The 60,948-nt window shown below is 32.2% G+C and overlaps 1 protein-coding gene across 1 annotated transcript; it reads right to left on the bottom strand.

The window, feature by feature from the left end:
• Positions 1–7,251: 7,251 nt before the first annotated feature.
• LOC127714525 (uncharacterized) lies at positions 7,252–47,480 on the bottom strand. The gene is made up of 8 exons (XM_052220613.1): positions 47,265–47,480; positions 40,054–40,267; positions 28,647–28,756; positions 26,183–26,320; positions 22,745–22,810; positions 20,257–20,364; positions 14,373–14,484; positions 7,252–9,627 (listed from the first exon to the last, which is right to left on the bottom strand). The coding sequence occupies exons 1-8, from the start codon at positions 47,329–47,331 to the stop codon at positions 9,516–9,518; spliced, it is 927 nt and encodes a 308-aa protein (XP_052076573.1). The 5' UTR covers positions 47,332–47,480; the 3' UTR covers positions 7,252–9,515.
• Between the last annotated feature and the right edge of the window lie 13,468 nt (positions 47,481–60,948).

Raw genomic sequence — 60,948 nt, 5'->3', positions numbered from 1 at the left:
CTATTGCATTTTGTGCAACTTGCTCTTACAGGAATGAAGACGTTTTACTCTATATTGAATATCAGACTTTGGTGACATCGAACTAGATGAAAAAAATTAAGTGGAATATTGTTAATGAGATAACAGCAACACAATTCGCCGATTCAAAATCTAAAGGATTATGAGTAATTTCATGTCATAGGTTAAATGTCCATTGTTGAGGACGTATGTGAAAAATCAAAACGTGATGATGTGTTTTTGAAAATATTACCCAGATTGCAGTAGATTCTTCAACGGCGAATCGTCTTATTTGACAAGCAGTTAACAGTCCTGAATGTTCTTGCATTTATTTGTACTGTATTCCTGTCACGTAATGTTGTCATTTTAGTGGTATTTTTAACATTGCCTTATAGGGGGAAGTTTTGCTAGCCATAAAACCAGTTCAACCCACCATGTTTTTCTTAAAATGTCCTGTACCAAGTCAGAAATATGGCAGTTGTTATCACATAGTCTGTTTCTATGTATCATGTGTATGTTGGCGTTTGTTTTCGTAGCAGTTCAGTGTTTCTGTTATTTCGTTTTGTTTCCTCTTATAGTTGATGTGTTTCCCTCAGTTTAAGTTTGTGACCCGGATTTGTTTCAGTTAAATCGATTTATTATTATTTAATAGCGGTATACTACTATTGCCTTTATTTACACACCCAGTGGGATTTTCCTTTCGAATCAAAGATCACAAAAATTGGAATTGTTGCGAAAGAATAAGTAATTACTATTTTTATAAATGATTCACTTTTAATTTATATTTTTTTGTTTAGATTTTCCATAAATATATTCTTTACTTTTTTAGGTCATTTTTCTCTATTCTTTATTTTTTGCCCATTATTCTCCATTTTGTTATATTTTAGCACCCGAGTATTCTAAAAAAAATTTGGGGGCCTTTTTATCACTATGCTTTATTAATTTTCCCCTTCATTCTTTTTTTTTACCATTAGTCTGAGACTCTCTATTTTGAAAACCTCATCCAAACCATTAAATATTGGTATTAATTATACAAACTAATAATGACATGCCTCACGCAATAAGTTTATGCAGAATTGTTTGTAAGTGTTGACAGCTTCGTCTATGTTTGCACATATAATCATGATAATGGTTTCAGATATTCTGAATAATCTTTAGTTTCAAATTTTGTACCGGGTATTATGATACTACATTTTTATTTACTTGAAGTTTGTTTTAATAGTATATAAACTCATCATAGATACCAGGATTAAAATTATGTTTCAATAGTTAAGAAGTATGGCCACGAAGGTCTTAAACTCAAACTTTGTAATACCATATGTAAATACCTATGTTAAAGATTATCAATATGCAAATCTAGATAGAAATAGACACTTTTGTTGTCTGCTGTTCATCTTAAAAATGTCGACATCTTCAAAAGTATGATACATTACAGTTTTTGTAAGCCATATTGCTATATTTCATGCATTTGTAAGGTATGTTTCCTTTGATAAAACATTGGCTACACTTTCAACCAAAAAATAATTGTTTTAAACAGATGTATATTGGTCAGATACACAATAACGCAAACATCCTTGCATGTGGCCAATGTGGTTTGAAGCAAAAATTATTAAAATGTAGTCAAAATATTATTTCTTCATTCGAGTGCACAATTTTGACGTCATAATGCTATGATAATTGTTCTTATGTGCTTAAGCCTGTGTCATTTGCATTTGTAAGTCTTAGTTGCATAGTTTGTCGTCACACTTCAATTTTAATTACTAAAGTTACAAACTAGCTAATTTGGTGTGGTACGGAAGTTATTAATTTACCTGCAGCTGTTGTACGAATACTATACTTCCGCTTAAGGGATAAAAAAATCAGAAACAATACATCTAAATTATGAAGTCTAAAAGCATTTAATTAAGATAAGCAGTATTTGTGAGGGGTCTTCATCTCACAACTATTTTTATCATCAGTTCAGTATTCAATCCTTAAGAACTGACATAAGTATTAACATACTGGTATTAAATTCTTCATAAAAAGATTACAAAATTGTTTAAAAACTAAGTTTTCACATCCTTCAGGCAAAGTTTTTTTTTCTTTTGATCATATATCTCCTGAAGTGTTCAAGTGTAACCCTTCCCTGTTTTAGTTTTACTTTTGTTGGTTTGGGCGTTGAAGGTAAATATAAAAAAGCGCCCGAGACGACTAATTTTAATCATTATGCATATGCAAATCAGATAGGGAAGATACCAAGGGAACATTTAATTATCATAAGTTGAAGAAAAAATTGACAATGTCTTGGCAATAAACATTAAACGACGAAAATACGAACACATTTCAAAACACTACAAAGAAAAAACTTAAGGCTGAGCAACACGAACCCCACCAAAAAAACCGGGTGAACTCAGGTGCTTTCAAACTTCCAAAGGTAAACCAGATGTATGATTAATGATCTGTTCAATAACAGAAACAAATTTAAATGTTATTTCTTTATAAATGTACTGGGAAAATAATCTTAAGCAGTGTGAATTAAAATCGGATCGTCCCATAAATTTTATATATGACTTTTCCTTTAAATCATATAAATTTAAGATATCTTTATCACGAAAGTTCTTTAAGTTTATATAATATTGTATACATATATATAGTTCACATATATATTTAAAAGAGATGCTCACATTTCGATATTTATCATGTTAATTGACAGGAAACTATCAAGCTGGATATTAATTATAATTTCAAAGTCAATACTTTTTCATTACTTTTTCCCTTGTCTTACAGTTTTGCAATTGCTAGTTGGTAAATAGCTGACATGAAATTATCATTCAACATTTCGAAGGTTTTTTTTTAGGTGCACAATCTACAACGAATGAATACCTGTCGCAAGTAAGAAGTAAGTAATTCGGTGGCTGGCATATGTTGATGTTTGTAATATTTGTTTTTTCGTAAATGTTTTTGGCATTAATCAGGTCGCTGTTTTTTTTTTACATTTTTATCCACAATTTGTCATGTGGGAACTTCTAGCTGACTATACGGCATGCATTTTGTTCATTCTTCAAGGTCGTATGGTCTCCTGTAGTTGCTTTAATCCATATCATGTTACATCTGTGGGATAATTGTCTCATTTACAATCGTGCAGCATCGGCTTATTTTATATTAATGAAATTGTACGATTTAAGACCATCAATAAACATATTTTTAATGGATTTTATATGGATTAGTTTTAGACGTACAGGTGGCGGAACACATTTGGGTGTTTATTACCTGTAAATTATTTAGATTACTCAGTGTCAAATAAAGGCAACAGTAGTATACCGCTGTTCAATAGTCATAATTCGATTAAGCAAAAACAAATCCGGGTAACAAACTAAAACCGAGGGAAACACATCAACTATAAGAGGAAAACAACGGAACAACAGAAACACTGAACTACAACAAAAGCAAACGCCACCACACATAGCAACGGACCGTGTGATAACAACTGCCATATTTTTGACTTGGTACAGGACATTTTAAGAAAAAATGGTGGGCTGAACCTGGTTTTATGGCTAGCCAAACCTCCCGTTTATATGGCAATGTTAAAAATACAGCTAAAATGACAACACTACGTGACAGGCATACAGTACAAAACAAACACAAAACACTCAGCACAGAGAAATACATAAATAAATAATATAATAGTACATTACAACATGTAAATCGCAGAATAACAACGGACATCTCCCATGAATTTACGACAGCACACCAGGATATCCAAAAAAGAAATACAAACTGCGCGTCACATGAATGGATCAACGTCACCAAAAGTAACGTATTTTTTTGTGACGTTTATATTATCACAGGTAAATTTCTAAAAATGAAATAGATTAGTTTAATCTATAGACACTTAGAATACAAATTGGGATTGAGTTGTAATGGTGATATTTTATGTATTTTTTAACCATGACAAAAATATTAAAATGGAATTGTGTTTTTTTTGTGTGTAATTATTTGTATTTTCTAAGCATGTTGGTTTTTCTTCTAAATCAAAACTGTGTATAAACAAAAAAATCCTGTGCATATAGTTGTTTTAAAATTAAAATCATGCAAATAAAGTAGTTGATTTTATATCTTAACTTTTACATACATATAGAAAATAAAAATAAAAATAACTGGATAAAAGGCAAGATCATGTAAGACCAAACAGTAAACACACACGAAAACAAACAACATAAAATAAAAACCCTGTAGACGAACCATGTGTAACTCGATTATACTGACACATAAGACATATGTGAAATGTACCAAAAATACGGAATTCAAACCTCAAACGAAATAAACGTCGTATAGCAATGCGAATTAATTATTGGTGTCCATAAATTTTATGGAGTGTCATTTTAAATCTTTCCTTCTCATAACTCTGTTGGGACAGTTACTGCGTTAGGAGCACACTCCTGTAAATGAAGTCCGTAGTGTGAACATGCACGATCATGACGTTCAATTGAGATATGTAAACCCCATACGACGGGGCAGAGGGTATGTTACTGCTGAGAAATGGGAAATTGATAATTGGGAAGTTGAAATCATCCCGTTTGTCATAGATTTTAGTCTGAAGTCGTCCATCTGTGTCAATATTGAGGCAAAATCGGTTTCTAGGGATGTGTTTTTATACCCGAGTTGACATGACAATATACAATAGATTCGTTTTTTTAAGTAATGATAAATATGTACGTTAGTATTTTATGTAAATGTTGGCACGCGCTAGTATTAACGCTAAAAACTAAAACAAAAATAAAACCGATTTCAAAAAAAGAACAGTGAAAAAAAGAATCAGTTATAAAAGTAACAACGATTACCCGAGTATTTTGTTTGAAATGATATAGATAGAATAAACAAATATATATGTTATGAAATTAAATAATTTCAGACAAAAAAGAAAGATAATAAAGTAACAAAGTAACAGATAAAAAATAAATAACTAGATAACAAAAAAATAAAATAGAATAAAATAAATAAGATTAATCAAATAACTTTCACAAATAAAACAAAAATAAGCTGAATAAAGTAAGAAAAAAATATTAAATGTGTTGGATTAATTAATTAAATAAATAACTTTATATATAAATATAGAGAAAAGTGATTTGAAGAAAAAACTGTTAGGATCGTTTCTCGGGTAGAACTGTCAGCATCAGTTATATTGTAGAACTATAAGAATCTGATCTAGGGAAGAACTGTCTGAAGCTAATCTACGATTTATCTGTCAGAATCTGTTCTTGGCTAGAAATGTTTGTGTGTCCAAAACTGTTATAGGGTAGAACTGTTCAACACTGTTCACGAATAGAACCGCTCATTTAGAAACTGTTCTAAAGTTTTCACGGGAACTGTCCTACAGACTGTTCTTGACCAGTTCCTGACATATTTGAAGATTGGTTATAACTGATGCCAACTGTTAATGTCTGATATGAGTGAATTTTACTGCTTATGTTTTTTATCAATGTCTTTTAAATATGTTTTTATACTCTCTGTGTATGGATACTGATTTCATAATGTAATTTTTTTTTTGTTCAAAGAGATGTTGCTATTTCAGAAATTCTTCATATTTGTAGAATTAAATTAAAATTGGACCCTTCGTAAATGACATGATCATGATTTATTACATAAATTTTAACACACTCATGACTTGGTTTACCTTTACGAAATATCTGTGTCAAGGATGACCTAATATACATGTATGTTATTGTATGATATAAACTGTAGGTACATCTTTCCCTCTTTGTTTATGATAACGCCAGTCCAGTTATCATCAGTTTGTATTGACATGAATTATCATCATGATCATTGATAAGTTCATTTTTTATTGTTAAAAAAATGTTGCATAGTTTGGAACTCAAAGGCTTTTTTATAGCCCAGGCAAAGATTGCCTGAAACCAATTTGACATAAATGTTCATAATTTTCGGTTCATTGCTCAACTTCGTAATTAATATGGCATTGCGACTTTTTTAATTTGAGCGTCACACATGAGTCTTATGTAGACGAAACGCGCGTCTGACAAACACAAATAAAAGCTTGGTACCTTTGTATGACTCTCGTTGCGATAAAGCCTTTTTAGAACTGATGTCGCGTAAAGCAATACACAATCATTCTAGCTACATGTATCATGACGATCTTCATTTTGCTTTGTAAATAAACCCATTTTCTAATTCGAGTAAAATTGGGTTGCATGTGCGATACGATACAATTAAAATTACTATCACTTTTAAACGCCACTGGATATGAGAAAGAAATGGATTTCTGTTGGTGTTGCTAGCTAGGAAATTAAATAAAATCATTCTAAAAGTAAGCCTACTTATAAATCGGTACACGCTTGGTTTTCTAAAACGCCTTGGCTTCACCAAATAAAAACTACCGCCTTTCAATTGTGGCTTATAACGGAATACTAGGAGTCACCGGATATAACTTGATGCGTACAACACAACAGGTGCAATATATTCACTAGTAAACAGGATATGTGTATCTGTGGACAGCTCCTGAATTATTGTCCTTTTGTTGTGGCCTCGTGTTGATTTATCTTTAGATTTTGTAGTAGACTTTATAGTTTTAAAGGCAGACATTGGCTAAAAATGGCTTTAATTCATCAAATCTAGAAACCGTCACTCAAGAGATTTTTTTTAAATGGAGAAATACGATCATTGTAAATATGAAACTTTAACTACTTGAAATCTATAATAGAAGTTTATTTAGTTTAACATGACATAACATGACATAACAATAAATCAAATTTTTTTTTTCAAGCGTTAATAAAGTATCTCATTTTTAATTTGATTTTATCAGTTTTTAATCATTTAAATTGATACGTTTTAACTAGTTTTAATTTCAACATCTGAACTGTACACAGTTTATTATGCTTTTAACATCATTTCATCTTGATGGTCTAGTGATAAAAAATACACCATCAAAATTAATTGATGTTAAAAGAATATTAAGGAGATACTTTATTTACTTTTGATAACAAGATCTGATTATTTTTAAGTCAAGTTAACTCTATGAAGTTTCAAACTTCTAAGTATCATATTGTCACACGTTAAAAACGATAATTGTATCTTCGTGTTTTATAAAAAGGCCAAAACTATGTATTTCTGTGTATTGCATTCGCTTTCTTTTCTTTTTTTATGTTTATGTGTTAAAAAAACCCGAAATAAACACGAAACAAATTTCAGAAACATTTTTAAAATCGAGAAAAGAAAGTAGTTGTAGGAAATATTAAATATCAAATTGATGATTGTCATTAATTATTTTTTTATGTGTATTTTTTTCTCGATTTTCGAATGAAATGACTTTTGATGTATATAAAACAAATCCGTTCATGAGTATGGTTTTATTGATATGTTTATGTGTGTGAATATTTTCTCCTGACTGATTGGTTGGTTTATAAGGCAATTATTAGAAAAAACATACATGTACATATTCTTACCCTTTTATATACAAAATGCTATCAAATGAAGCATATTTTGTTTATTACACTATTTGATCATAAACTTTATATTTATTGCAATGACACTAAGATGGAAAAAAAAAACGAAAACATCGTGATTTACTTACGTCATACAAATTGAAGAATACAAAAGCCTATACGTTAAGCGTTGAAAACCTTTGCAATTGTAGTATCATTTTATAGATCAGAGATTTTCTTGTAACTTTTGTTACTTTTTGAAGTGATCCCTATATAAGACTTAAACAGTTTCATAGTCTGTGATTGTTCGATGTTGATCAACTCGAAAGTACAATGCATGAAATATAATATTTACAAAGCACAAAAATGTCAGTATTCACCTCAAAAGCTAACAAAACCTTTAAACAGACTTATTAAGAAGGGATATAGTTACGATACTGTTGTCAGGTCATTAAAGATGGCTTATTTTGGCTTTAATATTGATTCACTTATAGGGTCTTTGCATCGGAATTAAACATATTTATTCTAAAACCAGTTGTTGGCATGACACGGGTTATGTTCTTCTCATATATTTTATGATGGTATAATACTAAACCCCTAACAGGAGGGATTGTGCCTGATATTCATATCATGAAGACATAATCTTTCAATCAGTTTAATTGAGGTCTGGAGCTGGCATGTCAGTAACTGCAAGTAGTCTGTTGTTATTTATGTATTATTGTCATTTTGTTTCCTATTCTGACATCGGACTCGGATTTCTCTTAAACTGGGTTTTACTGTGCGTACTGTTGTACGTTTGTTTTTTCTACATTGACTAGAGGTATAGGGGGAGGGTTGAGATATAAAAATTTATGTTTAACCCCGCCGCATTGTTGCGCCTGTCCCAAGTCAGGAGCCTCTGGCCTTTGTTAGTCTTGTATCTTTTTTTATTTTAGTTTCTTGTGTATAATTTGGAGTTTAGTATGACGTCCATTATCACTGAACTAGTATACATATTTGTTTAGGGGCCAGCTTAAGGACGCCTCCGGGTGCGGGAGTTTCTCGCTGCATTGAAGACCCATTTGTGGCCTTCGGCTGTTGTCTGCTCATATGGTCGGGTTGTTGTCTCTTTGACACATTCCCCATTTCCATTCTCAATCTTATATCAACAGTTATTTGTTCTTTTTTACCAGTGCATGAGGACACGCTAATAGTGTATGATTTATCATAATTCTCGGGGTATTTCTGAAATATGATAATTATATTAAAATGCTATCCCAATAACTATTTCACTGATTTTTAATTGTCGTGATTAATACTGAACAGATCAAATCAAATTTGGACGCTGTCCTCACTTAACTTGACCACACAAGCATTAAGGGTGTTCTCGTTGTAAAATATTTCGACAGTTGATTTATGTTGTTTTGTACCAATTTGTTGTCATACTATGTTTTTCTTCATTGTTTGGCCATTGATATCTTTTTACCCTGAACCAGCTCGTTGGTGTCGTGGTAGTGTGACTTTGAATTTATCTCTGAAAATCGAATATTTCGTCCTCATTCTACCCGGAGGCGCAGGCGTTAGTTGACATTCCATACAGCAAAGCTGACGGCACAATATCAAGAGGTTTACAGTCGGCCTAGAGAAGTCCAAATACAACCACCTTTCAAAATAAGTTAGTTTTTGGGATACGTATCATCTTGAACATTTTAGGTCTGCCGATACAGTTAACAATTAATCAACTAAACTATACAAAGGGAAGACCGTTTTGTGCAGTTTGGTTGCTTTATCATTGACATATATCCGCATCTTCTTTTGTTATTTTATTTTGCTACATTCTAAGCGGGAATATGCTGATACACTAACAGACATGGAGATGTTCTATACAAATGACAGTAACTTTTTATAATTACAATTGACTTGTTAGGAATTAAATATGTTAGGTTTTATGCATTGTTGTTCACTGTTTCCTTTGCTGCAGACTGTCTATCAATAACAGGATGTTGCTCGTTTGCTTCTGTTTCAACAGTATCACAGTTAGATTCATGATGCTTATCTACTAGTTCTAGTTCAACAAACAGGGTATTAGTGTCTTGTCCATGTGATTTTTTCGATTTCACCGATTTACGTCTTTGCAACAAGCTTTTGTTCTACTTCCTTAAGTTCATTTTCCCCGTTTTTATGATCATCTGAACTAGTGTTGATATTCCTCTTGGTCACTCCAAATGTTGATTTTCTGCAATATATATGAAAGTTACGTTAATGTATCACTGGTGTCACTAATGAAGCAGGACTTGCTTAACCTTTCAGAGCTTTTGGACCTCCCATGGCATAGATTGAGTTCGTGTTGCTGAATCTGCTATTTTTCCGTGTAGTATGTTGTCGAATGTTGTCTGTTTTAATGAATTTTGACAATGGTGTTGTCTGGTTTCTAATTTTCTCATTGGTATCTTCTCCCCTTTGTTTCTGGCAACGTTTGAAATTTAGAAAGATAGAGCATCTGTGCGGTACTTTTAAATCAAAAATGTCTAAAAAGTGTTTCTTCTTAGAAATCAACCCAAATAAGTGTCACTATTCCTTTAAGGCTTTTATAGGTACATGTATGTTAAACCTTGACATTTTCATTTTTCACTAATCAAAACTGACTACTTAAAGATGTATATGAGATGTGCTCATATTTGAATAATTAAAAAAAATATTGAAAAAGTATTGGGCATGTTTAACATTTTTTAGTTACATATCATAATCATGTTTTGAACTGACGTTTTTATTCAATCAACATGTATTTGCCGTCTAGATTAACGACAACATAGCTAAATTTGTTGATAATTTGTTTACTATTTACTTATTTCATTCAATAACAGAGGGGCTTTGTATTAAATGGCGGTACATTTAGAAACAGAAAGAAATAAAAGACTGATATGTAAGGTTTTCCACGGATTCCGGGATACACGATCGCGTTCTCATGCTGGTAGTGGGATCATGACCTGATTCTTTTTTGAGCTTAGGAAAACATGCATTATATTTTACTTTAGTATCAGCTGAAATGTTAAGAAATACATAAATACTCACTTTTTAATTACACATGTATCGATGATTTTTTAAAAATATTATATTTGACAGTAGAATATAAAGATTCCGGCTCTGTAATACATGTTAATTATAGAACATGTGATCATTTAACTAAAATATCATAACTTCTGTGCATCAACCGTGAAGTATACTTTAATTGAGGGAACAGAAAGCTATATATTAGTAAAACTATATTTTATGTAGTCTTAGAGCAAAAATGTTTTAGAACAAAGTTTTAATTAATAACCGAAAGTCTAACCACAAAATATTGAATATTGAAGTTTATATAATTTTGATGGTCAACTTATAAAGTATTTGAATATACCAATTTTTAAAAACTATTAACTTAGAAAAATGTAAACGAGACAAGAAAACTTGTTGAGATGCTGTTTGGTTGAACTTCATAAAGTATGTGAAGTGATGAATATCTTATTGATCAAATACCACAAAATAAATATCAACACTACTTTTTAATTTTTTTTTAATCAAGCGTCACTGATGAGTCGTTTGTAGACGAAACGCACGTCTGGCGTACAAAATTTCAATCCTAGTATCTATAATGATTCTATTATCAACTTGACCAAAGACAACATGTTATGTACAACATGAAAAGAATGATACAAAATCACTCACTAGGAATAAATGGTTCGCAAACAAACACCGCGAATGTTCTAGCAATATTATACAGTAACATACACATTGTTTTTCAATCAGTTATATAATCTGGTGGTACATATATGCATTTAATAGTTGTCTTTTTAACAATCACGAGAGTCTGGGTATGGTGTATTCATTTCCTTACTCTTAAGATTTAAGCCATATTTCTGTATTTTTTATTTCTTGCATATCATTGTCTACTCTTTACATTTCAGGAATGTATTATTCTATATTTTACAACACCACATTATTTGTATAGTGTTAATGAATAATGATAAATCGAAAGATGTGCTACTATCCACCCGACTGATGAAGATGCATTTCTATATATAATAGAGAGCCATAAATGTATTATGTACGTAATAGAATAAAATATATCGGTATATTAACACAAGGAGATGTAGTATAATATTCGATGGCTCTTTCAGAGATAAATTTAAAGTCACACTACCACGAAACCAACGAGCTGGTTCAGACATTATCTGTAAACCAAGCTCTGTTCTTTACCTGTTAATAAATTACATCGAATTTTAGAGGATTGCAACACAATTCCATATTGCAGTCCTAAGTATGAAATCGTCCAAATTATAATTGCATATTGTTATTCTAAACTGTGTCCGAAAATTGATCGCCCTGAAGATAACAAAAAACATTTTATTAATATCAAATATGTCAATTAAGGTTTTGATTTTGTAAATATTACTGGTATTTTTAATGAACATTCTGTTAAAGAACAAATTCCTGGTTATTTTGATAATACTGAACTCCCTCTTATTTCTTATGTTAACAAAAAATATACCCGGAAATATGTGTTTAATTATAGCGAAGTGTGTAAAGATGTAAATATCAGTGACAATACACCTACGTCATGAAATTGCAGTAATTCCGAATACATTTATGGCCCCAGTTCCCATGTTACAACAGGAGACCTTAACATCGTTCGTGACTGAGAGTTGAAATCATTCCTCAGTAAAGGACCTAAATATCGTCCCCCGCCAATTATTTATTGGATTGAGTGTCGTAACATCATCTACGACTAACTCCGTACTTACTGCCCGAAATGGGATAAAATACGAAAAAGCTGACAAGAAATCCTTAGATTCTTTTTTTAATTTAGCAATGACCATAGTTGATATACGTATACAACGTTTTAAAGAACATTTTACTCCTAACAACAACCGTAATAGCCCTATTTCTCGTATCAAACATAAGTTAAAAGAACTCGCCAAGGAATTTGTTTTTGTCCCGGCTGATAAGGCTGCTAATAATATCATTATTGTTTGAGGTAAATTTTACATTGAGGTTCTGCAAAAGGAAATCACGAATTCACCTACATTCCAACTGACTCCATATTCGGAAAATGACATCTGTAACAAACCTAAACTTTTAGCTACCTCTTTACAAGCAGCACCAAATACAATGAAAGTTCCAACTATGTACTGGCTTCCGAAGCTGCACAAAACACCTTACAAATATATATTGATTTCGTCTTCAAGCCATTGTTCCACTACTAAACTGTCTATTTTACTTACTTAATAATTCAAAGTTTTGATTTTTCTACGATATATACCACTTTGCCTCATAATCTTATTAAGAAAAAATTCACACACCTAATTAAATGGGCATTTAAAAAGTCAGAATGTGAATATATATGTTCAAACTCTTTTAGGTAACTTTTTAGTAACAAAAAAAAAAAGAAAAGAACTATGTCAATTGGACCTGCATTGATACTATAACTGCCCTTGAATTTTTACTAGATAACATTTTTGTTCGCTATGGAGATTCTGTATATCGTCAAGTTATCGGAATTCCAATGGGGACTAACTGTGCACCACTTATTGCGGACCTGTTTCTGTATTGTTATGAGTTACAATTTATGACTAAAATCAGCAAAGATCCATCGAAACAACAAAAATTTAATAACACTTTTAGATATTTGGATGATATATTGGCTCTCAATAATGACGACTTCAGTATGTACACTAAAGAGATTTATCCTGCCGATTTGACTTTATATAAAGCTAATACTAACAATGAAAACTGCCCTTTCCTGGATCTTGATATTTATATCTTTAACGGGAAGCTTAAAAGCTTAATACCAAAATTTATGATAAAAGAGATGATTTTTCATTTCCTATTGTTAATTATCCATTTTTAGATGGTGACGTTCCCTTGTCACCATCTTATGGTGTTAATATATCTCAACTTGTTCAATTCGCTCGTGTATGTAACAACGCATTTGATTTTAGCGAAAGAAATCTCTGTATTACTTAAAAATTATTAAACCAGGGTTCTCGACATCACAAACTAGTCAAAACATTTACTAAATTTTATCATCGGTACAAGGACATTATTCGTAAATATAAATCAACATGCAGACATCTTATACGTTCAGGTATTTCACATACAATCATTTTTGGTAATATTCTTTACAAAGCACAAAATGTCGGCATTCATTTCAATAGCTAACCAAATCTTTAAACAGACTTATTCAGAAGGGATATAGCTACGATACTGTTGTCAGGTCATTGAAGATGACATATTTTGGTATTAATATTGATTCACTCATAGGGTTGTTGAATATGAAATAAACACATTTGTTCTAAAACCAATTGTTGGCATGATACGGGTTATGTTCTTCTCATATATTTTATGATGGTATGATACTAAACCCCTAACGGGAGGGATTGTGGTTGATGTTCATATGATGAAGACATAATCTTTCAATCAGTTTGATTGAAGTCTGGAGCTGGCATGTCAGTAACTGCTAGTAGTCCTTTGTTAATTTATGTATCATTGTCATTTTGTTACCTATTCTGACATCGGACTCAGACTTCTTTTAAACTGAATTTTACTGCGCGTATTGCTCTGTGTTTGTTTATTCTACATTGACTAGAGGTATAGGGGTAGGTCTTGTATGTTTTTTTAATTTAGTTCATTTATATGTTTTGGAGTTTAGTATGACGTCCATTTTCACTGAACTAGTACATTTGTTTATTTAGGGGCCGGCTAAATCCCACCTCCGGGTGCGGGATTTTCTCGCTGTGTTGAAGACCCATTGGCTGTTTTCTGCTCTTTGGTCGGGTTGTTGTTTCTTTAACTCGTTCCCAATTCCCATTCTCAATTTTACAATTGTAATGAAACAACTATCAACCGACTTTAAATCAGTGCAAGAGGAATCAGTTGAGGTGTGTAAATCGGTGTCAAGACATTAAACGTGAAGAGGTATTATTGTACGCGTTGTAAAATTACCTTCTTTTTCTCAATACCACCACAATTATTACCAACACAACTACAGCTACAACTACGACAGTCACTCCTGATACAACTACTACTATCCACCCGACTGAGGAAGATGTTTTCGCTGTAAAAGAAATGAAGTTTTATTCAATAGAGAGTCATAACTGTAACGTGTACGTAATATCATCAAATATATCGGTATAAGGACATCAGGAGATGTCAAATCGAGACTCGAAACTGGGAAATTGTCAAGGAGACAACAACCCAACCAAAGTGCAGAAAACAGCCCAAGGCTACCAATGCTTCTTCAATGCAGCGAGAAAAATCCTCACCCGGAGGCTTGCTTCATCTGCCCCCCAAACAATAATGTATACTTGTACTAGTTCAGCAAAATGAACGCCACACTCAACTCCGAAATATACAGTAGTATGATTGTGTATAAGACAACTATCCATCAGCGTTCAAATGATGTAGATTTAAGCAATTATAGGTCAGCGGCTTTCAAAAACTAGAAACCCATATCATATAGTCTGTTGTAAAAGGTCCAGACATAAAAAATGTGAAACAATTTAAAAGAGAAAACAAACGAACTAATTAAAAAAAAAATCAATTTACGAAAAACAAACATGACAGATGCATAGTGTAGTATAATATAGTGATCATAGAATCAAACGAAACATTTTACTGATCAACCATTTCGAGCCGAAAATGATTACCATTCCCAAACACCTAGTACAATCAATACAATATAAATAAAACCGCAAAAAACAGCATGATGGTCATTTTCAAACTTGACCCTTTGGTTAGAATGAAAAAAAGTTTATTTTATGCAATTGATTGGTTTTTAACTATCCTGATTTGGTTCGATAGAACCAATGTCGTTCATAAGAAATTTTTTTACTACCGAAATTGTTTTTATTTAAAGAGTTTGCCAAAGGGAAACAACTCTATCTTAGGCCAAGCTTGTCCCCGGCCTAAACAAGGCTAAGGGCGGAAACAATGTATTTTTTGCAGGTTCTTGTTATAATTTTGCAAATATGTTAAATAGGGATGGAAAATTGTTGTTAACAGATAAACCTTCGTAAAATATAAAAAAAAAAAAATACTCCGTTAGCGATATTTGTAGTCTGTCCATCAAAGGAATTGATCTTTTGTCAAAATTCAAAGTTCGGAAACAATATTTATATATGTTTGAAAAAAGGCTTACAATGACAACGGGGGCTTTGACAAAAAGTACCGATATAAGGACACCTGTTAATAATTGAGCAGATGCGAAACCTGCAGTGATATAGTATTGTTTGTCTAATTCTTGTTATGTATGCTTTTCATTTTAGGCTGACTAGTTTTTCACTGTTTTAATTGATAGCTTGTATATTTCAGGTATTTAGATGTTCTTTACTTTGACCATGAATTATATGTTCATTGTGTATATATACATGATTGCATGGTCCATTTTCAGTTTTGTTCTTATAGATTTTAGATATCTGACTGTGTATTTTGTATATTCTAACAAGTGATTCTTAAAAGACTAAGGACGAAAATTAAAAATATTCATTGTTGTTTTTGTTTCAGTTTCAATATATATAATTCGATTTGCAGCTACGTTATCTAATATAGATAAAGTTATCAAAATTGATTTAATTACATTGTAAGCGATAAAATACCATAATTTCGATGAATAATGCAGGATTAAAAATCTTCTATTTCAGAATTCGTAACATCAGCAACAATCGACATATCTAAGTAAAAATAGATAGTGTGTACCTCGTTCAAGCTCACTCGACATAAACCAATATAGGATGTACTGTTTTGGTCTTGGTTCAAATGGATGCAAATGGTTGATATACATTTCCTTCTAGATTTTCGAGCGAACTTGGTGAAAAAACATACACCAAGGTCTTGATGGGGTTTACATAAATCAAAATAATGGGCCAAAAAAAAAAAATAAAAAAAATAAAGACAAATGTGCTTAAATGTAGAGAAATCGGGAATATTGCAATATCTATTAAAAGAAGAACTTCCATCCAGACCCTCTACATTGTATTTATAATCAGGTGGCGTTAGCAATAAAACGTTTCATATGGATATTGTTTTGAAAATTGCCGAAATAAAACAATAGAAAAATTGCTGCATGTATCTCCGTCATGAGCAGAGTTTGTTCTTTTGTCCGGAATAAGCCATATTTTGGGCGTATTTCGGTAATATCAGCTCGTCAAATATTGTGAGAATGTTAAAAATTTTGATTAGGTTGTCTCCGAGAATCACAAAATAAACATACATTGTCGACATTTGTATCTAGTGGAATTAAATTGTAACGGATTCATATTTGATGCGTAAAAAGAGAGGCGAAGGATGCCAAAGGGACATTCATACTGATATGTCGAAAAGAAAACTGACAACGCCCTGGCTAAAAAAGAAAAAGACAACCAGACAAACAACAGTACACAAAACACAACATATAAAACCAAAGACTGAGCAAAACGAACCCCACCAAAACTGTGGTGATCTCAGGTGCTCCGGAATGGAAAGTAGATCCTGCTCCACATGTGACACCCGTCGTTTTGCTCATGCAATTACAAACCTGGTGATATGTCTAACTCGGTAAGCAACATAAGGGAAAGTGGACGAGGTATTAGTTACGACAATTGGAACATATCAATCGTCATCTTCGTAATTCGTGATGGCGTCCGTAAAACTCACGAAGGGATGACTTCAACTTCATCGCTTGGAACTCTTGGTTTAATAGCTTCCTTGTGAGCAGCAACCCTCTATCAAGGAAATAATGATAGGGAATACAAGCCCTGGAATATCGTATCAACTGGGAGATATATACTCCGTATACAGGCGCTGCTGGAATGTTGCTACATAGAAATTGAAAGTTCACAATTTGGAAGCTGAAATCATATATTTTGTCGAAAAGTTTTATTTTCAACCGACCCTCATGGTCAATTGCTATAGATGAGTCAAGATATGATGCTTACTTATCTGTATCTGTTGTATCCTTTATCTCAAGTTCGATGGGATAGATGCGTTCAACATAGTCACCAACTTTTAATTTATTTAATGAGAGAACATCTACATCGCGGAAAGTGAAGTTAAAGAATACTGCTTTTAATAGACGGATGGTAGCTTTATTACGTAAAAAAAATTTAACAAAAACTAAACAATATCACGTCGTAAAAAAATTATGACATGCTAAAACATATTCAATTTCAATAGAAAATACCCATTGTAAGTGCTTTTGTTCAAGAAATCAAGATTTTGCAAAAATGTTGTCAAATATTATAAAAAAAATGTACATATAGATCTTGGAGGTCGGGTAAGGCTTATGATGATTCAAAAAGGTATAAGCTGCGTGACTTCTAAGAGAGTAATCTAACGGGTTGAAAATATAAAAATAGGCATACATTGTTCGTTATGCCCGTGTGTGTAGTGACGTCATAGATTTTAAAGAATCACTGGTAAATTATTAAGTCAGGGATTTTGTTACCACTAATTACTTAAAACATTTACTACATTCTTTCATAGATATGAAGATGTGATTCTTAAATTTGACTGTACCTGTGGAAAACTTATTAAAAATGATATTTCACATCCTAAATTTTATGGTAATATTGTACTAAAAGCACGGAAATCACTATGTGATCCGTGTTAACTCATCGAACCTTTAAACAAACTTATTAGTAAAGGTTATCTTATTAATGTTGTAATAAGATTTTTGAATATTGTTTACATTGGCACTAACATCGATTTTGTCATCAACAAATTAAAACATAACTAAATTTGTATTCTTTTCGACTGGTTTTTGGGGATGTTTAAATAAACATCCACGTTTATTTTCTGTATAGAGATTGCTTTATCTATATATAACATGATACATATTTATTATTAGGTTAAATCCTAACTATCCTACTGTCTGTCGATACTTTTATTTTGGCATTGCACAAGTCATGGCTTCTTTGACTGTCCAATGCGTTAAAACACTAAATCCCTTGAATGTGTTTTAATTGATTTTAGTCTCTGATGCATGATTTTTTATTATTAATTGTTTTTGGCTTTTAACTAGCTTTCAGTAACTGCGAGTACTCTCAAATCGTACTTTCTTGTTAATTTGACCTGTTGAAACTTGTTTCGTCGATTGATAGCATTTGATTTTGTCAGTTTTTATGGACTTCCCCCTTTTCAATTTGCCTTGGAGTCCATTATTTGTGTACCTTTTTTACTATAAGCTAGTACGTTCTTTGTTATTTAAATATGAAAGCACCACATACATGGGATGCAGTATGTGGTCTTTATATTCTAATTTTATATGTTCCGCTGATAGATTTACAAGCTGCGTTTAGTAGAGAGGATTTTGTTTTACTGAGCACGATTGCTTTTTGGTCTTAAAGTTGTGTTCGGGTACTATCTTGTTGACATTTTCCTCTCATTCGATTCATATTATTATTTCTAGAAATGTATATCAATTTGAATCAATATTGTTCCTGAAATCGTGGTGTAAACTTATACGGGAAAAATATACGTGTGGCGTACAAACAATGACTACTAAACAACGAAGTAACAGATATGTTCGTTATATATTTCCAAAGATTATCGACAGCCCCGTAAAAGATAAAACCGGACGATCGTAAGGCAAGACAAATAACAAAACAATCAAACACACGAATGTAAAGCAAGCAACAATAAAATAAAACCCAACAACATATAACCTATAAGAGCTTCAAAACAAAAAATGGCCAAAGAAAGGTCAACATTGAGTTGAAAACTTAGTTTAATTTATGACCTGTCAACTTAATTCATTTAATCAAGTCTGATAATGTAAATGATAACGATACGGAAAACTGACTTTTTCTCGTTAATCCAGTTCATCAGCTTCGAAACCAATGTAGAAAACAAAGCGTGTCACATTGATTTCTGTTCAGATGACAATTTTTTCTGAATATGTTTATTTTCTACAGTTATGCTTGAAAAAACTCTGATGGGCGCAATAGTTTTTTTCCATCTGGTAGGTAAAAGATACAAATATACAATTTTAGACATTATTTCATTTGGTAAAGTTTAAAAGACAATTTTTATAGATTTTCAACCAAAAAAAAAAAAAAAAAACAAAACACACACGTAACTAAACAAGTTTACACTTTCCAACAAGGTACGGAGTGCTTTGCAGTATCAAAATCAAGTCAGTTTTTGTGTTTGGTTATTTTGTAGAGGAAACATGGGTACGGACGTCTGACGTCTGACTTGGGTTTCAAAATCAGCCCAATTTATAAATTGACTTATTAAAGAATCCCTACCCATAAATATATTTCATAGAAAAGGCAGGTCCCTTATATATATATATTCCTAAATATCAAACATACTATTGACATATTAATTATATGTGTAGTTGTTAAAACCATTCAAAATAATTAAAAAAAAATATTATAAGTACATATTTTTCAAATATAATTTTACTAATAGTCATATAATCTCTATGCAATTGAACCTCATTGGTATATATTCTCATGAAATTAGTTAATCAGACAGTCTTGCTGTGATGAACATTTAAAGTTTGCAATAAAAGTAAAACCTCTTCAAAGATTCAAGGCATATGATTTGATATGTCTGTCACGCGTCTCGTGTCTTTTACAAACACATTTGAAGTTGGATTACATGAACACCAGTTCGAGATCCAAACGTTATTGCTTGCTCGACCATGGTCTCTCTTTAGTTCAGAATTCGAATTAAATAGCACATTGTCATTTATTGGTTCTAAGCGTAATCCATACATCCTCAGCATGGATTACATATTAATTATAAAAAAAATAATGCCTAATGTTTAAAACCGAATTCTTGAATAGATGTGTACGTATGTTACACAGTACTAAGGCGTGAAAATATTTTTACAATATTTTACCCGTGGTACAATTTTCTCCTTTCCAACCAGAAGTACATTTGCAGTTGTATCCGTCTTTGAAATCCTTGCAACTTCCATTATTCTGACATGGGTTTGGATCGCATCTATCTATAAAGACACATTATTTTAAAATAAAAAAAATATATGATATATATGAATGTTTCATATAATGACTTTGGTAAAATATTGATTTATTGGCTGGTGATAAGCGCCATTTTGCACAATTGGATAAATCGTAGCGCCTAGTTTTCATGTTATTTTAGCGGAAGATGCTTGAGTACCTGGAGATAACCACTAACCTTCGACAGAACTACTAGCTATCCGTGTTAACTAAGATAGAGATCGAACGTTCTTGCCACGAGCTCACAATATCAATGTTAACATGAGAGTGATTACTGAAGACGAGCAACTTAGACTACTCGACCGCCGAAGCCTTACTTGTGTTAAAGAGATATAATTAAAACAGAAACTCATAAGGACGTCGGTACTAATGAAGTAACGAATACTTCACTTAGGTATCTCACCTATATATCTTTCTAACAAAAGTTAGGCTGACTATAATCATACTCATAAGTCGAAAAGCAACTGACAATGTCATACACACATATAATGAATTAATCACTAGTAAAACAAGTTTTATCTGAAGCGTCATTTTTATTTGAATAGCTCTAAAAGACTAAATAATAAATTATTATGTCATTTTCAGTTTTTCTGTTAATTTTCAAACTTATCCACTGCGGCAAATATCATACTTTTCAGGCAATTCGCTTGCAGTCCATCTGGTCAATAGCTGCTATTCACCTGTACACATCAACATCCTACTAAATACCACAGTGGATAATATAAAAATAAGAAGATGTGGTATGATTGCAAATGAGACAACTCTCATCCAGAGACCAAATGACACAGAAATTAACAAATATTGGTCACCGTACGGCCTTCAACAATGAGCAAAGCCCATACCGCAAAGTCTGATATTGAATAAAATGCTGGTCATTACTGAATAATTTATTGTTTATACTTTTCAAATCCTGTTAGATCAAAATGACCGTTTTAAACTAAAATTCATTTACATGATCTTAATGTTTTTTATTATATAAATATTTATTTTCGGGAAAAAGGGGGAGACACAAATTAAAATCACGTCTCATCGCTCATTTTAACCGAAACTTATGTTAGGAATAAAATATGTATGACAAATGTCGCATGTCCCGACGTCTAATAATGACATCGAATTAAAATATGTACACGCTTGATTGATTAGGAACAATGTGTGTGTGTCTATAAAAGACATTATAAGAAATATACTATCAAATAAATTTTATTAGTTCTTCTTCAATGAGTTAGAGTCACATATATAACTTACAATTGTGTTTTGTACAAGTTTAATTTCTCTGTCACGGCTATTGTCAAGTTCATGCAAAAGACGCATTAAAACAATATTTCATGAAAATTCCACCAGTTTGACTTGAATGTTCAAAAACTAATAACGAACTTATACATGTTGAACATAGCATTTCTTCCAACCAACCTTTCAAATCCGACAAAAGGATCTTTTTCCGGTCGGTTTACATGTATGTGCTTATGGTTTAAAAATATTCTCTCTAACTTTTTATATATTTTAATATTTTTGTCTACAAGATTAAGGTTTTTCTAGAGTTACTCCCAGGTGAAGAAAGTTTAATTCTAATATATGCTCGTTGGCGATGCTTTTGAATATCATATCCGATGATACCATCCGACAATAACTAGTTCGTCGGTGATGACTGAATGAAATTATTCTGTTATAAAAAAAATGCTAATGCGTTACGTAATTGCAGCCAAGTTAAGGTTACAACTCCTCCGGGCAGTTACGGCCCTCTTTCATTCAGAGCTCATTTATGTTTTATTCATTTTCTTGCAACACATTTGTTCATGAGTATCATACGTTTGTATATAAAAATGATAAATTTTAGAAATATATTAATTATTCAAATGAATGCCATTTTAATAGGGGAATATAAATAAGAAGATGTGATATGAGTGCCCATGAGACAACTATTAATCCAAGTCACAATGTGTAAAATGTACACAATTATAGGTCAAAGTACGGACTTCAACACGGAGCCTTGTCTCACACCAAACAGCAAGCTATAAAGGGCCCCACAAAGACTAGTGTAAAACAATTCAATCAGGAAAACCAACATTAGTGGATAAAAAGATAAACAAATGGAAATAAATAAAAAAAAAAAAAAAACACCACAAAGAAACCTAAAACAGCTATATAACTGACAAACGAATATATTTTATTTTACTAAGAAGCAATTTAAAACAATGAAAATGTCCACTTGAAAAAAATATAAATATAAGACTAAGAAAATATAAAAATACCTGAACAAAAACGAGAAAATAATGATGTTATGGCACAATAATTGCCTATATTTTGGAAGGTCAGGTGTTAGATTTACTGCCAATCAATTAAGGTTACGCATTTTATAAATATACACACCCACTTCACATGTGCTGTCACATGGTTCACATAATGCTGCATCACCAGGTATTTCGTCACTAGTTCCTTTAAAGAAAAAAGTTATTGTAATAATATAAGATGCACATATTAGTCGTCAGTTGATATGCTCATTTTATTTTCCACATATGATTTGTCTTTAATTACGTTTTTGATCTAAATACCATCTGCTTTATTAAATCATTTCGAAAGGTATGTAGTTTCAATGCAAACAATTTGCGTCCTGACGGCGGAAATAAACAGCTTAATGGCGAGTTTCATATAACTAATGTTAGGTTAACAGCAAAATTGGTAAATTTATCAACTAGTATGTAGTAGTGAAAATCTCATCGAAGAAACCAGTCCTATAATTTTGTACACCAGATTCGAGATTCGTTAATATAAGACTCATCGGATAGTGCTCTAACAGTTTGAAAGCCAAATCATATACGAATAAGAAGAGCATTAAATACGGAAAATATTGAAAAACTAGGTGTATTATGGTATCTATGTCATTAAAATTATATTTAAATTGACATTGTCAATTTTAGTGTAACATAATACAGGTAAACCCACATTTGTTTACATGAATGAAAATGAATATGTTGAATGAAAAATTAAGTCATATAGATTTATTGAGGACGGATGAGAAATGTAATATAGGATCTAGATTTGAAATTACAGAGATCTTTTCATGTACACTACAATCATTATGGATTTTATATTTTTATATCAAAGGCACAATTGCACAGCCCACTCATATAAATATTTGACAATACTAATGGGTCACGTATCAAGTTTTAAGCTACATATCTATTAAACATGTTAAACAATGCATTTATTCATTTAACGCATAACTCTGATTTCTTGTCCTGGCTTTGCTTTGCTCATGGTTCTTTTTGGTTTTATCAGCTCTTCAATGTTTGTATTAGCATTTGGCCTAGAGCATTACTGGAGAGATATTTTATTTCTAAATTTGCATCTTGTGCAGTTAATTTGGTACCGTTAATATAATACAAAAAAAATCATTTATAACAATAACAACATCCAAACTCTATGCATAGCCCATGGGAATATAGAAAATGCAGATTCAACACTGAATATAGTGTATGTAACAAGTATTTCACAGTGAAAGTATTATTTTTGATGCATTAGCATATTCACACTAATATTTCTAGTCAGGTAGGCTCAAAATTAATACAGAAGGAATTAAGACACTTTGCCATCAATAAATATTTTCCAAATTTAAGTTACACGGGGAAGAGGGAGGGTGGATGTTTCCAGGAAAAAAATATGTAAATCAAGTTCATTTATCCTACATTGAACTTTTCCTGTGATTCCATACAATATCTTGAGTTTAGAAACGCTGCAAACATGAACTTTAAACCTGACGGTTTATATTTCAAATCAAACGTAACAATTGGTGGTTTCAAATGGCCTTAACTCCAGAATGTACAGAAGATAGCTGCTGATGAAATTATTTATACTGAGATAAAGATATATCTACTTATATTTGCATGACAAGATGACAAAATAAATTGCCCAACAGCAGGTACATGTACAGATAGTAAATTTTGTGGCTGCCTTTTAATACATTTAGCTCACAGGTCATATGTTAAGGATGTTCGCTTGTCATGTTTTGGAATTTTGTCAGATTTTCGGAATCCTCTGGGTTTATCCATTTAAATGCCCACTAACCCCATTTTTCTTTTTATAAATCTTTAACATGTATAAATATATGGCATCTGTAAAAGTCTTATAAAATCTTTGTCATTTTTTAATAGTTTTTGAGAACTTAAACTTGTCAATGATAAAGCTATGAAAAATCAAGAGAGAACATTTTCCCGCCAAAATTTCAATGGCTAATATCTCAAAAACAAGCACACGGACCTTTTTTTTTTCTCGCTCTTTTGGTTCCTTTGTTAGACCCCTATCAATATATTCTAGTGTTATGAAAAGCTTGTCATTTTGAAACTGAGTAGCGAACTTCCTTAAGATCTGCTGCTTCCTTGCCTTTCAAATATTTGGGTTTGAGCGGTCCATATGAAGGTAAATCAAGAAAAGCTATTCGGACGCACACATTTAAAAGTGATACATAATAATTTAGTGCCATTGGGCGTTCTACATGTTATGAACATGATGAATAAATACAACATATTTTGCAATGAAACTAAAATCAAAACTTAGATAAATAAGTCCCATAGATAGTAGTCTAGCTGACAAACATTTACAAAAGCAACTTTAAATATATTAATTATAAGTTTCAATTAGACGTTATCAATATCTTTCAATTCATGATGAAATGGATCAAGTTTCTTAAGAACGTTTTAGAAAAATTTGATCACCAATCTCCTTTTATGTGACATTGTTCTTTCTGAAGTATATATTACAAATCCTTGTCCAATCAAATTGATTTAAGTTCCCTTAACAACATTTTATGTTATATGTTTTTTGTAAAGAAAGTAACTGCATGGATGATGAATGACAACAATAATAAGATCGCATCGTACTCTGAGATGAAGGTATGACGAAAAATATTTCGAATTCTTTATTTTTATGATTGTAACTTGTTTAAAAAAAAATAATTTTGAAACCAAAGCTTTTTATTAGTAAATAACCGGTGCTTGGGTCGTCTTCAACTTGCAGCGAGGTGATTTGTTTTTGTTCTGTGTTGAAGGCTTTATTGTGAATTTGAGATGGAGATGGAGAACAGCAATACAAGCGCTGTTGCTTTGCTTTTTGTGTGTATTATGCTGTGCATATACTGATTTTGTGTCATGGATGTATATTCCATATTCTTGATTTTTCTATTGTTACTAAGTTCACGAGAAAAGTATGTACTTTGAAACTCAGAAGATAAATTCAAGCAATAAGATTGGACGGGAAGTTGTAAATTGTGTTCAATGATGAATAGACGATAAGTCGTCAAATTAAAACAAGAGAACTTTAATAGATATTAATTGTGCACAACGCTCAGCTCGCACTATAACTATTCCTTATTTATAGCACGGCAACATATGAGTCTACATCCCAATTCTGGATATATTCGAAATAGTTCACACAATACTTGACATCTTTAGAGGGTTTGAGGTTAATATGATTGCAACTCCTCTGTAAAATTCCTTTAAAATTACAGAACACACAGACCGAAAAATAACGCCCTTACTATCATAGGTTGGATTAAAATCTACACAGTCAAGCTGGCATAAAAACATACTTACCCTTCCGGACAACCTGAAATTGACTTCGGTTTTTGGTGGTATTCCGGTTGCTCAGTGTTTAGTTTTGTATTTATTTTTTTATCGGATTTATTGTCTTTGGTTCTAATTGTCTCGTATTTTTGTCAAGGTGATTTCAGTTTTCCTTTGAAATTTGAATGGCCTCTTTGTACCGTTTCCCTCTTTTTTTTATATCATATATATATATATAAATATATTTTACCTTGTCTTATTAATGTGCGAATTTTCGGTGAGCCTGTGTATTGACAAAACGTACTACACATCGGTGCATCATCATCTGGGGCGTTTCCTTCTTTTGACGCATACACTCTCTCCTTCGGAGTGACGTTAGGGAAAATATCTTGAAAGAAAAAAAGCATTTTACTTTATAATCAAACGGTCCGAAAAACTGATGAATGTTCAAAATGTTCTTTTATTTGAAAATTATTTGAAATATACTTTTCATGTCAGTGCCTTTTATAGCTTTTGTGTGGGATAGGTTTTGCTCCTTGTTGGGGGCCATACGGTGACCTATAGTTGTACACATTTACGTTATTTGGTCTCTGTAAGATAGTTGTCTACTTTAACAATCATTCCACATTTCCTTATTTGATATCATTTTCAATAGAGAAATGTGTAGCTAAAAATTCTAATAAAAAAACTAGAAATATGTGTACTTGACAATTAAAAAAAAAAAAAGAATGAAACAGAGGCATACTCAATTTTATTATCGTTACCTTTTTATTTTATCTAGAAAGGTCATTCTGGCAATTTGATGTATAGCTGAAAAGGGACAATACCTAAACAAGAGTGCACACGCTGAAATGTCTCGCCTGCTTTACTGACCATTGATTTTATGTTGAAAGTCTTAAAGATAAAGGTTTTACTAAAAGCATTACAGAAACTTAGCACTATTAAAAATCTATGACAATGAGGTCAAGATCACATAAACTGTGCCAGACAGACATATAATACAATTTTTTTATACACCAAATATAGTTGACCTATTGCGTATGCTAATTGAAAAACAGACCAAAACACAAAAACTTAACATTGACCAATAAACCATGAAAATGAAGTCAAGGTCAGATTATACCTGCAAGACAGACATGTGCACCTTACAATTATTCCATACACAAATATAGCTGACCTATTGCTATTAGTTTTTGAAAAACATACCAAAACACTAAAACTTAACATTGACTATTGAACCATAAAAATGAGGTCAAGGGCAGATGATACCTTCCAGACAGACATGTACACATTAAAATCATTCAATACACCAAATACAGTTGATCTATTGCTTATAGTACTTGAAAAACAGATAAAAACACAAAAACTTAACATTGACCAATGAACTTTGAAAATGAGGTCAAGGTCAGATGATACTTGCCAGACAGACATGTACAACTTACAATCTATCCATACACAACATATAGTTGACGTTTTACTTATAGTACTTGAAAAACAGACAAAAACACAAAAACTTAACATTGACCAATGAACCATGAAAATGAGGTCAAGGTCAGAAGATACCTACCAGACAGACTTGTACACCTTACAATCATTCCATACACCAATTTGATCATTATTCAAGCATGTTAAATTTACGTTTCGGTGAAGGGTCGATAGTTTTTTTTTCTTGGTATCACGGATTACTCCACCAACAAAACAGAACACAACGATTAAATTCGATAAAATGGAATATTCATGTTTACCTCTTGCAAAGCCTGTTAAATTATATGTCGGCTATTTTTTTACGATGTTTTTCATTTTGTTTTGCCTAATATTCACTATACACTCCGCTTTCTAAATTGGACGGTACATAGTGATTGGTGCATGGGTCCATCCGTCCGTTCTTTCGTCCTTTTGTCCATTCATTGCATTCATACCCAGACAGAAGTAGACAATACGAATCACACATGGCTCGTAAAAAGTGGTTTTCTTGAACATTAAAACGATGCGCAGCAAGACAACCTTCTTCCAAGAATTGACACCAACTTTGAATTGGATTTTCCTCCAAACTGTGTTAATTTATGTGATAAAATTTATGCAAACCTTCCACCAATTGTTTCGCCATATAGGAGACACCAAATAAGACAAAACCGCAAACGAAAAAAGAAAATGCAAAAAACTAAATAGAAGAATTTCAGAATGTCAAGATTATGTCTTCAGACGCCATCAGACGTTAAAAACATTTAGAGTTGTCGAAACTTTGTATAGTCATCTAAGACATGAATCAAACCAAATTGTTGAATTGTGTGCTGGACTTGTGGAGAGGCAAACTGAGTTATTTGACTATTAAACATATTCTACATATATCATTTAATGTTTATATTTGGACTTGTGGACATAAAATCCGTCATTCCCATTCTTGAGCCTTACATATATTTTTTTTAATGTTTTGTTCTGCACTCCTCAATCAAACAAATATAAAAAAATATATGTAGATCTACGTAAGGCCAATGCACGCCTAAAAATTTGGAGTCGACGTTAACCGTTCACTTCATATTGTATCAAACACACCACAAAGCTAAACTATACTACGCCGGAATACTTTTCAATTCAATTGCATTTTGAGAATGTCCACACTTAAATCTTGTACCGGTATTGTTATTTAACATCAGCGTAGTATTTAAATCCCTTTCCTAATACGTCTAGTAGTACTTAGAAGTGAGGTCACATACCTGACAAAATGTAAAAGTAATATAAATCGTTGGTCACTTTTGTCAATTTCATACAAAGATATAGCCGTCTGTTACCACTAAAAGGACCACTGGTAAAGCTTGTGTCACTTCTGAAACATATCATAAAAACTATATATGTAGGAATTACATTCACAGAGATAATTATTAACATAAACGGTACCAATTTCATTGCACCAGATGCGCATTTTGGCAATAAATGTCTCTTCAGTGATGCTCGAAGCTGACATATTTGAAAATCGAACCTTATTCGAAAGTTGGAGCGCTGATAACACCAAAAAAGAAAAAAAATTGTATAGACAAATCCCTGCAAGAAATCAGAGCTTTGCATGAGGGAGGTATACTCCTTAATTAAAAAATAATTTAAAAACATTTATAACAGCAAATTTCTATGACACTATATCCGCATATTCATGCCAGTACCGAAGTAACAGTTATATAGTGTTAGTACATGGTATATCAAACGTTACTACAAATTCAAGCTCCTTAAGCTTCAAAATGGTAAAAAATAGATTTCTGAGTGATTTGAATATTTTTTAGGGGCTTAACATTTCTTTATCATTTTAGTTTTACATTGTGTGTAATTTCTGCACAATTTGTTGTCAGTGGGTCTGGATGGGGGTTTTCAAATTGGTATTCTTTGGGTGTGTAGTATTTGAGTATTTGTTTAATATTTTAGCACCCATTATTATCTTTTCTTCATCATATCTGCCCTGCTTTTATCTTTCCCTTATATTTTTACCTATTATTCTCTTTTTCGTAAACATCACCAATTTCCTAATAGTAAGGCGGATATCTACACGTCTAAACATGTGACAACTTTATGACAGACATTTTCCATCGGATAACACGTGGAAATACAGGGATAACACCATAATAGATATATTATTCGTCTCACATTTATCCGAACAATGTGAGATCTTTGTTCCTTCCTCAACGGAATTCGAACCCTTGCTTCTGTGGCATCGTGGCAACACCACCTGCACCGTATCCATCGCTCTAGACCACTCGACCACCTAGGCTGCATGAAATATAGCTATCTGTGGTCGATGTAATGCCTTTACTCGTTGGCTTTATCCAGGGTTGTAACACAGCACACGATGTATAGTGGCAAGTTAATGGTGTACCTGTCAGATCAGCTATTTTGTCTGTCGTAAAGGATGATAATGTTAATTACCATGCCGTCACATCAAATTTTAATACTAGGCCTGCAATAATAGTTTTGCGAAGAAGGCAATGTATTCACACATACTTCAAAACAACATAGATTGGCTATTGAAACTACACAGTAATAAGTACAGGTACATCAACGTTCACCTCTCAAGGTGTAATACCACCAAATCATAGTACGTCACATCCGGTCGAAAAAAAATATTCCCTTGAATTTGACAGTTGTAGGTAATTGATCCTACATTTCATTGCAGTAAAACATTTCTGAGTCATAAATATATATCTTGGGTATTTCAAAGCACCATTATTTCTTTATTTGGGGTTTCTATAGAATATTTTGGAAACTTGAGGTTACATGGTTACTAAAGCTTTTACACAGGTTAAAAAAGGGGAAAAATTTGATTGGTTAACTTCCAGTGATGGTTATTTTCTTATATGCAATGAAATGTTATGTGAAATTTTTTCTATAGTACTGGACAGGATAAATCTTTACTCATGCCAAGTATTTCTTTATTTGAAACAAAGATAAATTCTGCACAATTTTTTGAAAGTGCAAATTTAACAACGACTAATAGGGGAAAATCAATGGTGGTATTACACCTAATATGGGAAGCTGTACATGCACCTTTGACCTTGTGTGTACTCTCATGTGTTAAAATTTCTTGCTATTTAAGTAAAATATTACAAATAATGAAATATTCTGAGTGGATTGAGTCTCCAAAATACATTTTATGAGAAAATTTCCTTGAAATAAGACTTTACCATGAATATTAGTTGACAGAACAAGCCATACTTAAGAGTCTTGGGGAGCTTTTTCTCCTTATTTCTTATATTCTGCTATACTAGAAAATTTTTCCTAAGAAATACTTTAATAAATACATAGTTTTAAGTAAATGAAATTATTTTTAAAGCAGTAACAACAAATTATTCACCAAAAGAGAATTTTTTTGTGTCCCTCTCTGGAACGCGGCGTAAATTTAAGTTTTACGTAAAGACTTATTGAAACCTCCTTGGAGACAGTAAACTTTTATATGGATAGTTCATTCAGCTTGAATACTTCAATTAATCATTTATAATAACATTTCTATCATAAATGAGTGAAAGTTACCCCAAATTTTTTATTTATTGGCCTAAAAAGTAGAAATTTTGAGGAAATGAGAGGTATAAATGGACCAAAAGAGACCTTATAAGGAAGACAAAGAGGTCCATTAGTAGTATTTATCATCCTAAAGTCATCTGTTGTATCATATTCAACTGTTTGTAGGCAGATGAGATAAATATTTGATCATTTATTGGTCCACACTATATTCTATTATGATGCGGCTTGGTTTGGATTTTTCGAAGAAATTTTGCTCGAATAGCTGTAGATGTCGTCTTTACATTATACTAGATTTTTCTCAAACTATTGAACTGATTATGACAAAACTTGACAGGAATGCTTGAAATAACCAGTATTACAAAGGAAAAAAGTCACATTCAGTTTATTTAACGAAAAAGTCTTCTTTAGGTGTAATACCACCAAATCATAGTACGTCACATCCGGTTGCATACGAAAATAGGTCGAACAAAAATATTCCCTTGAATTTGACAGTTGTAGGTAATTGATCCTACATTTCATTGCAGTAAAACATTTCTGAGTCATAAACATATATCTTGGGTATTTCAAAGCACCATTATTTCTTTATTTGGGGTTTCTATAGAATATTTTGGAAACTTGAGGTTACATGGTTACTAAAGCTTGTACACAGGTTAAAAAAGGGGAAAAATTTGATTGGTTAACTTCCAGTGATGGTTATTTTCTTATATGCAATGAAATGTTATGTGAAATTTTTTCTATAGTACTGGACAGGATAAATCTTTACTCACGCCAAGTATTTCTTTATTTGAAACAAAGATAAATTCTGCACAATTTTTTGAAAGTGCAAATTTAACAACGACTAATAGGGGAAAATCAATGGTGGTATTACACCTAATATGGGAAGCTGTACATGCACCTTTGACCTTGTGTGTACTCTCATGTGTTAAAATTTCTTGCTATTTAAGTGAAATATTACAAATAATGAAATAGTCTGAGTGGATTGAGTCTCCAAAATACATTTTATGAGAAAATTTCCTTGAAATAAGACTTTACCATGAATATTAGTTGACAGAACAAGCCATACTTAAGAGTTTTGGGGAGCTTTTTCTCCTTATTTCTTATATTCTGCTATACTAGAAAATTTTTCCTAAGAAATACTTTAATAAATACATAGTTTTAAGTAAATGAAATTATTTTTAAAGCAGTAACAACAAATTATTCACCAAAAGAGAATTTTTTTGTGTCCCTCTCTGGAACGCGGCGTAAATTTAAGTTTTACGTAAGGACTTATTGAAACCTCCTTGGAGACAGTAAATTTTTATATGGATAGTTCATTCAGCTTGAATACTTCAATTAATCATTTATAATAACATTTCTATCATAAATGAGTGAAAGTTACCCCAAATTTATTATTTATTGGCCTAAAAAAGAGAAATTTTGAGGAAATGAGAGGTATAAATGGACCAAAAGAGACCTTATAAGGAAGACAAAGAGGTCCATTAGTAGTATTTATCATCCTAAAGTCATCTGTTGTATCATATTCAACTGTTTGTAGGCAGATGAGATAAATATTTGATCATTTATTGGTCCACACTATATTCTATTATGATGCGGCTTGGTTTGGATTTTTCGAAGAAATTTTGCTCGAATAGCTGTAGATGTCGTCTTTACATTATACTAGATTTTTCTCAAACTATTGAACTGATTATGACAAAACTTGACAGGAATGCTTGAAATAACCAGTATTACAAAGGAAAAAAGTCACATTCAGTTTATTTAACAAAAAAGTCTTCTTTAGGTGTAATACCACCAAATCATAGTACGTCACATCCGGTTGCATACGAAAATAGGTCGAACAAAAATATTCCCTTGAATTTGACAGTTGTAGGTAATTGATCCTACATTTCATTGCAGTAAAACATTTCTGAGTCATAAACATATATCTTGGGTATTTCAAAGCACCATTATTTCTTTATTTGGGGTTTCTATAGAATATTTTGGAAACTTGAGGTTACATGGTTACTAAAGCTTGTACACAGGTTAAAAAAGGGGAAAAATTTGATTGGTTAACTTCCAGTGATGGTTATTTTCTTATATGCAATGAAATGTTATGTGAAATGTTTTCTATAGTACTGGACAGGATAAATCTTTACTCATGCCAAGTATTTCTTTATTTGAAACAAAGATAAATTCTGCACAATTTTTTGAAAAGTGCAAATTTAACAACGACTAATAGGGGAAAATCAATGGTGGTATTACAACTCAAGGACGAAATAAATTTGAAAAATAGACTGTCTATTTCATCAATCCCTGCTTGCCAAATACCCCAACATCTTCAATATCATCCACCTGATATCACCATACTAATTTTTTAGACCAGTATCCGTTTCATTAACATGATTCTCTTATGGCTGAATCAGTTGTTGGCCGTAATTTCCTGGTTATGGCTCGTTCTGTTCAATGAATATTTTGTCTATGTATTATATACTACAAGGGTGAATAGGGTATAGCAAAAAGGTCACCTTAGTCTTTACCCGACCGCCAGTAAAACCTTACGCGAGATGTATAAATACAAAGCCGCGTCCTGTTAGATTAGGGATATTATATCAAATGCCTCGTATTGAGAGAGTGCCACGGTTTTGCATGTTAAAGAACACATGCAACAACTCTTCATGCAACAACTCTTCATGCAAGGCTTAATTTCTAACCCTTTCCAATATATACCTTCCTTTTTCCAGAGGAAATTTTAAATTTCCCGCTTTTCATCTTTGTCGACCTACATTACAGGACCTATTGTATTAATCATTAATTTGTTCTAGGCCTGAACATGCATAAGTTTTGCCACTGGACTTAAAGAAAACGGCAATCAATCCAACATGGATATTTACCACTGGATATAAAGCAAACGACCATCAATCTATGTAGTATTTTGTAGACTATTGTTTGTATTTTGGTCGTGTTTAAATTATGGGATGGTTTTGTCAGTATCTTTTTGAATTATAAATCTGATTGTCCCTTTTATATCTGCAGCCTCAATTTATTTACTTGGAGTTAAATGTCTAAAACTGAATTTCTAGATCGCGCAAACCTCCTTAAAATTTGTAGTATACTCCGATATCAGAATTTCTGTAAAGGAACTCGAACTCATTTTCAATGAATTCAATTTGCCCTATGCAAGTAAAATCTTCTCCTTTTATAAATATCAAAGTCAGAATGACGATAACAAAAAAGTATCAGAAACAAGTTTCATTGAGACATTCAATGCAGTAAAACGCGTATTGATAGTAAGCTTATTTTTCCGTCATAATAACGTTGGTCACACTGTCTTGTATATGTAGCAGTTTTTTGTATCACCAATTTATTTTTTTACAGAAAAGGAAAAGAAGACACCAACTCAAGGCAATATATATTGCTGTTGTATGAGGACAACACAGTACTGAAAGAGCTTATATCTTTTTAAGTCTGTTTTATTGGGTTTGCTTTTTGTTTGCTTTATTATATTTGCTGTAATTGTTGAACAGTTCAAACTAAAACAGCATTGTGCAAGAATGTCACTTCAAATGTGTCAATTGTTTTTTTCATGGGGTTCATGGGGGTGTACAATTGTTCAAGCTATCATGGGAGGGTTAAATCTGTCATGTTTAATCATTGTGTCACTTGAGAGGTATATGATTTGGAAAAATATTTTTTTTTTAAACATGCAAAATTAATTTACACAGTGCTCGTTTACACGTTATAATAGTACTAGGGGCACACCTCTTGTTAACCATGTATACATGAATATGCTTTTTAAATGGTTTTTAAATTAAGCGAATCGGAAGGGATGCTTACTAGTTTATGTCGGTCCATCCGTCCGTCCAATAAATTTGTCCTCTCATTCTCAAATCAGAGCTTTCTTACACATGTAACATGCTTTACTGCTTGGTACATTTCCAGATTCACAACTCATTAAAAAACCTTTTGAACCGAATTCTTATATATTTTTATAGACATTGGTTATATAGGAGAGTTCAGGCACAGATCTTTATGAGGGACAACAAACCGAGGCTTTTTTCACCAAGGAAAATCGGGAGTGATAAGGAACAAAACAAATAACTTTGTCACAGCAGCAGGATATTCAGATTTTTTTTTAGCGTAAGCACGTTAAAAATTTTAAATATTTAAAAAAATAAGTATTAAGATTTTTATTTTTTATATAAGAGGGGGTTGCATACAATTAGGTGCTAGTTAAACCCTCCAAATTGGATGTCATTATTCAGCTCTAACCTTTGTATTCTAATGAGTTTAAATTTGAAGTAAATCAAGTGATTTCACACATTAAATCTTTAAACGTGAAGATGACTTTGATTTCAATTTGCATTAAATGAAAGTTTATCGTTGCATTAAATTTGTAACTCGTAGTTAAATCTAATTTAAAACCATAGAAAACTGCTTACTGTGTGTAATATCATTGACTTTAATTTGTAGTAAATCATGGTTTACAGATTTTCTCTATATAAATGTTGATGTTGTATGTATATTAAACTTTGTTAAATTTGAAAATTACTGGACAGTTAATCAGCTTTTGATTCATGAAATTGCTGTGTCCAGTAAGCTATTTGTAAATACTATTAAACATTGCGTTTACTTTAACTATACTACCAGAAATTAAATAAACCCGGAAATAACGACTAACTTTCAAGTAGTTTATTGATACCTTAAATTAATACTTTCATGCAGTGAAGCAGGCGGAGAAATTTTCCCCAGATTAAGGCGTATGAGTTAATTTATGACTATATAAAAATAAGGAGATGTGGTATGATGTCCAAGGAGACAGCTATCCACTAAAGTTTAAATGAAGTGGCAGTAGGCAACCGCATGGCCTTCAACAATGAAAAGAGCCCATACCGTATAGTCGGCTATAAAATGCCCCGATATACACTGTTACAGTTAAACAAGAGGTTATTGGAAAACTACTCCATTTCGTGTACTGTATCACCTGTATCTGTAATTGTTGTTGTATAATTTATCAATGTGAATGCTTTCCCAGTCAATGTTTCCTTTTTTGTTATCTGCTAATGGATATGTTTTCCCACTCTTTTCTCTTCTTTATGTATCTGTAAGACGACATATGTCTTACTTTTGTGTGTCAATGGTATATGCAATCATTGTGTAGTGCATGGGGATTTTTCTCCTGCCTATGGAATTATTTTGATTATAATCTCAGTGGGGGATATTTCCCCAGACTACTGATTTCTTTTTGGTTATCATCTTTGTGGGGGTATTTCCCAAGTCTATTGTTTAATTTTTTGTTATAATCCTTCTGGGGAAAAATTTTCAGTCTTCTGTTAATTTGGTTACCATCTTTGTGGGAAAATTTCCCCAGTCTTCTGATTTCGTTTTGGTTCTCAACTGTGTGGGGACATTACACAGTCTATTGGTTTCGTTTTGGCTTTCATCTTTGTGGGGAAATTTCCCAGTCTATTATTGATTTCCTTTTGGTTATCATCTGTGTGGGGAAATTACCCCAATACTTGTTAACAAATTTCATAATTTCTATGTTTGTTGTACAACTAAAGTAAACCAATTATTCATATGTGGGGATTTTCTTCCAATTTGTTTTTGCTGTGTTATTTGATGCATTTGTAACAAACATGATATTAAAATGTTAGTTTCAATACTTTGATTAAACAAATGGGAAACATAAAAAAAGAGAATAAAATATAAATCCTCTTTTTCATACAGAATGCATTAAATGCATTTAATGATAAAATAAAATTGTGAGTAATTAGAATATGTATATGGTTTGATATTCCTTTACTTTATAGCGTCTTATGACTGTATTATTTATTATATTGTTATACTTTACTATAGCAACTACTAATAAAATAATTAAGATATTACTGTATGTTTTTATTCCTTCAAGGAAAATAACCCCCTTTTCCCGCGGCAAATATCGCGTAGGCAAAACAACGGTTCTGGAATCTGCGCGTAGGCAAAATAACTGTTTGGGAATTTTCGCGTAGGCAAAATAACGGTTCGGGAATAACCGCGTAGCAAAAATAGCTGTTTTTGGCGCACATTTCCTCGTCAAAATAATAACAAGCTATAGAGACGCTTGTTTACCTCTGGAAAATATGGCGGCCGCCTCAGCATTTTGCTCATTCTCGGAACAGAAAACATTTTGAGACACAAAGACTCAAAAAGCACTACACAAGCTACAAAAGTTGCGTTAATATGCTTGAATGAGTATGCAATACGTACAGATCTATGAGAAATCTTGATTTTTCTAGTTACAGTCGAGAGGAACTTTTATCTCAAATTTTTATGTTCATTCAAAGAAAATTATATCTTTGTATTCAGTTCAGTATAATAATACAGTTATGGCCTGTATGAAAAGTAAATATCCTATGGACCTCGAGGAAAATAACCTTTCCTCGATTTAATAATTTTGGATATTAACTTTTCATGAAGGCCATAATTGTATATTATTGACCGATGTCATGGTAGAGGGTCTTGATGGGGATTAAGCTTGACAAATTGTGGGAATTCTTAAAAAAATCTGGCTGTTTCAATCTGCAAACAAGTTTTCGCAGATTATCGTATACAGCACCAATCACATAGCTCGGACGGAAAATTCATTAATGGATATACATCTGCAGAATATGTTTTGTTTTCATTGAAAAGAGGGAGATGTACCAAGGATCCAATTAAAAACCATAAGTCGAATAAAAACAGACAACACTATAAGTCTTAAGTTCGCTTCCGATATAGATGTATGCACATGTACCACATCGATGATCCTTGCATTTCGACACTTGGAAATGTTTTTCCTCTCTGTCTGGTCGCATTTTGCATGGTTCAATAGGCGTTTTTAGTTTTTTGGTTGCCATTTATCTTGTATCAACTTTTCTGGATGTATTAGGGTACTTAATTTTGAATTTTGTCCAAGAATTTGTTAGTTTCTTCTCGCTACGGAAAACATATTCTGGTTGCGAGGATTGTGTGTGACAACAAACGGTATCTTATCATTTTCGGTAGATATTTCGCGTGTTGTCCGTAGTTGTACATCGGGATTTGTTTAGCCATTGCAATACCTATTTTACTTAGGCTTTGCGGATATATTTGTGAAAAAGAAATGTTGTACGTTCTTGTAATCGTTCATCCCTTACTGTTGCATCCTCAACTTCTGTGCATATATTTCTAGCAAGACAGGAGGGTATTATTCCTTTTTGTATGTTCGGGATGGCAAGAATGAAAATTTAGATATCTCGGAAGCAAACTGAAGACAGAATCTGGACAAAAAATATATGCTAATATAAAGATGACGTGTGAAAGTGGAAATTTGATATACTATATTGAATGCTGCGGCTGCAAAGAAATATACTTCGGTCAAACCCTTTCATAATTATATAATGACGTTACGTACCTAACTACCGTCTCATAGTTACAATTAGTCGCCTTTCACCTGAATATTGTTGTTGAAACATGAAAGTACTTGTGAATATCAAATAATATATGCATGATCCGGCAATATTGGACTACAAAAATACAAAATAGTCTTTCGAATTCGCTGTTATTTTTAGTTAGGATGACATTGTCACTATAGTACAACTCATACCCTTTTGATACTACTACGGGGGTGTTTAACGACCTTGACTACACATGATGGTCACTCACGGTCGGCTCTGGTTTACGCCTTGATGGGCATTTGAATAAATATTTTTATCGCACGGTATTTCATATAACTTAAGAGACACAAATAAAATATAAATTTGAACAACAAACAATAGAAAGAAAGACAAAATAATTTGATAGGTAAACAGATATAAATCAATGAATAAAATCAACCTTCATGTCCGAAAAACAAATGGTTATCCAGATAACGTATGTGTCGAGTCAACCTCAATATCAGGAGCACAATTGATAATCAATATATCGCATTTGTCGTGTCAGCCTCATTGTCACTGAACAAATTACTATACCTATAACAAATATTTTGAGTCAAGCCTCAATGTCAAGAGAACAAATGGCCACCCGATAACGTACATGTCAAGTACATCTCACTGTCAGGAGAACAACTGGTCATCTCTGTAACTAATTTGTCGAGTCAACAAAATCGACAGGAGAAAAAAATGGCAACCTAATAACGAATGTGTTGAGTCAAATTCAATGTCTGCACAGTCAGGGAAACAAGTGGTCATCTAATGACATATGTGTCAAGTATACCTCACTGTCAGGAGAGCAAATGGTCATCTCTGTAACGAATTGTCGACTCAACTTCACTATCAGGAAAACAAATGGTCATTCCTATAATTAATTATTGTCGAGTTAATATTAGTGTCAGAAGAAAGTTGAGTCAACTACTCTGTCAGAAGTACAAATGACTATTCCGATAACGTATGTTTCAGGAAAATATTACTGTCAGGATAACAAATAGCCACCACTTTAATGTATGTGTCGAGTCAACGTCGTCAATGTCAGAAAAACAAATGGTAATCTCTATAACGAATGTGTCGAGTTAACCCCATTATCAAGAGAACAAATGGCCATTAATTACGTATGTGAAGAGTCAATATCACAGAAAAGAGAACAAATAGCCAACCCGATAACATTTGTGTCGAAAATACCTGACTCTCAAGAGAAAAAATGGCAATCCCAATAACGTATGTGTCGAGACAAACTAACTGTTAATAGCACAAATAGTCATTCCTATGACGTATGTGTCGAACCAACCCCGCTAAATGGAGAATAAATGATCATCCGTATAACATATTGTTGAGTCAAATGCACTGTCTATAGAAACAATGCTAATCCCTATAACGTATAAGTCTAGTCAACTTCACTGTCATGATCACAAATGGTCATCCCTATAACGAAAACGTCGAGTAAACCTCACTCAAGAGAACAAATGAACATCCCTATATCGTATATCGAGAAAACCTCACTGTCAGAAGAACAAATACAAATCCCTTTAACTTATGAGTCGATTCAACCTCACTGTCAGGTGAAAAACAATGAGCACTAAGGTAGCTCTATATATCTCTCTTTGATTATATGTGTTTTTTGGTTGCTGTCTCATTTACATTACCTCACAACTTCTTTCATTCGTTCAATGTTATATATCTTAATTATTAACATAAATTGTAAAGTATGTCTTACTTGAACACCGCAACTCCCTCTGTGTTAGATAAAAGTTTACTATTGATGCAAGTCCAATCGTCTATTGTTGTCCCATAAGCATCTAAATGGATGACGGAATTCTGTAGCGTTGTAGTTCCGATGATCAGAGTTGTCGAATGTTTTAAATTGTCTGATACTTTTGTGTAATTATATTCCCATACTCCATTCTGCATAGGCAAATAACAAGTAGCGTCTGAAAAAAACATAATGTCAGACCTCATAAACTAAACGAATTTGCACAAAAGTAGATCACGTGGTTGCCAAAAAGAAAAAGAGACATGGATGCAAAACTTAGACAGAATAAATCGTAAATAAACTTCCTATTATTTTCGTGAAGGACATTTTGTATGGATCCCATGAACAAAAGCTGGGGAAAAAGAGACGATTTGAAAGCCTAAATGTAAAATCTCTCGAGGTAACCCAGTCCTCTCGTCAACGAGTGTGACAAGTAAGACATCTAATTCTTCACAGACTTGCAGGAGGAAATCAAGTTGAACTACAATTGAAGGTTGTTTGGTTATCTTTAGAGAAGGGTTTTTTCTGTTGATACATGTATATTGCTGTCTCAATGATATAAATTCGCATCTTTTACTCAAATTTCCTGAATGTTCCATACCGAGCGTTTATTTTTACCGTTCCTGAAAAATGTTTAATTGAAGTTCTATGATTATGGATTAATAAATTATAAGCATTACATTTTAGCACACTGAATAACTGGCTACGTGGGGGTATCAGTTAATGTCCGTAATCCAACGGCAAAAATAACCAAAATACATCTGGAGGGTAACATAAAAAGATGAAGTTTTAACATTTATAGACATATGTATACCAAATAAGAAAAAATAAAACGAAGTCTATAATAGTTGAAAATAATTCAACAGTCAATGTCACAGAACTGTTGTAATTTCCTTTTCTTCGAATTACAAAGAATGCCACAAGATATGATTATGTAAAAAAGTCAATCACTGGCGAGGTTTCTGATTTGGTACAGGCATTTTAACATATAACTTTTTTTTTAAAAGATTTTAACACTCTACCCTTTTTAAGTAGGGTAAAAATTGCCTTATTTCTTCTAATATTTTAAACTGTTTTACTTTAATCAATCTGTAAAGGATTCATTTTGAACATTTATTTCCACCTTTGTACACAATTATTATCTGCACTTTGTAAGTCACATGGCGATAACGGGATTTGTTAGTTTTAAGTTGGTCAAAAGACTCGTTTTAGCCCAATTTCAGCAAGGTTATCACCCCAACTCCAATATCAAATGGTCGTCATTGTTATATAGGAAGAATAAAGTTGTTGAGGTGATACATTTCATTTGTATGATTGCATATTATTAGAGTGCTTTCGTTAGAGCAAGTGGTGCAGGTCATGTAACATGTCATTCTCTTCATTTACAAGGTTTCAGGTTTATCATCTCTTTTTAAACTGGTTCATTTGTCTCTGTTTTACAAGCAGATTCTTGTTATCTTATGATGGAGGGGAAAACCACTGTCATTCTCATTTGTTATCGTTGTAATTGATAATCATTAAAGACAAATAAAAAAAAGTTGACATCGGTTTCTGTTAGAAGGTTAAGTGGAGACAATGTAAAGTAAAAAGTAGAAAGTTAATTAACCCTTTCTCTAGTTAATTCGCAAAGGACCATGTGTATTTACAAAGTATAGTAATACTACGGTTCAAATATCAATTCATTTTACAAATAAAAAGTATAAAACACAAATACGATATTATCTGGTTACCTGGGACTTATTTTTTGAAAATATCTATGTTTGACACGAACAATACATGTATGGTATGATACTGAACCCCTAACGGGAAGGATTGTGCCTGATATTCATATGATGAAGACATAATCTTTCAATCAGTTTAATTGAAGTCTGGAGCTGGCATGTCAGTTAACTGCTAGTAGTCTGTTGTTATTTATGTATTATTGTCATTTTGTTTATTTTCTTTGGTTACATCTTCTGACATCAGACTCGGACTTCTCTTGAACTGAATTTTAATGTGCGTATTGTTATGCGTTTACTTTTCTACATTGGCTAGAGGTATAGGGGGAGGGTTGAGATCTCATAAACATGTTTAACCCCGCCGCATTTTTGCGCCTGTCCCAAGTCAGGAGCCTCTAGCCTTTGTTAGTCTTGTATTATTTTTAATTTTAGTTTCTTGTGTACAATTTGGAGTTTAGTATGGCGTTCATTATCACTGAACTAGTATATATATTTGTTTAGGGGCCAGCTGAAGGACACCTCCGGGTGCGGGAATTTCTCGCTGCATTGAAGACCTGTTGGTGGCCTTCTGCTGTTGTCTGTTCTGTGGTCGGGTTGTTGTCTCTTTGACACATTCCCCATTTCCATTCTCAATTTTATGCAATATACATTGTACAAAACTTGCAAAAGCTTTGTGATTACCTCTGTTGCAAACACATAATTATATAATGAATACAGAAATAAAAAAATAACAAATATACAATCCTATATGGGGAAATCCGTTTCAGCCTCCTAAAAATTTACATATGGATATACTTTTAGACACACCGATATATACATATTTTATCAAATTGAATGTGTTGTCAATAATCCTTGTTCATGTATGGTTTTCTTCAAACGGAACAGGTTAATATCTGTGTTGATTATCTCAATTTGATACGATAAGAAAAAATATCCAATATCTTATGAACATACAATATGCATGAATGTGTTTTTTTTTTAAATAACTGACAAAGACTGACATACACATGAACAGTTTTAAAGGAAATTATTCGAATAGAGAGAAACCAGTCAGCATATATGGACAAACATGATTAATAGGATACTAAATTTGTTATCCAAAATACCGACTATCCTTCTTTATGAGTTGCAATACAATATATAAACAATTTGTGAAACATCAAATTGCAAATGGTCTTTCCGAATCATGTCACTGAATTATGGGAGGCCATATTACCAAGGTGATGTGGAACAATATTACCCTAAATAGTATTACGGACTTTCATTTTCAGCAATAAAACATACCTTACTAGTTTAAGTTAATGCCTAACAAATATGATGAAGAAAAATGAATGTTATTTGAAAAATCACAATGCAAAATAAATAAAATGCTGTATGAACGAAAGCCTCTTCAATTTAATTTTAATTTGTTATTATAGGGGAATTAAAGTAAATCAAATATTAAAGTTAAATGGCTGTTAAAAAAATTTAGAAATTGGTAAACAAATTTAGGCAAATGTATTCATAAATTTATTTCTTGAGATATGCCATAGTATTGCAGGCATTTGTTTTCAAGTAGAATTTCGAAGAAAGATATGTTAAAATTGTCGTAACCACAATGCAGTCCTCTTTTCCTCGAAAGTGACGTACCGAACTAGAACAATCACAGGTTTTGTACTTGCATGAGCAACACGACGGGTGCCACATGTGCAGCCGTATCTGCTTACCCTTCCGGAGCACATAAGATCACCCCAGTTTTTGGTAATGTTCGTCTTGCTGAGCCTTTAGTTTTCTATGTTGTGTTATATGTACTGTTGTTTGTCTTTTAATCCTTTTTACGTTTTTATTGGCATAGCATTGCCAGTTCGATTTCGACTTTTGAGTTTGAATATCTCTTTGGTATCTTTCGCTTCTATTTTACATGGACAACCGAGGCTCTCTGTTTTTCAGAAGATTGATTCTCCCTTTTTTTCACTGAGAACGGACAGTTTCTTGTGATTTGTTGTTGTGAATTAACATACAGCAATTAAAGAAAATATGTGTGTCTAGTCTATTTAATGGACTGTTTAAGTGAGTAGCTGCTAATTAATGGTCAAGGTACAACACATGTATCAACTACTTGTACTTGAGTTGCATTATCGATTGTTACGGCCAGAAATCACCTTTAAATTGTAGCCAACAAAAGACACAAATCAATAATAACATTTAGCAGGATTTATTATACACAAGTTTACAATAAGTATTACACAAATAGAAATGTCAACTTAACTGTCAAAATATATATCCGATCCTGTTGTCTTTTCTTTATCCGGAATTCTTCGCGGGAATCCAAACAGAATATTATGTCCAATAAGTCACAATCTAGTATGTTGTAGTTAAAGTAGATAAAAATGTCAATCCAACTGAGAGAACTTCTGAATATGTTAATGTCTGATCTGTAATTTCGGTATCTGTATATATAGTTGTCACGGTAACCTCTAGAACACTGTAGAAGGGAAACTCAAAGAAAACTCTGGAACGGAAACTTCTAGAATACGGTAGATGTTAAAATTACACATTGTAGATTATGATCATTCCAGAATTATTAAGTAAGTGAAATAGAAAGTTCTAATCATTCCAACAGTATCTATGATTGTTCCAGTGATTTCTAATCTGTACAATTATACCAATATTTTGTAAACAACTATAAGGCCACACAAAACAAATTAGGCCATGATAAATAAATATAATAATTACAATATCATAACACAGTAGATTTTAATTAATAATGGGAATAGTATGTCTTGTTTTTGTCATCTTTACTTACAATTTAACAATGATAAATGCTTCCATCAGAAGTTAGGCTAGTTATTTGAAGTACATGTCATGTGCTTTTTCATCGTTTCAAGTAAACAAAGATTTTGATTGTGCCCATACAATTTGTGTGTTCTAAAAGCAAAAAATGTTGCCGATCTTTACAAATAATGTTAATCTGTAACCATATATGACAACTAAGTATTTATAAAATACACCTTACTTTCGTTTTCTTAATTTGCTCTGGTGTACAAGATGCAAACATCCATAAAACAGTCTGATAACCTCTTAAAATAAGGTCCATAACATGAGTCAACATGCGCAATTTTAATTAATTCAGTTATGAGGTAGTTGTACCATTTTCGTCAAATCTTCTTCCAATATCATATACTTGGCTGAGTAAAGTGCCTTGTTTCAAAGATAGGAACATTTCAACATAAGTGGTTAAATTTTCGGGTTACTAAATGAGCTTCCTTCGTCTATAGTTTTGCATACCCCGAAAAGCCCTTTGAAAAATTTCACTATTTTCACACAAAAACAATCTCAGTTCTTTTTATACATTTAGTTTTTACATTTAATTTCTAAGGTTCACTGTTCTTCAAATTATTACAAGTTGTTAAGTAACTTTTTTAAAATTGCAAGAAGTCCAATTTCACTGCACAGAGGTTTTTTGTTTACAAATATATTTCAGAACCCTAAATTGAGGCGCATTAGGGATATTGACCCAATTGATGAGACTACAACTTGCTGAATTATGTATAAAGATATAGTATGATATTTAACGTTTGATTTTACATTTTAAAATACTTTATGCGACTCTCATATTATGTGAGTAGTAAGGAGTAAGGTGTGAAGGGCATTGATTCAACAATATTTAAAGGGAATCGTAAACAGAAAAAAAAAACACGATATCCGACTGAAACAAATTAGAATGTATGTAGACAATTCAAAAATAAAACAAATTTGAAAGGAAAGTAAGTTTCCTGGAATTTTATTAACACTTAATTCAAATAGATGATAATGATTCGTATACACTGGAAAACTTTAAGGGCGGCGATGTTGAATTGATACCGATGTTCAAATCTCGTAAATCTATTTGACGTAATGGTATATATTTAATTAATATTTAAAAAAATTATGATTCTTTGATAACTTGTAAATAATAACACAATAAATCGGTGGGGGCATCGGCTAAACAATATATTTCGAGAGAAAAACAATAACTGAAACAAATTGATTAAATACAGGTCGACAATCCAAATTTATCCGAATAGTGACTAAAACATTAAATGTTATTTATGTCGTGTATATGAACAACCAAGATAGTTTTGAGTTAACTACAATCTTTTTGTGGCGTCATTGAGTATTAAAACAATCATTTGGAGATGGTGCTGCACTGTTACTTCAGACCAAACTTCTTTCAAAATTTTAGATTTAACTGTTGTCTGTTACGGTTGAGGTAAACCTTAGATGAACAAGGGTTATGACAAAAAAACGTCCAAAAATCTATCCGTGGTTCGAAAAATATATCGTATGTTAGTTTTTAGAAGCAAGGTCAACCTGAAGCGGATTTGAAGCGGATTTCTGCAGTTATATTAGATTGTATTTTTGTTATTTTTGGGTTAAAACTAATGGATAAAATATCCCTTTTTCTCCTTTATATATTTATTTTTAACAGAGGTAATGACAAAGTTTATAAAAAATTAACATGATTAAGGTGAACATTCAAATTATGTTAAGATAAAATACTAAGCAAACATTTTAATTCTGTTTAAATAAAATACTATGCATGTGAGTGTTAAATCCAGTTTAACTAAATCTAGCCTCTGTCTTAACAATAAATTAACATTAAATAAATTTGGCTGGAAAATAAAACAGATTTCCAGGAAACATATTAACAATAAATTTTAAAAAGTTTACAATGATATGTATATAATGGTAAACTTTATGAATTGACAATGTGCATACGAAATATTTTTTAGCGATACATTATGTACTGCGCAACAATACTGTGTTTATATCGCAAGAAAATAGAGGAATTATGTGTGTCTACTAAGTATCATGAAATATTCCTTCGGCTTTCGATCGACAAATATTCATTTTCCCACAAAATACTTTTTTTTATTTTATTGTAATTTGTTTAAAGATATTTAAAGTAGAAACAACATCAGTTTTCCGATGTTCAAAACTAACGTTATATTCTTCAACATGTATTTTAACATTTTAGATAGATTATGTTTCTTTGATACAAAACAGGCTAAAACTAATTATAATACAAATAAACAAACTAACATTATTCAAATAGTGACTCATATGATCAATATTTGATGGGTCATATCTGTTCAGGTATATGCATAAAGCAGATGATCATGAATTTATGACACACTTCGTCGCGACATTCAGAATTCAAACTATCATTTTGACAAGCTGCATTGTAATTGCAAACCCAACTTTTTAAATACCTTTAAAGGAGTACTTACTAGGTTCTCGAAGGGTAAATGGTGGTTCTATAATTCAGTGAAATTTAAATTCAGTTATAATGTAATAATAGTAAACATCTGATGACAAAATATCTTAAAATAGTGTAATGACTAATGTTTTGGCGAAATTTTTTGTCAGTACTGTTTAAAACACACATTATGTGATTTTTGTTGTAATCGAATACCTGACAATACAGATATTTACCTGTTCCTCTTGAGGTAACAACAAGGATTAATGATAACACATTAATCAAATTTATCCGTACGTCCATGTTTAGAAAGTAAGTCCTAACTGAAGCGGATTTCTGCACTTATATATGATTGTATTTGTTTTGTTGTTTTTTGTTAACTTAATGAAGAAAATATCACTCTTTCATAATTTTATACGCGTTTGTAACATGTTTAACACAGGTAAAGTTTGTCAAAATATTTAGGCTAACATTTAAATTCTGTTAAGATGAAATATGATACATGTATGTACGAAATCGAATAATCAACAAATAGCCTCATTACAAGGAATTAGCCTAAAATAAATTTGAATTGACAATAAATGTTATTTCTCGGAATTGTATTGACAATAAGTGTGTGTTTTATGTCGATCTGAAGTGTCAATTTGTTACCAACTGATAGTCATGTTCTTCCACGTTTTGAGGAGGAATGAGCACTCGCAAACATGTTTAACCTCTCCATAATTTGTATCTGCATGTCCAAAGTCAGGAGCCTGTAATTTCGTGGTTGCCGGTTGTTGCTGTATATCATATTTCGTAAATCAGGTCGTTACTTTTGTCGTTGAATTTTTTTACATTTGACATGTCGGGTCCTTTAATAGATTGCCATCCGGTATGCTTTTTGCTGATTGTTGAAGGCTGTACGGTGATATAAAGTTGTCTAAATGGCAATCATACCATATCTTCTTATTTTTACAATGACTTATTTATTAATTGTATTGGTTTCGAAACGTTGTCTTTTGAAATTTTGGTTTGGGTCTGACAGAAAATTTAGGGAGTAAATAGTTATTGCATTGTCCGTCTGTGCATCCTTCCACCAGTCTGTGATCCCGAAACAAATTCTTTGTGGACGTTTGTTTTAGTTTTAAATACATGGTATTTAATTGATACAGATCTAAAAAGAGGAAACTAATAGTTATATCATGAACAATAGGTCAAAGTTCATGGTCACTAAAAATATATCCTTTTTTTTTTAGTAGAATTTTCAATTTGTTTTCGGAGGGTAACATGATGTTTTTCTTGCTTGACATAACAAAAAACCAAACATCTGACAATAGAAGATAAAGAAAGGGAAACGATGCTTATAGATTTAGGGTTCAATTGATCAGAGTGTCGGGTAACTGTTACTAAAAGAAAATGGTAGATTGATTGTCCCTTTCTTGATTAAAATAAATCTGATAAAAATGGAATACATAGGGACTGGGAAGACACTTATTGATTTTTTGCTCAATATGCACTTTTATAAACGATAGTCAGTTATTGTAAAAGTATGTTTCTTTGAAAAAAATGAATGAAATACACGAAAGATCCTATACATGGATTTATAACATTCCAAGTCAGCACTATGGCAGTTGTTTTTCATTCGTTTGATGTGTTTGAGCTTTTGATTTTGACATTTGATAAGGGACTTTCCGTTTTAAATTTTCCTTGGACTTCGGTATTTTTGTTATTTTACTGTTTATTTTATATTCGCCCCTTCGGTCCTTCATGCCTATCTGATGTTTCATGCCATTTTAGGCTTAGGATTAGAGTTTGTTTTGAATTTGTGCTGTTACAAGACAGTCCAAGGTTAGGGGGTTGAACTTTCACGAACATGTTTATCCTCGCCACATCCTTCATGTTCCTGTCCCAAGTCAGCGCTGCAGCTGGTAATTTATTGGTTTTCGTTGGTTGCTCTCTGACATATTTTGATTTTTATCGTTCATTCTATGGTGATCTCGTTTCTATTGTAAATAGATGTTGCTCATGTTCTAATTAATCAATGCTATTTCAAACAAATGTACGATCAAAATTGAGTAATGTGTGCAAATGAAGTATCATGCAATTTGTATTTGACTGTCAACCGCCAATAATCCGTTTTTCCACAACAATCAATATTATCATTACATTGATCGTTTATGTCTTTAAATTAGAGGCATGAATTGTGTACTGATTTTAAAATCTTGTCAATGGATTTTGATTATCGAATCGGAGCGAGACTGGGTTTGTAGACGTGATAACCATATCATGATATATGCACTCAGTCAAAGTGTCAAAACAGAGAATTGAACACAATCGATCAGTTTCCAAACCAAACGACTACCCTGGTTGGTGACTGAATATCTTATACCATGTCATCATGTCCCTTGTGGGTTGAGACGCAAATACATGGTATCAGTCAACTAATTTTTGACGTGATCGTAGAATTTGTGTTTTGTTTACTTCTTCTCGTCCTGAACATGCTTTAAATATTTGGCACCGGGCGTAAAGCAAACACTTATCAATCAATCTATCAGGATGGTTCACCTGTCAACTAAATGTATAATGTATACTTTGGATTTGTGTAATAAACATTGCAAGAATGTTAGGGAAGATGATTTTGTATTGAAGATTTTCTCAGTAATGAATAAAAGGCTGTATTAGATAAAATTCTTATTAGAGATTGAGGAGAAGAGAGGATACCAAAGGGTCCTTGGGGATATGACAATTAAATCAAAATATCGCTCGAATACAGAAATTTAAAATGCAAAAGTACATCATGTTTAACTAAAGTTTCATAAAACTTTGTCGAGCGGTTCAGGAGCAGTAGCGCATACAAAAGGGGGTAGGACTTGTGACAAAACTTACGGACGTACATTCCCATCACTATATATTACTGCGCCAGGAGTGGGATGTATAAAAGAGTATTGGAATCAAAATTGCGTGATTGAAACAGAAATTTGATTTAAATCCACGTTGGAGAGTTTTTGTTATATCACCTTTTCAAACATATTCACAGATGTAAAAACTAAAACCGATAACAAGCACACACTTAAGTCAAAGCATGAATAATTTATAAGGGTATAAAGATTACATTGTCGATTAAAAGTTACTTTGGTTTAAACATCAGTGTTTTTCTGTATTATGAAGAGACCGCGACTGATCTGAAATCTGACGGTCCTAATTTATATTTATTGGGGCTAGAGATCGTTAGAGCGCAGCCCATATTGGTGAATATACCTAATTCGTCTCAAAATAGAAATAGAAACTAAAAACCTCTGTGCAATGGCATTAAACATAGTGATATTTCAATGTTTAACTTAGCTTAACCATTAGTGTTTTTTAAGTACAGAAGCCCATACAATAAAGATGTAAGATCTTTGGAGTTTTAAAATAAAGTACGTAATAAATTTGTGTAAAAAGGTGAAATTTAGATCGCATGACAAGGGGCCTTTCATGGTTTAAAATTTTGGGGAAAGATTAATCACACTTCGTACCCCGAAATTGTTACCACTTCTGTGAAAACATTTCAGCTTCAAATAAACTCATCATACATTTCAGGATTAACATTTTGTACACCAGACGCAGGTTTCGTCTACAAAAGACTCACCAGTAACGATTGAATCAAAAAAGTTAAAAATCCAAAAAAAGTTCAAAGTTGAACAGCATTTAGGACCCCCAATTCTGTAAGGTTACAGCTATCGTAATATATTCCTTGGGTAGATAATTCTTTGTTTTCCTAAAATGTAAAGTTTGGTACACAGTTAATTAATAATTATGTCAATATCAATGATAACTCGTGTTAAAAATAAAGTGCTGACTACTTGGCTGGTGATTCCCTCGGAGAGGAAGTCCCACCATCAGTGGCATCGAACCATTTGTTATAAATAAACCCATCATAGATATCAGCATTACAATTTTGTACGCCAATGAACACCATTCATATTTACGTTTAGAATATGGCCGGAGGAATTTAAGAAAAGGGCACAATTGCCGTCTACCTGAAATGAATTGCACATATCAACCCATTAAAACACGGAATTGGACAAACCAGAATTGTGACGGAAAGTTTCTGGCTCAAAACTAAAAAATGCGAATGTAGTCAAAAATGGGAGTTGAAGGCATTACATAGATTTTGTTCGTGCCTAAAAAGGAGGTAGTGTATGCATAAATAGTACATATTGTCGTAATGAAATAAATAAGGAACGGAATGGTGTAGGATTTATGTACTTGAAAATGAATCTATGAATATAACGATTATGAGACAGAAACTCGCCGATTTATGTATTGGTCGGCAATTTCAATGTTTTCTATATAGCCTGAGAGCTATGACGTTTCACGGACCCAGAAAATCCGTAATAGGTCGTCAGATGTTAGAAAAATCTCGGACTTTATTTTAAATAACTCTTCCAAGACGTACAGCAAAATAAATTATGCAAAGAAACTTAATCAACAAATAAATAGTTATATATATACCAACATGGTGTGCATGAAGATGACATAACAAACAATAAGTTACGTGCACATATACATGTTTGTCAAATGGTTCATTAACTTTGACCACATCCTTTTAAAGTCCTTCAGAAAATGTTGTACCGATTACTATTTATTTCTGTAGAAAGATTTACAATGACATAATAATGCCTGTTTTTAGTAATTTAAACTAGATAATCGGTACATATACGATAGAATGTTTGTCTTAGTACGCACGGTTGGTATTACATAGGCAATATTAAATAGATGGAATTAAATAAAGATGTGAAGTATATGCGATATGTTTATTAGTACATTCTTAGAAATACATTTGTAATATAGAGCACATCCAAAAATGATACATAAAAAGTTCGTGTATTTTGTGTATATCGATGTACTGGCAAAGACATATTTTTTGTGACGCTTGGTCATTTGGTTTTCTATGTTGTGTTTTGTGTACTGTTGTACTGTTGTTTGTCTGTTTGTCATTTTCTTTTTAAGCCATGGCGTTGTCAATTGTTTTTCGACTTATGAGTGTGAATGTCCCTTTGGTATCCTTTGCCTCTCTTTTACACACTCTCTATATATTTTTATATCCAAACAGTGTTTTTCTTCAAAACAAAAATCTTAAACATCTCGATTAATGTCGTCACTTTAATGACATACGTCCCAGTCAAAAGGTGTCATCAATGCTTCAGTTGGCTAATATTTCCATTTTATGAAAGCCTTTCTTCTAATGCTTTAAAAAACATAGTATCTTACATTGTTTAATATCTGGTGACTGTAATAGGCCAAATTAGCCCCAAAACGTACATTATCCAGTGGACCTATGATTTTAATACATGCGGGGCTTACCATTCTTTAATCATTCTTGTCTTGCAAACTAAAACTGTGTTACGAAAAGAACAAACTTCCCTTCAAACAGAGAAAAACCTTGAGATTAATTTTGAATAAAAATGAAAGTATTACAATTGACTAATTCATGTTAATCATACGGATATGGCTATGGTTAATTATGAACCATTTTAACATTAAACATTTAATTGATATGTATAACGTGATAAAACGACATGAGATACGTTTTTAACGTGTATATTTAAATATCTAAATCAATCTGTGATGAAATCGAACCAAATGAAGCTAATACGATAAATGCTTTTTAGGATATGATTACTGTATCCCAATGCTCATTTTTTACTACGTACACGTTTCCTATCATGATTTCATCGATAGAGAATTGAACAGGAATCCATTGAAGCAAATGATTCTTATGGTTCATGTCATCCCATAGAAAATTATACGGGCACAATCCAGGATATGTTCCCCACATGGTCACTATATCGTCTTCTTTCTTCCGATTACATTACCGGGTGCATTTGATTAATTTTTATAGTTCTTATTTGAATTTAGACGACAGTAGTGTACTGATATTCAAATATCGTCAATTGATTAGATAGAGACAAACCAAGGTAACAAACAGAAACTGAGAGATCGCATTAACTCTAAATGTATCAATACCGGGTTCGTCGACAGGATAAGTGTCTCTTGGTATGCATGCGTTATCCGCCATGCGACAAGTCGGCTGCCCCTTGTTTAGCAGGAACTACCAAGCTTTTCGGCAACCTGTTCACTACTGTGTTTGGGTTAGTTTGTACTTCTCAGTCTTTCTGTTTAGTTTTCTGTTTAATGTTTTGTATGTTTTTTCTTCAATCTTATATTACTGATTTTGATGTCAGTTTTTTTACTAAACTGAATTTTGTGAAATACTTAGGATTGTCCAGAACAGGCATATACTACCTTAGCTGTTTTTGGCAAAAAAAGTTCGGCATTTTGGGTCCTCGATGCTCTTCAACTTCCTACTTAATTTTGCCTTTAAAATTTTTTTGATTCGAGCGTCACTGATGAGTTCCTTGTAGACAAAGCGCGTGTCTAGCGTACATAATTTTAATCCTGGTATCTATGATCACGATGATGAGATTATTTCTAGCTTATTTCTGACATATGCTTTTTGATCATCTTCTTAATATCTTCTGCCAAGTTGTATATATGCAGGAACTGGAATAAACACTTTTCAATTTTCATGTGTATCAAGATTTTATATTAAATTCAATTTCTATTTTTAAAGTAATTTGTTTGTTGCAAACAATGTTTGTCAATTCAGGATAAAGATAACGAGACGATTGTGTAATATAAGGCACAATTAAAACGGAAACATTATACATTTAACCACATGATAATGAGTTTGAAAAGCATTACTACTTTTTTGACAAAATTACACTAGAAGTCGATCAAGTTTGATATGCTATTAAATACAAATAATAAATCGAAAAACCAATTATCAAAGATCAAGAAAACGTGAAATAAGATACATTGTTATGGTTTGTTAAACTGTAATTGAAATCATGTTTTTTCAATGTAACAAAAGATGTCAAAATTCTCACAAAATATTACATTGTATAATATTCTATATAGCCAAAATTAATAATTATGACACTTGTAAAAATCAATACACACATACATAAAGGCAAGTTTTATTTATGACGTGATCTTTGTTCATTTTAGCGTAAGTACACGGTGGTCTTGTATTAGCGTGTTCGCCCCGAGTGCTAGAGGTTGTGGGTTCGAAACATGGCCGGGTCAAACAATAGACTTGGTATTTGCTATTTCTTTGCTAAGCATACGACATTAAGGGAAAGAGCATATACTGGTCGGTTTGTAGTCAAAATAATGTGTCCAGTTAGAGTTGCCCCACTTAAGGCTTGCTATGTGACACATCTGTGAGCGTAACAAAAATCCCGGGTTTGCCAATTAAGATTGACGTGTAGAATCACACAGAATGAACAAAACCGTTGAATTGTTTACAATATTTAAGCATTAAAAAAATTTACTACTATTAAAACATTGCTTACTTTTGAAAAGTGCACGCAGTATTTTATTTTTGCCACGAGCTAATAAAATGCCATTTATGCTTAACAATAGATACTGATGGAGCGCCACAAAATAATATTAGTTTAGACTAATTTCTCAGTTTTCATTCATTCCTTAAAGTCAATTCGGTATACAATTGAATATTGTAAACAATTTTAAGGTGACAAAATGGACATACATATGAGATATGACAGAGGAAGTATATTCATGTTGTTTATGCAAACACATTTAAATATCTAATGTTTTGAAGAATAGAGACACGTTTAATACATGAAGATGCAAAGAAGAATCACATTGACTAAAGATGCGGACACAAATAGTTTCAGGATGCAAAAAAGGCCGTATACATTATATTTTATTCTTATTTTAACTTTTTTTCGAAATGTATTCTGCTGAACATCTTACTCCCACCACTTGTAGTGAAGATGGGTTACATATAATCCTAGTAAACGGACAAGACTAATACAAGTAAATATTATTAAACATGTATCACTATTGTTCATATTATTGAAATGTAATATTAGGTCAAACGAGATCTTTGCAGCTCTAACGAAAGGTGTGTTTTTTGGTGCAAATGAAATGCAAATTGATTCAACTTATCGCTGTTGACACGTTATGGAGCTTAACAGAGTCCCCGACATTTTCCGCTTGTGGTTCACGTGAACAAAAACACAAAATGAAAAAAAAATAGCTTGTTCTTGTATACAGATAATGTTTTACTTCTATACAAACACAATACGATGATACATCAAATGAACAAGAAAAATTGTGTTGGTAAATGTTAAACATGTTAAAGTAAACCAAAGAACTTTTGCTGTTTTAGATTGATTTGCATTTGTAAAGCCAAGAACATCCAACAAAAGGATAGACGATCTGTATTACCAAAAAAAAAGCTTATGTTAGATTTTGAAACACACATTTACAGTCTTGGTTGTTAGATGGAAATCAATGTATAGAACTTAATCCTTTAAAAAACACTTTATTCAAACTAAAACTAAATTATAACTAGATTGAATTGGAAACTGGCCAAGTCTATGCATATTACACAATAATTATATAATGCGAAAATTACGAATAAACGAAAACAAACAGAGTGCTCTGTGTCTAGTTCAAAATTATGTTTAATTCATTGTGACTAGTTCACAAATACATAGAAAGATATTAAGAATTGAAATGCAATGAAGAAAATATGAATCACTGTACGCCTTAAAGTTTCAATAAGCTCATTTGACGCGAAATGCTGTCCGTTTTTCTTTTAGTCTGCCTTGCATCTATAATTTCGCAAATATATCTATTATAAGTACATCATAAAACGGAACAAAATTCACTTAGTTAGATAATTTCAAAAACATAGAAACAAGCAGAGCTTGTTGTATACATGTAGTATTTAAACTTACTTAACATGCATAGTAACCAATACAATTGTAGATTGCCGATACATGGCAAAGGACGAAACGTTTCTATCTATTAGTGCTATTTATAATGAACCCAATGGAGATTGGGGTATAGAAACAGGGTCGCTTTGGTCTTCTACCAAACGTTAGTAGTTCTCTTGCTAAAATCATGACAATAGGGCGTCCGTTTGGAATATGTAAATTCGAAGAAACGTCTAGAACGTTAACTCCGATCCCTCGTAAACAGAGTGTGTCTTCCTCTCTTTTTGATTAAAACCCTTGCAACAACTCTTTCAGTGGTCCGAAGTTGGCCTGTCACATGGGGAAAATACTGTCCCTATTCAATACAGAGTACGACACAAATAGGGTTTAAAGGGAAAGACATTTCCGTTTAGGATTCGGGTAGGGGTAGGGTTAAGTACTTGAATAAAAGGTCATATTCACGGGTAAATTAATTAGAAATCGAATAATATATTATTTTATTCCTGAAAATTACAATTTCTGGACAGAAACTTCCATTCTACATAAGCAGGGCTTGAACAATCCAAGTAAGTCGTAAAAAATGCCGTCAGAGTTGAAAAAAAAAAATCGAACAACATTAGAATATCTCTTAACAAGATGTACTACAAAAACAAATTGGTTAACACACGAATAGTTTATTCTTTTGTAGACTACATAAAAAATAAGGTGCGTGCACGTATACATCTATGTCAAATCTATAAATGTTTTTCAGAAGCAGTAGCATTAATTATCTATGATATAAATAAGTAATGCCTTTTTCAATATTCAAAACCTCAGCGGTTTTGTATTAATAAATAGATATTCGGTTAATTAACTTGCACTTAGACAAGTTCTTAAAAGAAATCCTTTTTTTATCAAAATCTTTAGAAGGGTATTACTATTGAATTATTGTCTTCACATACTTTTCTATTCGCCGACATCTTTTCCGTATGCAGTAATCTTAACAATGACTTTTTTCCTTAGAGATTCGACAACCTAGGGTATAAGGGAAGCGAAAACCAAAATGAAAGAAAAGGTAAAAAAGCGTGGAAAGAAGATAGTATTAAATGATTCAGAATTAAAATTTCGGATACACCTAATTACAATTACAGTTTTGATGACAATAAAAAAAAAAACATTGCTTTTTATCTCATTTTTTCACGTGATCCCTGATTCATTTTTTCATCAAGGCTACAATAGGAAAACGTCGGTCCAAAAACACGAAAATTTATAAGAAGCTGACTTTCCGATTAAAAATCAATGATAATTATAATAAGATATTTTTAGCCGATTTATATATAATAAATATAACGTCAGATATGATCTATTTCAGTATATAAGCTTATATTGGTTCAGTAATTGCCTTTACATTATAATCGCCCGATACACTATATGAATTAAGTAATAAACAGCTAGATATAAATGAAACGAGATTAGGGGTATATGCAAAATCTTTAAACTTTGAAACTTGTCTAAAGGGACGACTATTTTAATAAATGCTGTCGTGGGAGGTGGCAGGCGGATTTTAAAAAAAATATTCATTCAATGCTTTTTAGTGTCAACATAAAAGAGAGGCGAAAAATACCAAAGGGACATTGAATCTCATTGGTCGAAAATAAGCTGACAAAGCCATGGCAAAAAAGAGTAAGACTAAAAAGACAAACAAAAGTACACAAAACACAACATAAAAAACTAAAGACTGAGCAATACAAACCCTTCTAAAAACCGGGGTGATCTCGGGTACTCCGGAAGGCTAAGCAGATCCTGCTCCACATGTGGCTCCATTCGTATTGCTCATGTTAGTACAAATCCAGTGATAAGTCTAATTTGCTTGGTCACATTCGAGGAAAAGAGAAGGGGATTGTAGTTACGACAGTTGGACCATATCCGTCGTAATATGATATTCCACAACGACTAACCAACTTTTAATTGCGTCCGTAAACTTAACGAAGAGAAGATTTTTAACTGCACCATTTGGAACTCTTTATTTAATAGCTTTCTTGTAGGAACTCTCTATCAAGGAAATCCTGATAGGAAATACAAGCTCTGGACTATCGTATCAAATTTAAGATATAAACTCCATTTTCAGGCGCTGCTGGAATGTTGCTACATAGAATGAAAAGGTCACGATTGGGTAGCTGAAATCATCTCCTTTGTCGGAAAGTTTTGTTTTCAACATCCCTCATTGTCAATTTCTATATTTAAGAGAAGATATTAGGCAGACTTAACTGTATTTGTTGTATCCTTAATCTCAAGTTCGATGGGATAGATGCATTCAACAAAGTCATATCAAACTTTGAATTATTTAGTAAGAGGACATCATCTTTATAAACTTAGCCTCATATGAATATAGGAATAAGTCGGCGAGATGAGAAGCACGGTTGATTCTTATGGGAATGCCGATTTATTTATTTAAAAGTCGTCCTCCAAAGATAACACATATGTTGTCAATCTAGAAATGGCAGTTTCAGGGAATTTTTTGTATGACATGTTTAAAGCAGAGGATTTTTTTTCTCAAAGTACGATTTATCAATCCCTAAGACAAGATACTTGTATCTGCGTTAACCATTCTTTTTTAATGGAACAAATAAGGACCAATTCTTTCAATTTGTCTTTTATTTTGGAATGAGGAATACCTATTTAAAGTGTTGAAAACTCAAATACTTTAACACTATTGCAATATGACAGAGTCTTAGAAAGTACGTACTCTAACAGATCGTTGGATTTTTAAAGTATCCACATCTGATTCACGCCAACTCTAGAATAGGTAGTTTCACAATTTTGATTGCTGTTAATAATTTAGAAAGAGGTCTCGTGGAGCACTTGGAAGACCCAGCAACATGTTTGTTAAGTAGGTAGGACAGGCGTTTGCAATATTAGAGTCTTTAGAGATTGATGTCGGATAAACATTCATAGACTAATTCAGTGTTTAATTATGATCTGTATCAACGACCTTAATCCATTCACAAAGAGTATCTACGTCTTCATTCTCGCGTTTAACACATGACCATTGCCTTGCATAATCATGGACTGAATTCATCAGTATTTTGATGTTATAATTCCAATTAATTGATTCAGGCTCACGATAGTTCGAGCCTTTGGATAATACATTTCGCAGAGAAGTGTTATTGACAATGGTTATGCCAGTCGGATTATATATGGATGGGAAACTAGCACAGGTGCAATCAGGAGGTTACAATAGGAAAACTTTGGCACAAAATCCAAAAGTTTATAAGAAGCTGATGTTTCCGATTAAAAGTCAATGATAATTATAATATTTTAAGTCGATTTTACACAATGAATATAACGTACATTCAAAAACAGAGGACGTAGCCACAAATAGGGATTAAAGGGAAACACATTTAGTTTAGAATTTGGGTAAGAGTAGGGGTGAGTACTTGAATAAAAGGTCATATTCACGGGTAAATTAATCACAAATCGAATAATATAGGATTTTTATACTTGAAAATTACAATTTCTGGACAGAAACTTCCATTCTACATAAGCAGGGCCTGAACAACCCAATCAAGTCGTAAACAATGCCGTCAGAGTTGAAAAAAAAAATAGAATAACATTAAAATATCTCTTTGCAAGACGTACAACAAAATCGATTACTGGAACAAATTGGTTGACACACGAGTATTTTATTATTTATAGACTACATAAAAAATAAGGTGCGTGTACATATACATCTATGTCATAAAAGTCTTTCAGAAACAGTAGTATTAATTATCTATGATATACATAAGTAATGCCTTTATTTAAATATTTAAACCCCAGCAGTCTTGTATGAATAGAAGGATAGTCGGTTAATTAAATTGCACTTAGACAAGTTTTTTAAAAGAAACATTTTATCAAAATCTTTGAAAGGGTATTACTATTGAATTATTGTCTTTTATTCGCCGACAAATTTTCCGTATGCAGTTATCGTAATAATGACTTTTATCGATAGAAATTCGAAAACCACCTAGGTTATAAGGGAAGCGAAAACCGAAATGAAAGAAACGGTAAACAAGCGTGCAAAGAAGATATTATTAATCGATTCAGAATGAAAATTTTGAATACACCTTATTACAATAACAATTTTGATGACAAAAACAAAAACAAGACATCGCTGTTTATCTCTTCTTTTTCACGTGATCAATGATTCTATTTTTCATCAAGGCTACAATAGGAAAACGTCGGCCCAAAACCCGACAGTTTATAAGAAGCTGAAAATTGAGATTAAAAATCAATTATAATTTTAATAAGATAATTTTAGTCGATTTATATATAATAAATATAACGTACATATATGATCTATATCAGTATATAAGCTGATATTGGTTCAGTAATTGCCTTTACATTATAATCACCAGATACAATGTATGACTTATGCATTAAACAGGTGGATATGAATAAAACGAGATGAAGGGTATATGCAAAATCTTTAAACTTTGCAACTTGTCTAAAGGGACGACTATTTAATGCTGTCGAGGGGGGTGGCAGGCGGATTTATTTTTGATATTCATTGAATGATTTGCTGCGTTAAAATAAAAGAGAGGCGACAGGTACCATAGGGACATTCAAACTCATTAGTCGAAAATAAACTGACAACGCCATTATTTTGATAATACATTTCGCAAAGAAGTGGTATTGACAATGTTTATGCCACCAGTATTAACGTGTCCAGTCGGTTTATATATGAATGGGGAACTAGTACAGGTGCAATCAGGAGGTTTATACTTGAGGTTGTCAATATTGAGATCCTGCAACACGTTTTTGTAATTGAAAATTTTAGTTGCAATTATACCAATCAATATAAATGATACAACGTTTTATTTCCGGTGAACCAACCAGGCTAAATAAACTTCAAAACGTGGGCTTGTAGACAAAAAATATTAATAAATGCTAGGCTTGACCCTTAACCTTTCATGTCTTGTAAAATATAAAATTTGTTATCAGAAAGACAAACACCATTTTTAACGAAGTCCTTTTTTGGATAAATCTCTATGTTTTAATATGAAAATTTGATTTCAACTCCGACAATGTTTGAATATAAATGATAACATTACATTATACATGTTATATATTTCATAAGAATTCGTACTTTTGATTGACTGACACCAGTCGATAGACATTCAAACAT

The sequence above is a fragment of the Mytilus californianus genome, unplaced genomic scaffold, assembly GCF_021869535.1.
Source record: "Mytilus californianus isolate M0D057914Y unplaced genomic scaffold, xbMytCali1.0.p SCAF_9, whole genome shotgun sequence".
In the NCBI taxonomy this organism is placed as follows: domain Eukaryota; kingdom Metazoa; phylum Mollusca; class Bivalvia; order Mytilida; family Mytilidae; genus Mytilus; species Mytilus californianus.
Note: the sequence above shows the minus strand (reverse complement) of the source record. Positions and strands in the feature narration are given on the sequence as shown.

Coding starts and splice junctions, on each gene's coding strand:
- LOC127714525 (XM_052220613.1), bottom strand. CDS start 47,331: ATGGACGTACGGATAAATTTGATTAATGTGTTATCATTAATCCTTGTT. Junction 14,485..20,256: donor AGGAGAAAATTGTACCACGG/GTAAAATATTGT, acceptor TTTCTTTTACAG/CGAAAACATCTTCCTCAGTC. Junction 9,628..14,372: donor GTGGTATTGAGAAAAAGAAG/GTAATTTTACAA, acceptor TATATATTGCAG/AAAATCAACATTTGGAGTGA.